Source organism: Zingiber officinale, chromosome 1B (genome assembly GCF_018446385.1).
Source record: "Zingiber officinale cultivar Zhangliang chromosome 1B, Zo_v1.1, whole genome shotgun sequence".
NCBI classification, from domain to species: Eukaryota; Viridiplantae; Streptophyta; class Magnoliopsida; order Zingiberales; family Zingiberaceae; genus Zingiber; species Zingiber officinale.
In genome coordinates, this window is record NC_055986.1 from 18605166 (window position 1) to 18666887 (window position 61722).

General features: G+C 42.2%; 3 protein-coding genes and 1 non-coding gene across 6 annotated transcripts; 1 reads left to right on the top strand and 3 right to left on the bottom strand.

Annotated features, from left to right (window-relative positions):
• Positions 1-15997: 15997 nt before the first annotated feature.
• On the top strand, positions 15998-16103 carry LOC121994797. The gene has a single exon (XR_006115803.1). It is a non-coding gene; the product is annotated as a small nucleolar RNA R71 (small nucleolar RNA).
• A 15856-nt stretch (positions 16104-31959) lies between these two features.
• Positions 31960-33247, bottom strand: LOC122043932 (gibberellin 2-beta-dioxygenase 1-like). The gene is made up of 3 exons (XM_042604521.1): positions 32813-33247; positions 32392-32737; positions 31960-32297 (listed from the first exon to the last, which is right to left on the bottom strand). Exons 1-3 carry the CDS (start codon positions 33178-33180, stop codon positions 32058-32060), a joined length of 954 nt encoding a protein of 317 aa, XP_042460455.1. The 5' UTR covers positions 33181-33247; the 3' UTR covers positions 31960-32057.
• Positions 33248-35123: 1876 nt separating this feature from the next.
• Positions 35124-42396, bottom strand: LOC122051995 (E3 ubiquitin-protein ligase GW2-like). Of its 2 annotated transcripts, XM_042613367.1 has the most exons (10): positions 42080-42396; positions 41765-41893; positions 41410-41670; positions 41233-41284; positions 41084-41129; positions 40882-40963; positions 40628-40787; positions 40438-40546; positions 35963-36029; positions 35124-35686 (listed from the first exon to the last, which is right to left on the bottom strand). In XM_042613367.1, exons 3-10 carry the CDS (start codon positions 41599-41601, stop codon positions 35216-35218), a joined length of 1179 nt encoding a protein of 392 aa, XP_042469301.1. In that variant the 5' UTR covers positions 41602-41670; positions 41765-41893; positions 42080-42396; the 3' UTR covers positions 35124-35215. The 2 variants fall into 2 exon arrangements, with proteins under 2 accessions (XP_042469301.1, XP_042469309.1); XM_042613375.1 differs by having other exon boundaries at positions 40447-40546; positions 41410-41893; positions 42080-42394.
• Positions 42397-45550: 3154 nt separating this feature from the next.
• LOC122052008 (putative pentatricopeptide repeat-containing protein At1g53330) lies at positions 45551-48507 on the bottom strand. Of its 2 annotated transcripts, XM_042613384.1 has the most exons (3): positions 46723-48507; positions 46014-46243; positions 45551-45897 (listed from the first exon to the last, which is right to left on the bottom strand). In XM_042613384.1, the coding sequence occupies exon 1, from the start codon at positions 48394-48396 to the stop codon at positions 47008-47010; it is 1389 nt and encodes a 462-aa protein (XP_042469318.1). In that variant the 5' UTR covers positions 48397-48507; the 3' UTR covers positions 45551-45897; positions 46014-46243; positions 46723-47007. The 2 variants fall into 2 exon arrangements, with proteins under 2 accessions (XP_042469318.1, XP_042469327.1); XM_042613393.1 differs by lacking the exon at positions 46014-46243 and having other exon boundaries at positions 45552-45897.
• Positions 48508-61722: the final 13215 nt, after the last annotated feature.

The following is a 61722-nucleotide window of genomic DNA, read 5'->3' on the forward strand; positions in this document are numbered from 1 at the left end:
CGTCTTTTCGACAGAATTTAATTTCAATTTCTTATTTGGACAAATCAGGTTATTCCTGTTCATTTAGAAATAGAATTTTTAGTATTTTCTTTAATTCAGTGTTGGTTGGCAATGGTTCCTTGGTTGATAAACTTTATAAATTGAACACTTTTACTCCTACAGTTGACAGCGTGATAATGCATAGCATAGGTATGAAACATAAATTGACTAACGAGAATTCTTTCATGTTGTGGCATAGGCATTTAAGACATATATCCAAACAACACATATAAAGGTTAATGTCATATGAAATTCTCGATTCCCTTGACATGTCATATTTTGATGTCTGCATAGAGTGTACCAAGGGGAAGACCACTAACAAAAGGAATAAGGGGGCTAGCCGTTGTAGTGATGTTTTGGAGCTAATACATAGGGATATTTGTGGATCATTCCCTAAGGCATCTTGGAATGAACACACATATTTTATTAGCTTCATAGACGACTGATCCGGCGGTAAGAATGGGGGACCCACAGATGGGGTCCCGTCCGAGCGGAACCAGAGATTACCCAGCTAAAGGGTTGGGTCTCCGACGCCAAAGCAGGAGAACTAGAGCCGAGTGGCCAAGCGGAGGTGTCCGCTCGGCCGAGGACATAATGGCCGAGCGGAGGTGTCTGCTCGGCCGGAATCGTGGCGAGGGAACAGTGGTTAGCCGAGCGGCCTATTCGCTCGGCTCAGGATATGGTTTGTCAGCAGAGGCATGATGATTAGACCTGACGCAAGATGGCACTATTAAAGGCCCCACCATCACATCATGGAAAGGTTGATACAGTAGCAGTATGGTCTTATGGATGCCCTTCTGATAGGCCCACACCTAGGCATGGCCGAAGCAGGTGATCGCTTCGATTGGTGTGCCCAGGCTCCTTCGAGAGGTCTATATAAGGCCTCCACTTCTTCAACCGGAAGTACACAAGTCTACATCTTCTAAGCCACTTTCTTATTCCTCCGCCTAACTTGAGCGTCGGAGGGTCGTCGCCGGGACACCACCCCCCGGCTCGGTTTTGTTGCAGGTTCGCCGGAGCATTCGAGGATCCAGCAGGGAGCGCCACATCCTCAGCGTCCGTTGACTCTTGGTTCGGACAGGATCAATTTGGCGCCGTCTGTGGGAACGCACCTGCATCCGAGCAGAGGCAATGGACGAGGCTGGAAGACTACGTACCGTGGCACTCTCACAAGAAGAGTTTGACGCTATAGTTGAGGCGAGGGCGGCCCAGATAGTGGCGCAGCAAAAGGAGAAAGCACAGGCTGAGCGAGCGCAACAGCAAACAACCTCGACTTCAGCAGGCCGGGCGGCGCAAGCAGACCGCCCGGAATATGTTTCAACAGGAGGGTTCCCTCAGGCACTCTTCCGCACTCCCCCAGAAATCGCGCCCGCTCACGGGGAGCAAGGATCTTCATCCGATGAGCCTCCCGTTCGGGACCATAGGAAGGGCAAAGCTCCCCGAGCGAATGCACCACCCGAGCAGGTTCACAGACAGTTCTCTGAAGCCATACATCGGGATCCGTTACCAAAATACTATACACCACCGCCGATCGGAGCTTACAATGGGACGACCGACGATCATTTGGGGAAGTTCGACAGCATCGCCACCTTGCATCAGTACTCCGATGGCATAAAGTGCCGAGTATTTCTCACCACTCTATCGGAATCTGCACATAGGTGGTTTCGGAGGTTGCCGGACGGCTCTATCACTAGTTTCCAGGAGTTCCGAACGGCGTTTCTTCATCACTTTGCGAGCAGCCGACGTTATCAAAGGACAAGCGTCAGCCTGTTCACCATCAAACAGGAACCAAGAGAATCTCTCGGGGCATATATACAGCGATTTAATCAGGTAGCGATGGACATCCCCACAGCCACCTCGGAGACAATGGTGAACGCATTCACGCAAGGCCTCGTGGAAGGGGACTTCTTCCGCGCGCTCATTCGCAAACCGCCCAGAGACTACGACCACATGCTACACCGGGCGAATGAGTATATAAATGTGGAAGAGGCGGAGGCTGCCCGACGGAAGGGAACTCAGGCCGAACGTCCGGCCCAAGCCGAACGGAAGCAGCCCGCTGCCCATCAGCCACCAAGAGGACCAAGAGTTGAGGCATCCCGGGCACATCATGCGAAGTCCCCGGTGGTCCAAGAGGTAGCGGCCGAGCGGCCAAAGATGAAGAAAAAGAGGGTATGGACCCCAATGTTTTGCTCTTTCCATAATACTGACTCCCACAACACCCGCAACTGTCGGGGCCTGCCTTCAATCACCCATCCCGTAAGACGGGGCGGCCCTCGTCGATCGCCTTCACCCGATCACCGGCAGCGGCATCAAGATTCCGGTCGGCGAGCATATAGACGATCTCCCGAACAGCATTTCCCTCCAAGGCATGAAAATCGCTCTCGAAGGTCCAATGAGCAACCTAGGCAGTCCTCTCGGGAAGAGGAGAACAGAAACAACACCTCCCGGGGAGAAATCCATATTATTGCGGGTGGGCCGACCGGAGGAGATTCACACAGGTGTTCGCTCTCCGCAAGTGTACGGAAATGTCGCAAGTAATATAAAAGATTATCGTATCCACAGGGACTGGAATAAGCACTAGAAATGTCTCAATGCGAATTAGCCAAACAACTATCCAATCGTTTCAAAAGCAAAGTAAGGTAAACAAATCTAATTTTAAAGATCAACAAACAAGAGTTTAGTGTTTTGGGTTATGATAAAGGGAGATTCTAGGAGTTTCGGTTTCTTTGTAGGATTTCTCGAATGTAAATGGTTCACCAATTCTTATCCCTCAATTTCCAAACATGTAGAAAGTTGTCGGTTCTCTCTTGCAATAGACAACCGGCTAAGGACTGAGAAATGTATCTAAATAGGATTAATTAGACATGAACCTATGTTGTCCTTACACAGAAGTGCACCTATTACTATGCCTTCCTCGGATATCAACGTAGAAGCCCACGACTTATCAATCTATCAAGATACAAGAAACTAATCACAAAATCCATCCTACTCTCTTGAATATTCCTATTTCCTCTTCAAGATTGTCTCTCAAACGTCCTTACACGGGCTTGCACCTGTCACATGGATCCCTCGGATGATCGAGTGAGAGTTTATCTTTACCAAGTCCATAAGAAATTCAAACAATTAATCAAGAATGAGAATTAAGCACGAATCATCTTTAATCATTCAAGATCTAATTGATACAAGCAAGATAATGTCATTGAAACAAGAGAATGGCAAATCCATAAGAGATTACATCAATCCATCATACAAATACTCCCTTCATCCTAGAATACAAGATCTACTCCATGAATCGAGGAAGAAAAGAAATAGAGAATACAAGCATTCCTTAAATCCCCAATCCAAGAAACCAAGAAAAGGGGGAAAGAGAAAACTTATCTACGAAGAAACTTCGTCTTCGGATCCAATCCTCGCTCCGGAGCCGGAATCGCCAAGAACTCCCCTTGAATCGCCCAGAAATCCTCCCAAGAATGGGAGGAAACCACCAAATCTTGCCTTCTCCCAAAGGGGGAGAGATCCCCTTTCAATTCATGAAGGAGGATTTAAATAGAGGAGGGAATCGGGCGCCACACGACCCCGTGACACGGCCGTGTGAGATTCAAACGGCCATGTCCAATTCCTTCTCTGCCAAAACTGCACGGCCGTGTGGTTCACACGGCCACAGCCTGCTTAGTCTCTGGAAATACTACACGGCCTTGTGGTGCGCACGGCCACAGCCTGCTTAGTCTCTGGAAACCTCACACGGCCGTGTAGATCCACACGGACATGTAAGGATTCTGCTCTGGTTGGCTTCAAATCTTGACACGGCCGTGTGAAGTTCACACGGCCATGTCATTCTCCACTTCTGTTGGTGCCAAACTCCACACGGCCCGAGCTCCATACCAGTGCAAGGCCGTGTGAGGTACACGGCCCGGTGCTTTCTCCCTTTGTTTCCTCCAATGCTTGCCCAAGGATGTAGATTCTTCACCAAATCGACTCCTGTGTACAGAAAATGCACAAAAAGCATATCTCCGAACCAAAAGAGTAAATATGCTAAAAGGAAAGCTGGAAGTATAAAAATGCATAGATCAAGCATGCTCAAAGTATGTAAATGTGCGTAAAAACATGCATAAAAGAGTATATAATCTATGCACATCACACCCCCAGACTTAAACCTTTGCTTGTCCTCAAGCAAAATGCCGCAGTCTAAATTCATATGTTCTACAACACATTCATAAAACCTAGTGCACTTTCCTAACTCTATCAAAAAGTTTCATTAGAAAGCATGATCATAGAAACAAGTAAAGTATGGTTCAAGCATAAGAATCTTGTGCACAGTGTAAAAGTAACTCAACACTCTTCAAGTTTCAATCCATGTCCTAGTCAAGTCGTCATCAAATTTGAATTCCTAGTGTTTCCAGTGAAAGACAAGTAACCAGTGATAGGCACTTACTCACCATTCACTTGGTTCATATTTCTCAACTAACCCAAGGTCTCAAAGGTGTGCTCAATCTCAAGAGAAGCTAAACAGTCATTTCCCCAGTAACCTAACTCGGTCTCAAAGGGGTGACTTGCTAGATTCCACTCATGACAACTGTTTTTTATATCCCTTATTTCCTTTTTTTTTTTTATAAGTGTTTGCATTGTGCAAAACTTATTCACAAATGTAATTTTTAGCACACATGTTGGGATATTTTGATTTTTCCAAATGAGCTTTAATGATTTGAGCCTCATCCAGTAACCAAAATGAAAGTTGAGAAATCACCATGGAAACCAAGTACTAAGCAAACAAGATGAATCATGACTATTTCAATGACATCAACTATTCAAGCATCAAGCACAAGTGTAGTGAAGATAAAATTCTTAAGGTTGAACCAAAACTAAAACTCATCACCATAAGATTCTTAGCTTGTTTCATGCTACCCAAGATAGAGAAAAGAAGTACATAAAGTTTACTACTAGCATCATTCGAACATCATGAATCAAGACAATAATCGTGCTAACATTTCACTTGAATCCAAGAAAGCATATAAGTGAAGATTTGATGTTCTCAAAAAATTTTTTTGCCATGATTATTTCAAAAACAAGCAAAATAAAGCAACAAGCAATGAAAATAAGAACCAACATGAAAAACTAACAAAAACAAAAAGAACCTGAAAACCAAACTAAACAGTACATAACACCCCCCCAGACTTAAACTTTTCATCGTCCCGATGAAATCAATATGGTGGAGGAGGTGGAAAATCAGGAAAGTCAGGGAAGAGAAATGCAAAATCTTCAACAAACCATCTAACTTCATTTCTGAAAAAATTATGATACTCAAGCAATTTATCAATATCATCCTGCACAAATCTCATAAAACCTCTAAGATCTTCATGAAATTCCATTTTAGCCTTATAAGCATTCATCATTTTAGAAATCTTATCACACAATTCCCTCTCACTCTTAAAACAATCTTGTAACTTTTTAAATAGTTCCTCCTCCATCAACTTCTTATTCTCAAGAAATTCATAAGTTGAATCTAAATCACTATGAATATTCTTTAAAGCAGAATTAAGTTATTGAAACATAAAACTATGAATCTCTTGGTTACCCCTAGGAACATTTCTTCGAGTAAAAGATGACAAAGCTCTAGATTGTTGCCTAGCCAACTTCAAACACCAATTCTCTTTATTATGAATTGTAGTAAAATCATGATTTGGCAATTTTAAAGGGAAACCATTTGTAATGACTAAACTAAATCCATGCTCTTCATGCTTAATCATTTTCATTGCTAAACATGAATTCAAATCCAATGTACAAGAACTCTCCACCACCTCTAATTCACTCAAATCACATCCTAATACTAAGGCCAATTGAGTAAGTAATCCCCCTAAAATAATAGGTGTGGTAGAATTCGATTTCCCTAATTTTGCCAAATGTTTAAGAAAGAAATAACCAGAATTAATTTGAATATTTTCGACCATTGCCCACAAACAATACAAATCTACAAGTCTTACTGATCCCTCTTTGTCCTCCCTTCCAAATATAGTGTTTTTCATGAATAAGTAAGCATATTTAAAAATAGGATTGATAATTTGGGAAACTCTAGAATTATGAGGATCAAATAGCGGTTGTTCAGAAATTTGTTGCCAAAAATGTGAATTCTCAAATTGGGGCAAAATCACACACAACTCATTCTTTGGCAATTCATAACAAGTATTAAAATCTTCCAACGTCCATTCATAACTTTCATTAAACAAACGAAATTTACACTTCCCCCCACCTTGAACATTATCAACCTCTATTGAGCTTAAAAATTCAAAAACAATTCTAGGATAAGTAGGATATTTCATATTCACTAAACCACTCCATCCTATCCTTTCAAATAACCAAACTAAATCATCCTTAAACCCCAAAGTTTCTAAAGTTTCAACATCAAGAAACCTAGTGCCTAAAAGAGGTCGTTTACATAAAGAGGAATATCTATACCGTTGCTCATCACTAGAGAAAACAATACCAAAGTCATTAGAAATACCTTTAAAACAAATATTCCTCTCCTTTCTTGCAACCACCTTCTCCTTCCCTTTTCTTTTGGCCGAAGTCTCCTCAATCACGTTTTCCATGGAAGAAAATCAAATCTCCTAAAGAAGAATGAGAAGGAAAAATTGGAAGAAGTAATTCAATCCTTTAGAAATGGGGAGATAGGGAAAAGGAGCAAGCGGCGGTACACGGCCGTGTGCCGCCCCCCACCCCGTGCCCTAATTCCTTAAGAAGATGTGGATCAGGCCGTGTGATATCACACAGCCATGGTCATTTCTCATCGCACGGCCGTGTCTGTGACACGGCCCCCTTCCCTTTCTTCTCTGGATTTCAGACACGGGCCGTGTCTGAGACACGGCCTAAACCTCTTCTTTCACGGGTTTCTTCGCACGGCCGTGTCTGGGACACGGCCTATACCTTTTTCTCCTCGGGAGATCCCACACGGCCGTGTCTGGATGACACGGCCCAAGCACTTCCCTTCTCTGCAACCTTTGCCTGGCCGTGTATAGCACACGGCCTGACTCTGTTTTGCACCCAACCTGAAAACAAAATCAAAAGAATGCATCAAACTAAAAGAAATTACAATACAAATCAAAACTAACTAAAAGAACCCTTGGGTTGCCTCCCAAGAAGCGCTTGTTTAAGGTCTTTAGCTCGACCAAACTTTATCATTCGCTTCTTTTCCTCGCCCTTGGAGGACAGATATACTTTTCATTTTTGTTGGGAGATCTTCTCCCAACATCTTCCACCACATTGTCTCCTTCATTTGTTGGCCTTCCATAAGGATGGAAATTCCATTCCTCAAGTTTATAAATGCTTGTCCTGCTACAAGCATTTAAAAGAGACGAGACATGGTTAGAGATATTAGATAAATCATATTCCAACTTTTCCTTACCAATTACCAAAAAAAGCTTATGATTTTTGACATCAATTATAGCTCCAGCCGTAGCAAGGAAAGGTCTTCCTAATATGATAGGAATCCTAGGGTCCTCTTCCATGTCTAACACGACAAAGTCTGTGGGAATAACATTCCCATCCACCTCTACTGGCACATCTTCTATAATACCCAAAGGGTACCTGCAGGAATGATCGGCAAGTTGAAGTGACATAGTAGTAAGTTTAATGTTTTTGAGACCTAATTTATTACAAATTGAATAGGGAATGAGGCTAACACTCGCCCCCAAATCACAAAAAGCTTTTTCAAAAAATTCTTTTCCTATGTTGCAAGGAATATAAAAGCTCCCTGGGTCCTTCAGTTTTGGAAAAGTGTTCTTCTCAAAAATAGCACTACATTCCTCACTAAGCGCAATGGTCTCGACCTCTCCTCTTCTTCTCTTATTTGACATGAGATCCTTCAGGAATTTGGCAAATCTAGGCATTTGTAGAATAGCATCAATAAGAGGTGTTGGTGCAACATCCCTCAGGTCAAGGTTGACCTGGTTGACCAAGCTGAGTCTTGGTTTGAGTTTAGATGTTTGACAATAAGAATTTGATTGAAGAAGAGTCAAGTAGGTCAAGGTTGACCGGATACTTGACTGGGAAGTCCTAACTGGGATGTTAGGTAGAAAGGAAAGTCCTAGTGAGTGAAGCTAGGCAGATTGAAAACCCTAGTGAGTGAAGCTAGGTGAAAGTCCTGGTGAGTGAAGCCAGGTGAAAGCCCTAGTGAGTGAAGCTAGGCAGATGGAAAACCCTAGTGAGTGAAGCTAGGTGAAAGTCCTGGTGAGTGAAGCCAGGCAAGGGAAAATCCAAATGGATCAAGGATGATCGGACATCTGGTGTTGGGAAGTCCAAGTAGGTCAAAGGAGTGACCAGACACTTGGCATGAATAGAAAAGTCCAAGTAGGTCAAAGGGATTGACCAGACACTTGGTGGGAAGTCCTAGCAGGTCAAAGGAGTGACCAGATGCTAGGCATGATGTACCAACAGGTCAAGGTTGACCGGATGTTGGTTTAGTAGGCTTGGAACTTGGTTTTGGGCAAAAACCGAGTGTTGGATCGATCAGTGGATCGATCCAGGAGCTGGATCGATCAGTGGATCGATCCAGGCCTTTCCCAGTGAACAGAAAGCCTCTGGATCGATCAGTGGATCGATCCAGATGTCCCAATCGATCAGTGAATTGATTGGGACGCGGCTGCTTCGCGCGATAAGCACTGGATCGATCCAGACATTTTTCCCAGAGCACAGAGGCGCTCTGGATCGATCCGTGGATCGATCCAAAGTCTCCCCGATCGATTGGGAACATTCGAATCGATCGAGATCCGACCGTTGGCATCGATAAAGGTCGCAGGCGCACGATTCCTTCGGTATCTCTTCGTAGATTCACTCCAGATCTCTCGCCAGCTCCTCCACAGCACTCACAAAGTTCAGATCGCCAGTTCTTGAAGGATCTTGGAAGTTCTCCAAGTCAAGAGGCGGATCAAAGCCAAGAAGAGAAGCTAGGGTTAGGGTTTAAACTCATTGTAAGCTTGTAAGCTTGTATTTCTTGTATCCTTTCCCTCTCTTCTTGTATTGAGTCTTGTAGGGCTTCTCCGCCCTTGGTAGTTACCATAAAGGAGAGTTTTATTAGTGGAGGGTGTGTGTGTTGGTGTGGATCCTTGGATTAGTCACCTCTTGTGAGGTGGATACCAAGTAAACCAACCGTGTTAGCGTTGTGTGATTGTTTCTTTGTATTTCCGCTGCACATCTTTGAAGAAACAAGCAACGCCAAGCAACACCGAGCACCGAGCAAACGCGACGAGCTATTCACCCCCCTCTAGCTACTTTTCGGTCCCAACAAGTGGTATCAGAGCGAGGCCGCTCTTCACCGGAATCATCGCCGGAAGGGTCAAGCATAACAAGAAAAGCTAGAGGGTGAAGAAGTTGGAGCAAATTCTTCAAGTTCAAGACTTTATCAAGCTCAACTTCAAGATGCAATTCCAAGATGGACTTGGATTTGACACAAGGGTGGCTCCACTGTACACATCCAGAAGCTTCGATTCTTGGAAATCAAGAATCGAAAATTTTCTTATGATGGAGATAGAGCAATGGTTTGCTCTAATGGAAGGCTTCAAGGCTCCAAGAAATTCAAAGGGCAAAGTTCTCAAGAGGAGCAAGTGGAGCCAAGAGCAAGTCCAAAGGTGCGAGGCCAATGACAAAGTGACCAAGCTTTTGGTCAATTTATTGTCAAGCACCATCCTTTGCAAAATTGGAGAATTTGAAGATGCAAAGGAATTATGGAGCAAATTGGCCAAGCTTCATGAAGAGATCCCCTCCACTGTACAAGATCATGAAGAATCCAGAGAGGGTGACTCTTTGGAGCAAGACCAAGAGGAGGACTCCGAGGTTGAGAGATGCTCAACCTTCGAAGAAGAGGAAATCCTAGAAGCTTCATCCTCAAGGAAATGCAACGAAGGGAACAAGGAGGGAGCATACTCCTTGTTTCATACTCAAGATGATGAAGCCTCCACCTCTAGGATTGAGGGGGAGCAATCCTTGGTGATGCCAGATCAAGAAGAAGGAGAAGCTTCTACATCCGGGTCAAGAGACGAAGAGGAGGAAGAAGATTCTACCTCCACAAGTCAAGAAAAATCAAATGGAGGAGAATCAAGGTCCGATCAAGAGGAAGCTTCTACCTCCGGATCCAAAGGAAAAGATGTCACCCCTACAAGCAAAGGTATAAATATTTCAATTAATAATAAAAATCATATTATATGCTTTGAGTGTAGGGAACATGGGCACTACAAGAGCAAGTGCCCTAAATTGGCCAAGAAGAAGGGCCAAGTGGCACAAAAAGGCAAGGTGAAGCCCAAGGAGATCACCCCCAACACAAAGAAGAGCAAGGAGCATATTATATGCTTCTCTTGCAATCAAAAGGGGAATTACCGAAGTCAATGCCCCAAGGGGAAGAAGGTGGTCAAGGCTCAAGGAGGCACTAGTCAAGGGGGAGCCTCCAAGGTAAAGAAGAAGGTATCTTTTATTGAGTCTACCCCTTTACATTATGGTAAAAAGCATGATAGTTCTAAGTTTTATCATTTTAATGCAATTTACCATAAGAATAGGAAGCATGAGGGCTTTAAGGAAAAGCATGTGGCCCTACATGCCAAGACTACTACACCTAAGGTTAGGAATGTAGGTAAAAATCTAGGCAATAATTCTAAGGATTTTAGATACAAGCCTAGAAACAAAAATGCTCATGGATCAAGACCTAAGGACTTAATGATAGAAAATCAAGTCTTGAGGTCAAGACTTGATAAAATGGAAAAGACCCTAAAAAGGATGAAAAATATCCTATTAGGGCAAAATGAGCATAACTTAGGGTTAGGAAAATCAAAGCCATCCAATAGCAATAAAGGTTTGGGATACAAACCAAAGGCTAAGAAGGATGTGTCTAGTTATCATAGGGTTCCATATAGTTATGGAACAAACCCTAGGTCTAGTGGGCAAGTCAAAAATACTAAGGAGGTCATCCCTAAGAGTGTTTTTGCAATAAATGTGACTAAGGCTTCTAAGAAGTCTAAGAAAGTCACAAACAAGGTCACAAGGGAGGCTATCCCTAGAGTTGACCTAGAAAATGTGACCAAGGCTTCTAAGAAGCCCAACAAGGTCACTAGGAAGGTATCTAGGGAAGTTATCCCTAGTGAGTACCTAGAGCATCCAAGGAGCACCAATAGGTGTTGGGTTCCTAGGAGCATTTTCTCTACCCCATAAATGGGTTAGAGAGTGTCAACTCCGATTAGAAGGGTAGTTAACCCAACTTTGAGAAAATTGACACTCAAGGAGTATTTTCAAGGTTTTGTTAACCTTTGAAAATGAAATGGAATTATTATTTACTCCTTGAAACAGTAAAATGTGCCTAATGGTGGAAGAGTTGATTTTAATCTTAAATGGCACATATTAGGAAATTCATAAGAACTACCAAGTTGGGATTTTGGTATGTTCTTAGGAAATTTAAGGCAATCCGGGCCTTAATTTAAAAGTGTTACTCTTGTGGAAAAATAAAATATGCCAACATTTGAGGATATGCTTACTTTCAATTGGCATACATTAATCAAGGGAATTAGAAATGCCAATTTAGGCTTTGGCATTTTCTTGAAGCACTTTAGGGCAATCTAGGTTTAAGTTGTAAGTTTAGCTAAGATTTTAAGGATACTTAGATAGTTAATCTAGGTATACGTTATTTATGCTAAATCTTGCCATGATTGTTTGCCCATCATACGCCATGACATCATGTCTATTTTTGCATTCATGTTTTATTATGCAAAATCCAAAAATATCATGTCATGACAGTCATACATCATGTAGTTATAGGAATCTTTCTTTTGAAAGTTATTTTATTTTGATGTATGCCATAACATTATCATGCATTAGTTTAATTCCTTGTAATTAAGGACAAATGACATTTAACAACACTTATTAACAAGTGACATCCTAGGTGGATGTCTAATATCTTTAAAATGCCTAGATAGATATGCATGATCCCTAGATTAGGGCAAAAACCAAAATCTACATCTCACAAAGACTATAAGGTGACTTGTATGTGCTTTAGTGCACATTAGATACAAGTGAGATATTAGGAAGATGAACAAAACTCAAGATGTTGATTTAGTGCATTCTTTTGAGTTTTAGGTTCATCAAAACACATAGTTATGTGTTTTCCCATCATTGGGAAAGCTGATGTACAAGTCATGTGCATTATGCCCAAGGAACATGATGGGATATTGGTTTTGAAAATGTTTTTAAAATATTTTTGGAAAACCTTGGTGAAGGCTATCTTTTGATAGTAATCACCATTGAATAGTTAGACACAAACTTGAAGAAAACACTAAAGTTTTTGCAAGTTTTCAAGTTTGTGTCAATCTTTGAAAATATGATGTATTTTCATAGAAAGCTATTTTTCCATAATTAAGTATGCCCTAAATAATGTCTACACGAAATTTCATGATTTTTGGATTTTTGTAGAATTTTCTAGGGGTTTCTGAAGTTGACTGAAATGGAATTTCAGCAATTGGAGTTCCTGAATCGATCCGTGGATCGATTCAGAAGGCAATTCTCCCGTGAGCAGAAGCTCGCTGGATCGATCAGCCGATCGATCCAAGTAGCCTGAATCGATCAGTGGATCGATTCAGAAAGGTTCAATCGATTGGAACCCAACTCCAATCGATCCAAGGTGCTGATTTTAGCTAGAAAGGCCTGATTTCAGCATTTTGAACCTGTTTTAGTCTACGTAACCATTCCAAACCCCTCAATACACATTTGTGTACATAAAAAGGGTGTTTTCGTGTTGAAAACAAGGATGGATTGGTTAAGGAAGGCTAAGTTGAAGTTTAGGTTGAGGTTTGTTTCAAATTTTGAGTATTTGAACCTCAAAACTTCTAAATTTGGGTTCCCTAAAGGTTTAGGGATTCCAAGTCATTGTTGGTGCAATGACAGAAGTTATCACCATGTCTTTAGGGGGAGGGACTCTTTAAAGACATGAAAAATTATTTTTTATGAACCTTGGAAGGTGGTTAACCTTCTTTAAAGAAAATGCTCATGTATGAGCTTTTGAACCTGAAATGGGGAGTGGATATCCTCATTATTTCAAGTGGGAACTCAAGTGGTTAGAAAATGCTCAAGGTTGGGTATTTGTCTACATTGAGGGAGAAGTTAAGGATAAATGAAGGGTATGGGATCTTCATTATCGTGTTGATCACAACGAGTGATGTTGTGAACAACGATGAGCAACTCTTCAGGGGGAGAGTCATCAACAAATGGATTTGTTGATGTGTACCCAAAATTGGGGCATGGGTTGATGTGTGCCCAAAGATGGGTTGATGTGTGCCAATAGGGGGAGAATGAAAGGACCTGTGAAAGGGTGTAAGTTAGGCTTTCATCACCTAGAGGGAGTGTGCCCTCTTAGGGGGAGAATGAAGAGCTTAATTTATGTGTTCATTACCTAGTGGCATGAAGATTGAGGCTATAGGATTAGCCTAACTTACATGTGGTATTGTAAGTGTTATTGTGGTATTGTCAAACATCAAAAAGGGGGAGATTGTTGGTGCAACATCCCTCAGGTCAAGGTTGACCTGGTTGACCAAGCTGAGTCTTGGTTTGAGTTTAGATGTTTGACAATAAGAATTTGATTGAAGAAGAGTCAAGTAGGTCAAGGTTGACCGGATACTTGACTGGGAAGTCCTAACTGGGATGTTAGGTAGAAAGGAAAGTCCTAGTGAGTGAAGCTAGGCAGATTGAAAACCCTAGTGAGTGAAGCTAGGTGAAAGTCCTGGTGAGTGAAGCCAGGTGAAAGCCCTAGTGAGTGAAGCTAGGCAGATGGAAAACCCTAGTGAGTGAAGCTAGGTGAAAGTCCTAGTGAGTGAAGCCAGGCAAGGGAAAATCCAGATGGATCAAGAATGATCGGACATCTGGTGTTAGGAAGTCCAAGTAGGTCAAAGGAGTGACCAGACACTTGGCATGAATAGAAAAGTCCAAGTAGGTCAAAGGGATTGACCAAACACTTGGTGGGAAGTCCTAGCAAGTCAAAGGAGTGACCAGATGCTAGGCATGATGTACCAACAGGTCAAGGTTGGCCGGATGTTGGTTTGGTAGGCTTGGAACTTGGTTTTGGGCAAAATCCGAGTGTTGGATCGATCAGTGGATCGATCCAGGAGCTGGATCGATCAGTGGATCGATCCAGGCCTTTCCCAGTGAACAGAAAGCCTCTGGATCGATCAGTGGATCGATCCAGATGTCCCAATCGATCAGTGAATCGATTGGGACGCGGCTGCTTCGCGCGATAAGCGCTGGATCGATCCAGACGTTTTTCCTAGAGCACAGAGGCGCTCTGGATCGATCCGTGGATCGATCCAAAGTCTCCTCGATCAATTGGGAACATTCGAATCGATCGGGATCCGACCGTTGGCGTCGATAAAGGCCGCAGGCGCACGATTCCTTCGGTATCTCTTCGCAGATTCACTCCAGATCTCTCGCCAGCTCCTCCACAGTACTCACAAAGTTCAGATCACCAGTTCTTGAAGGATCTTGGAAGTTCTCCAAGTCAAGAGGCGGATCAAAGCCAAGAAGAGAAGCTAGGGTTAGGGTTTAAACTCATTGTAAGCTTGTAAGCTTGTATTTCTTGTATCCTTTCCCTCTCTTCTTGTATTGAGTCTTGTAGGGCTTCTCCGCCCTTGGTAGTTACCATAAAGGAGAGTTTTATTAGTGGAGGGTGTGTGTGTTGGTGTGGATCCTTGGATTAGTCACCTCTTGTGAGGTGGATACCAAGTAAACCAACCGTGTTAGCATTGTGTGATTGTTTCTTTGTATTTCCGCTGCACATCTTTGAAGAAACAAGCAACGCCAAGCAACGCCGAGCACCGAGCAAACGCGACGAGCTATTCACCCCCCCCCCTCTAGCTACTTTTCGGTCCCAACAAGAGGTACCTCTACACAAATTTCCTTAACCTTTTCTAGAAACTTGCCAAATTCTTCATCCTTCTTGAGCATTGTAAGTCTCTGAGGAAAAGGGACAGCTTTGCTCTGATGGTTCAGTGGAAGAGTCTCTTCAACCTCAATGGTACTCTCCTCATTAGCTTGAATCTGATTTGGTATAGGGGGAGAGAGCTCTTCTTCTTTTTGTATCCCTTTTGAAGCAGTCACTTGGGAGTCTCCCAAGGTCCGTCCGCTCCTAAGCTCAATCCTATTGCAATGCTCCATAGGATTCACATCAGGTTTTCTTGGAAGCTGTCCTGATGCTCTGGATGATGAGGAAGCTAGTTGGGCAATTTGACTATCTTGGATCCTTTGATGCTTATCAGAATTATCCATTCTTTGAATGAGCTTTGCTATATCTTGCTTCATTTCATTCTGACTTGAGACAATTTCTTCAAGCATCTTTTCAACATTTGACTTTGGTAAGCCTTGAGAAGATAGATGTTGAAAATTTTGTTGCCCAGCTTGAAAATTTGGTCTTGCCCCCATAGATGGTCCTTGATCTTGATTACTTCTGTAAGAAAAATTTGGATGACTCTTCCATCCAGGGTTATAAGTATTTGAGTATGGGTTGTTCTGCCTTTGATTGTAACTCATGATTGCATCACATTGTTCAAGTTGATTGATTTGTGCAGTGATAGCTCCCAATGGACATGAGTCATTTGAATGCTCTGAACTCCCACATACTTCACAAGATGTACTAATAGCATTGACCGTATTAGCACTAGTCCCCATATTTTCAAATTTCTTTGTAAGAGAGTCCAATTTTGCAGACAAAAGAGTGACTGCATCTACATCAAACTTCCCTGATGCTTTAATTGTTGGGTTTACAGAGGAATAGCCACCACTTCTTTCATTTGCCCATTGATGATGATTTTGTGCTACACTTTCAATGATTTCTTCGGTTTCATCTAAGCTTTTGTTCATAAGTGCCCCTCCAGCAGCTGAATCAAAGGACACTTTGGTATGATAATTGATACCATTGTAAAAAGTGTGCAACACTAACCATCTTTCCAACCCATGATGTGGGCATTGTCTGAGCATACTATTATATCTATCTCATGCTTCAAAAAGAGATTCTGAGTCAGTTTGCTTAAAGCTCGCAATTAAATTCCTCATATGAGCTGTTTTTCTTGGTGGATAGAACTTATCAAGAAATTGTTGCTCACACTGCTCCCAAGTGGTGATGCTATTAGGGGCTAAAGAATTCAGCCATTGCTTTGCCCTATCTCTTAGAGAAAACCCAAATAATAATAATCTAACTGCATATGAAGGAACGCCATTCATTTTCATGGTCCCACATATTTCATAAAAGACCTCTAAGTGTTGATTGGGGTCTTCATGAGGTCCTCCACCAAATTGGTTCTGCTGCACCATAGATATGATTGCGGGTTTGATCTCAAAGTTGTTAGCTTCCACTGAAGGTCTTGAAATACTAGATCGAAAACATCTTGCATAGGGTGCTGCATAATCCTTAAGTGGTCTATTTGCCATGTTCAAATGTTCCTGTTCTTCAATTTGCCTTTGCAGAATTCTTCTTTTATGGAAGGTTCTATCAATCTCAAGGTCAAAAGGAAAGAATTCCCCTGCAAAGTTAGATCTTCGCATACACAAGAACAAGATAGCAAATGACAATTCAACAAAAAAAAAGAAAAATAAAAGAATCAGAAATGCAGAATTGAATTTGTACAAAAAGAACTAACAAGAAGTGAAAGTTATACAAGAAGGTAAAAACAGAAATCTAATGATTAGTTACAACTATGCAATATGAAAGGAAAACAAATGTTATGTTTAGTCTAACTCAATTGATAATTCCTAATGTTATAGCGCAGTCCCCGGCAACGGCGTCAAAAACTTGTTCGTTCTCCGCAAGTGTACGGAAATGTCGCAAGTAATATAAAAGATTATCATATCCACAGGGACTGGAATAAGCACTAGAAATGTCTCAATGCGAATTAGCCAAACAACTATCCAATCGTTTCAAAAGCAAAGTAAGGTAAACAAATCTAATCTTAAAGATCAACAAACAAGAGTTTAGTGTTTTGGGTTATGATAAAGGGAGATTCTAGGAGTTTCGGTTTCTTTGTAGGATTTCTCGAATGTAAATGGTTCACCAATTCTTATCCCTCAATTTCCAAAACATGTAGAAAGTTGCCGGTTCTCTCTTGCAATAGACAACCGGCTAAGGACTGAGAAATGTATCTAAATAGGATTAATTAGACATGAACCTATGTTGTCCTTACACAGAAGTGCACCTATTACTATGCCTTCCTCGGATATCAACGTAGAAGCCCACGACTTATCAATCTATCAAGATACAAGAAACTAATCACAAAATCCATCCTACTCTCTTGAATATTCCTATTTCCTCTTCAAGATTGTCTCTCAAACGTCCTTACACGGGCTTGCACCTGTCACATGGATCCCTCGGATGATCGAGTGAGAGTTTATCTTTACCAAGTCCATAAGAAATTCAAACAATTAATCAAGAATGATAATTAAGCACGAATCATCTTTAATCATTCAAGATCTAATTGATACAAGCAAGATAATGTCATTGAAACAAGAGAATGGCAAATCCATAAGAGATTACATCAATCCATCATACAAATACTCCCTTCATCCTAGAATACAAGATCTACTCCATGAATCGAGGAAGAAAACCCGAAGAAATAGAGAATACAAGCATTCCTTAAATCCCCAATCCAAGAAACCAAGAAAAAGGGGAAAGAGAAAACTTATCTACGAAGAAACTTCGTCTTCGGATCCAATCCTCGCTCCGGAGCCGGAATCGCCAAGAACTCCCCTTGAATCGCCTAGAAATCCTCCCAAGAATGGGAGGAAACCACCAAATCTTGCCTTCTCCCAAAGGGAGAGATCCCCTTTCAATTCATGAAGGAGGGTTTAAATAGAGGAGGGAATCGGGCGCCACACGGCGGCCGTGTGAGATTCACACGCCATGTCCAGTCCTTCTCTCGCACGTGTGGTTCACACCACACCGCTTAGTCTCGAAATGCTACACGGTGGTGTGGTGCACACCACCGCTTAGTCTCTGGAAACCTCACAGTGTAGATCCACACCGCCATGTAAGGATTCTCTGGTTGGCTTCAAGACTGTGAAGTTCACACAGCCATGTCATTCTCCACTTCTGTTGGTGCCAAACTCCACACGGCCCGAGCTTACACGAGGTACACGGCCCGGTGCTTTCTCCCTTTGTTTCCTCCAATGCTTGCCCAAGGATGTAGATTCTTCACCAAATCGACTTCTGTGTATAGAAAATGCACAAAAAGCAGATCTCCGAACCAAAAGAGTAAATATGCTAAAAGGAAAGTTGGAAGTATAAAAATGCATAGATCAAGCATGCTCAAAGTATGTAAATGTGCGTAAAAACATGCATAAAAGAGTATATAATCTACGCACATCAACAGGGCAAGAAAGGCAAGCGCCCGGCAGCTCAGAATCCATGAGGTGGGTTGCAGCCAAGAAAAGGCGAGCGGACCCGAGATCAGATTCGGGCCCAAGGATCTTGAGGGAGTTGAAGTGCCGCATGATGATGCCCTTATCATCAAAGCGGTGATAGCCAACTACACCATCCACCGTATCTTCATTGACACCGGCAGCTCGGTCAACATCATCTTCAGAAAGGCCTTTGATCAACTACAAATCGATCAAGCCGAGCTACTGCCCATGACAACCCCCCCCTCTATGGGTTTACGGGCAATGAGGTTCTTCCGGTCGGACAGGTAAGACTGGCTATCTCCTTAGGGGAAGAACCGCTCCGAAGAACGAGGACAACAAACTTTGTGGTGGTCGACTCCCCTTCATCCTACAACGTGATACTGGGGCGACCGGCGTTAAGCGAATTCCGTGCTGCTGTGTCGACGTTCTATCAGAAGATCAAATTCCCGGTCGAGGACAAAATCGGTGAAGTACGAGGAGATCAGTTAGCCGCTCGGAAATGCTATGTGGAAATGGTCCGAGCCGAATCTAGCGCCACGCGAAAGGCTCCACGGATCGAGGTACACGCCATAATCGAAAAACCTCCTGCTTTAATTTATGATGAAAAGGAGGAGGTTCAGATCCATCCAAGCCGATCGGAGGCTACAACCTTTATTGCCGCCGACCTGGAGGACGAACAGAAAGAAGAAGTGGTCAAATGCCTCCAGATGAATCATGACGTCTTCGCCTGGTCGACGCATGAGCTGCCCAGTGTCTCCCCCAGCATAGCCCAACATAAGCTTCACGTCCGGCCGGACGCTCGGCCAGTAAAACAAAGGAGAAGAGATTTTAGCGCCGAGCAGAATATTATCATTCAAGCGGAGGTAGAAAGGCTTTTAGAGGCCGGCCACATACGGGAGGTTCAATTCCCAAGCTGGTTAGTAAATGTGGTGCTCGTCTCCAAGCCGGGCAACAAATGGAGGGTGTGCATCGACTTCAGAGATCTGAACAAAGCTTGCCCGAAGGATTTCTACCCTCTGCCCCGAATCGACCAGCTCGTAGATTCTACAGTCGGATGCGAGCTCATATGTATGCTAGACGCCTACCAAGGCTATCATCAAGTGCCGCTCGCCCCGGAGGATCAGGAAAAAGTTAGCTTCGTTAAACCGGACGGGACGTATTGCTATACGGTGATGCCGTTCGGATTGAAGAATGCCGGAGCAACATATCAAAGATTGATGAATAGGGTCTTCCGCGAGCAAATTGGACACAACCTGGAGGTCTATGTAGATGACATCCTCATCAAATCCTTCCGAGCGGCCACTTTATGCAAAGATATGGAAGAAACCTTCCGTACACTCAGAAAATATGGGGTCAAGCTAAATCCTCATAAGTGTTTGTTCGGCGCCAAAGCAGGACGTTTCTTGGGCTATATTGTGACCGAACGGGGTATTGAAGCTAATCCTAGCAAGGTGAAAGCTCTTCAGGACATGCCACCGCCCAGAAACATGAGGGAAGTACAGAGGCTGACCGGTCGGATCACGCTTCATCTCCAAGACTGCCGACCGGAGCCTTCCGTTCTTCAAAATCCTCCGCAAAGCTACAAAGTTCCAATGGAATGAAGACTGCGATCGGGCCTTTGAAGAACTGAAGACGTACTTAAATTCCTTACCTGTGCTGGCCAAGCCAGCTGTCGGCGAACCGTTGCACATTTATTTATCCTCAACCAAGCAGGCTGTGGGATCAGCGTTAGTCTGGTCGGGAGGTGAGGAGCAACCTGTATATTTCCTTAGTCATATATTGAAAGATGTTGAAACCCGCTACACCGGACTCGAAAAGTTGGCCTTTGCTCTGATCCTTGCCGCTCGAAGACTTCGTCCTTATTTCCTAGCGCACACGATTATCGTCAAGACCAATAGCCCGTTGGGACGAGTGCTTTTAAATCCAGAAGCTTTCGGACGGCTCATCAAATGGACAACCGAGCTAAGCGAATCTGATATCCAATATCAACCCCGCTCGCCTATCAAGGCACAAGCCTTAGCCGACTTTGTGACGGAGGTGCAGGACCCGGAACCCGAAGCTGTGTGGAAAGTGTTCGTGGATGGATCGTCCACTAGACACGGGAGCGGAGTTGGCATAGTTTTGCTGTCCCCACAAGGAGAGCGGATGCAACTCTCCGTCCGGCTAGATTACCGAGCGACCAACAACGAAGCAGAATATGAAGCCCTTATTGCGGGATTGCAAGCCGCTCGGCACGTTGGAGCCGTCCGGGTCATCCTCTATTCAGATTCTCAGTTGGCTGCTCAGCAAATTTCGGGGATTTTCGAGATAAATAGTACCAGGCTCAAGCTCTACGTGGAGGCTATTGAAAAACTTAAGCTCAACTTTAGGGAGGTGATTATTCAGAAGATCCCCCGGACGGAGAATCAAGTGGCGGATGAATTGGCCAAGCTGGCAAGCGCGTTATCCCCGGTCGGCTCTAAGAAGCCGATCGAGCAAGTATCTTTAGTAGCACATGTCGATCGGATGGAGGGCATCACATACCCGAGCGACTGGAGGACAACTATTGTGGAGTTTTTGCGCTCGGGAGCTACCCCATCCGACCGGGAAGAAGCTCATTTACTGAAGAGAAGGGCTAGTCGGTTCACCCTCGTAGGAGATCAACTCTACAAGAAGGCCTTCTCCCGTCCGCTCCTGAAATGCGTCAGCTGGGAAGATGTCGAGTACATCCTTCGAGAAGTGCACCAAGGTTCGTGCGGTGGACATCCGGGCGGACGATCACTAGCTAAGAAGATCCTGCTAGCTGGGTACTTTTGGCCGACCTTACAAATAGACGCCGCTCGGACAGTATCCGCATGCCTTTCGTGCCAGAAATATCACAACTTCTCCCACCGACCGGCAGAGGAGATGAACGCATCAACCGTTTCATGTCCGTTTGATCAATGGGGAATGGATATTGTGGGTCCATTTCCGATGGCGACCGGGCAGAGGAAATTTTTGCTGGTGGCGGTCGATTATTTTTCCAAGTGGGTGGAAGCCGAGCCGCTAGCTAGAATCACCAAACAGATGGTCAAGAAATTCATCTGGCAACACATCATCTGTAGGTTCGGTATCCCTCGCCGATTGGTTTCCGACAATGGGCGGCAATTCACAGGGAAGGTGCTAGAAGATTAGTGCAAAAGCTACGGCATCGAGCAACATTTCACGTCCGTGGCTTACCCCCAAAGCAACGGTCAAGCCGAAGTGACCAATCGGGAAATTCTCCGTATTCTGCGCGCTCGGCTTGACCACTTGGGAGGAAATTGGTCGGATGAAGTGCCGGGCGTTTTATGGGCCATCCGAACGACTCCTAAGGAAGGAACGGGCGTCACACCTTTTCATCTGGTGTACGGAGGCGAAGCGGTCATTCCGGTTGAAGTCGGCGTCGAGTCCGTCCGGGTCCTATGTTACGATGAAGGCAACGCCGAGCGAAGGAACATGGAGCTGGATTTGGTTGACGAGGAGCGAGCCAAGGCATCCGTTCGGCTAATGGCGTACCGACAACGGATGAAGCAAAACTACAACCGGCGAGTCATTCCCAGATCATTCCAGGTCGGCGATCTTGTCTGGAAGAAAGTCAAGCCGGTCGGCGACGTCGGCAAGCTTGAAGCTCCGTGGGCAGGTCCCTTCAAAATCATCGAAAAGCTCCGCTCGGGCGCGTATTATCTGGAGGATGAAGACGGTCGGCAACTAGATAGGCCGTGGAGCACGAACCACCTCTAGCCTTACCGGGCGGGGTGAAAGGTGTGCCAATGTAAATCATCCTGTGTACTTTTTTCGACTGAATACTTGAAATGCAGAAATGAAAAATCAAGAGAACAAATATAAGGCATCGTCGACGAGAAAACGAAGGCCCCGAGCCGTTCGGCCGGAGGTAAATTATTCATGCAAAATGCTCAAGTACGAAGACCCAGGTCGCTCGGCCTGGTAAGGAGTTAGCCCTGAAAGGCCGTCGAGCTCCGACGTTAAATATCGAGAGCCGCGCCGACCGGCTATAAATATCCGCGCCGTCGAGCTCCGACGTTAAATATCGAGAGCCGCGCCGACCGGCTATAAATATCCGCGCCGTCGAGCTCCGACGTTAAATATCGAGAGCCGCGCCGACCGGCTATAAATATCCGCGCCGTCGAGCTCCGACGTTAAATATCGAGAGCCGCGCCGACGAGCTCTGTCGTTAAAGATCGAGAGCCGCGCCGACCGGCTATAAATATCCGCGCCGTCGAGCTCCGACGTTAAATATCGAGAGCCGCGCCGACCGGCTATAAATATCCGTGCCGTCGAGCTCCGACGTTAAATATCGAGAGCCGCGCCGACCGGCTATAAATATCTGCGCCGTCGAGCTCCGACGTTAAATATCGAGAGCCGCGCCGACCGGCTATAAACCCTCTGAGCGGAAGACCGTCTAGCCCAGACGTTAAACCGTAGAGACGAGCCGGCGTCTATAAATCCCCGAGCAGAAGACCGACGAGCTCCGTCGTTAAAAATTGAGAGTCGGTCCGGCGACTATAAATACCCCGGGCGGACGAACGAATATCAGTGAATAAGAAACCGCGGAAACCACAAGTATTAAAACATTTAGGCCCGCTCGGGCGTTGGTCCTTCGATACTTGGCGTTTGTTGACTTCACACAGGCTAGATACGTGCAGAGCGAGTAGGCCCTCCCGCTCGGACTTCGTTTAATGGGCTAAGCTGATCGGCCGCATGACGGAGAACACTTAGAGCATGACTAACTCTAAGCATAAACGTTAAGCAAACAGAAGAATATTATGGATAATGATCAGGAAGACGCAAGCAAAGACATAATTGCATTAAATGGGAAAGCATGCCGAACGGCGAGTACAAAAAGTTGCGCTAGGCGTAAGAAATGCAAAAACAAGATAGAGACGAAGAACACTCTTCACTCGGGGTCTTCGAAGTTGAAGAAAGCGTCCGGGATATCGTCAATCATAGCCGCCAGGTCCGAAGAGGGAATGGTCAGGTCAGCAGGAAGGTGCCCCCCCTTCTTCAAGTACGCCATGGTGACCTTGACCGCCTCGGCGAAAGTTGAGGAAACGTTGCCACCGAATTTTGCACCGAACCACTCCGAGTGGAGGTATTCTTGGCGCGCTGCTGCTAGGCGACTCGGCTCTCCCTCCTTATATTTTCTGAACGCCGCCCGGGAGGCAATTAGCGAGTCTTGGAGAACTTTCTGGTCCACCTCCGCTTTAGTGCGTTCAGCTGAGCGCCCATCCCGTTTGGCAGTTAGTTGGGCTTCCAGCTCCTTAGATCGCTGCTCTAGGGCTCGGACTTCAACTTTCATCTTGTCCATATCAGCGATAGCCCGCTTCTTCCGGCTACTGGCGCGCTTCACGTCTTCGTCGCGCTTCTTCACCAAGCCTTCAAGTCGAGCCACCTCTGTAGCCTTCTTCTGTTCGGCCTCGCGGGCTTGTTTCTCCCGCTCGGCCGATGGACCCCCCGAGACTTGGAGTTTTTCCATAAGATCCTCCAGCTCGACCAGCCGATGACTAGTGGCGATTTGCTCAGCCCAATGCTGTAAGGGAAATAATAAAATCAGGAACCGAACAGTAGCATGGCACAGGAAGAAAAATGAACCTACCTGAGTGGCCTGCTGCATGTGATTATCGCCGAGCTGCTTGGGCGTCATGAGGGCCACCCGAATCTGGGCGTCCTCGAAGAGTTTGGCAAGTGGACCCGTCAAGGTTATTTCATGAACGGGGCTTGATGGCCGATCGGCAGACAGTAAATATTCCTCCGATGGGAATCGAAGGGTAGTCTTGATGGTCGGGTGGCCGGCCGGCACTTCTTCAGCCGCAGTCGCCTGGCCCGAGGACTCCCGCGGAGGAGAGCCAGAGGGCTGTGCGGTGGGCGAGGCCACGGGGGTCCTAATCTGCGACGGCGTGCGATCTGGAGAAGCAATCTCGATCGACGCCTGTGGTTCGCCCTCTCGGGTCGGCGGAAGGCTAGAGTCTCTTCGACGTTTCCGCCGAACTTCCAGTGGTGAATCCCCGGCCTGGGGGACTCCCAGCTCGGCTGGGGCAGAGGAAACAGGATCCGCCTCAACCTCCGTTGAAGCGGATGGGGCAACTTCTGTTTCAGGGGCGGACTGCGCCCCCCCCCCCTCTCCTGCATCTGCCGGGCGGCTGGGGATGAGACCCCGCTCGGCGAGTTCTTTTTTGGTAGCCGCCTCAATTTCCACGGCCTTCAATTTCAGATGATCGGTAGCCTTGGAGCGCCACATGACTTCAGCTGCAGTGGAAGAAATTAAAATCAGTTAGACAAAAAAGGCGAAGGGAGTAAAGAGTCCTTACCCATACGGTAGGGGAGATTGGCCCGAACGGGAGATAATCCAAAAATGTACAACACCCCCTTGAGAAGCAACTGGTCGATCTTGTACCGCTGACCGGACAAGCAATTTGCCGCATGAAGGTAAGCCGGATTGCTTCTGAATTTGCCGAGCTCCGGCTGGGTCGGCACAGCGGTCTGCCGAAGTCGTATATAGAAGAAAAATTCCTTCCAGTGCTTGTTGGAGGTCGGCATGTTCTCAAAAAATTTGAAGCCTATTCTACTTTGGAAAATAAAAGTACCCAACTCGGATTGTTTGGGGTAGAAGAAGTAGTGGAATATTTTGGGGTCAAGTGGGATACTGTGCAGCCTAAAGAGGACGACCACCCCGCTCAGTAGCCTAAAGGAATTCGGCACGAGTTGGCCGAGCGGGACGCGGAAATAATTACAAACTTCCAAAATAAATGGATGGGTAGGAAAACTAAGGCCGCCCTGGAATTGGTCCATAAAAAAACAAATGGTACCGATCGGCGGGTTATGGGGCCGATCGGTCGGGTCGGCTATAACTGTTTCATGGTCGTTCGGGATCCCGTAGGTCCTAACAACGCGTCGGGCGCGCTCCTCATCGAACCTACTCTCCATACTCATATATCACGGACTGTGAACCTGGGCAGCGAGTTCGGAAGAGCTCGCCATCTCGAAGAGACAAAAGGACAGCAAGAAATCGAAGGAATGGGAACGAAAGAGAGGCAAAATGAGTAGGGAAGACCTAGTAAGCGAAGAAAGAAGGCTCACTGAGAAGGAGACGGGCGGGAGAGATCACCGGTGAGATGGTAGCCACCGAGAAACAGGAACTGGATCGCCGGAGGCCATAGCAGTAGAAGAGGCAGAAGGACAAAGCACGAGCAAAGGTGCGGCAGAGGAGGAGGACTAAGGCTTTATATGGCCGAAGTCGATTGGCCTCCACCGTCCAATCCAGGTCACGAGAAACAAGGACGCCATCGGGCCGTCCATTTCAAACGGTGACGTCCCATCATAAGTAACGCTGCTGCCACGCGATGGTCGACGCGTGGCACTGAGCGATCTGGCGCATATAATGTGCACCATACCACGCATGCGCAACCTTAATGGAATGGATTGCCGCCGTTCCCGAGGGGATTCGGACAGGCGGCAACGACGGCAGGCCGCATGAGTCACATCTGAGCGAGCGCCGAACGGCTGAATTTGGCGCACACGCCGAGAGACCTGTGGAATACTTTTAAAACAAAAGGCGACGAGCACCCGCTCGGACATATAGTCCAGTCAGTCGGACTCACTGCCTCCTTCGACTAGACTTGAAGGGGAGGCAAGTGATCCGGCGGTAAGAATGGGGGACCCACAGATGGGGTCCCGTCCGAGCGGAACCAGAGATTACCCAGCTAAAGGGTTGGGTCTCCGACGCCAAAGCAGGAGAACCAGAGCCGAGTGGCCGAGCGGAGGTGTCCGCTCGGCCGAGGACATAATGGCCGAGCGGAGGTGTCTGCTCGGCCGAAATCGTGGCGAGGGAACAGTGGTTAGCCGAGCGGCCTATTCGCTCGGCTCAGGATATGGTATGTCAGCAGAGGCATGATGATTAGACCTGACGCAAGATGGCACTATTAAAGGCCCCACCATCACATCATGGAAAGGTTGATACAGTAGCAGTATGGTTTTATGGATGCCCTTCTGACAGGCCCACACCTAGGCATGGCCGAAGCAGGTGATCGCTTCGATTGGTGTGCCCAGGCTCCTTCGAGAGGTCTATATAAGGCCTCCACTTCTTCAACCGGAGGTACACAAGTCTACATCTTCTAAGCCACTTTCTTATTCCTTCGCCTAACTTGAGCGTCGGAGGGCCGTCGCCGGGACACCACCCCCCGGCTCGGTTTTGTTGCAGGTTCGCCGGAGCATTCGAGGATCCAGCAGGGAGCGCCACATCCCCAGCGTCCGTTGACTCTTGGTTCGGACAGGATCAACGACTATTCCAAATTTGGCTATCTATACCTTATTCATGAGAAATCACAATCTTTGCACACGTTCAAAATTTTCAAAGCCGAAGTTGAACTTCAACTAGGTAAGAAAATTAAAGCTGTCTGATCCGACCATGGAGGTGAATATTACGTTTGATATGATGGATCAGGTGAACAACGTCCAGAACCTTTTGCAAACTAGCTTGCTGAGTGTGGGATTGTACCTCAATATACCATGCTTGGTACACTCAGTCAGAATGGTATAGCTGAGCATCGCAATCGAATCCTAAAAGATATGGTAAGTATGATGGCTTTCACTTCTCTACCATAGTCCTTGTGGGGTGAAGCACTCAAGAATGCAGTTTACCTACTCAATAGAGTACCTAGTAAGGTAGTAACTAAAACCTCATTCGAGATGTGGACTAGTAAGAAGTCTAGCATTAGGCACTTATACGTCTGGGGTTGTCCAGCTGAAGCTAGGCCTTACAAGCCTAATGAAAGAAAATTGAACTTAAGAACGGTTAGCTATAATTTTATTGGATACTTTGAGAAGTCAAGAGGGTATAAATTTTATAATCCCTCTAATAGATTCTTCTTCGAAATGGAAAATGCCAAGTTCATTGAGGACAGTGGGAGTAATAAAATCAGGGAAGTATCTTTTGAGGAAACCATTGGTGATCCTCCTGTGGTTACTACTAGTGAGATCTATAGCGGTATGGTTACCATACCGCACATTATAGGTATCACACATCCAGTGAGCGTAGTGAACCAAGATATTCCCATGACATCTCCAATGCAATTGGAGGAACCTGCCACTAAAATTGAAGTATTACCTCGTATTGATGAGTAAGTACCTTAACTACCTCAAACACAAGTGCCTTTAAGGCGATCCACAAGGGAACAGAGAACCACGAATTCTCGTGATTATGTTTATCTCTAAGAGCATGATTTTAACATAGAGCTGGAAAGTGATCCTACATCTTTCCAAGAGTCAAACAATGCTCTAGACATGAACTGTGGATTAACGCCATGCAAGAAGAGTTGAAGTCTATGGCGGATAATGGCATTTGGGAACTTGTCGAATTGCTTGAAGGAAAGAAGCCTGTTGGTTGTAAATGGATATTTAAAACCAAGTGAGATTTAAGGGGCAATGTCGAAAAGTATAAGGCTCGTCTTGTTGTCAAGGGATTCACTCAGAAAGAAGACATTGATTATAAGGAGACTTTCTCACCTGTGTCGACGAAAGACTCCCTTAGGGTAATCATGGCACTTGTAGCACATTATGATTTGGAGCTACATCAAATGGACGTAAAGACTGCATTTCTTAATGGAAACATAGAGGAGTCTATATATATGGTACAACTAGAAAACTTTGAGTCTAAAGACTCAAAACACCTAGTATATAGATTAAAGAAGCACATTTATGGTTTAAAACAGGCATCCCGTCAATGGTACCAGAAATTTAATCAAGTGGTTACCTTATTTGGATTTAAAGAGAACCCCGTTAATCAGTGCATATATGTCAAGTTCAGTGGGAGCAAATTTATTATACTTATTTTGTATATGGATGATATATTGCTTGCAAGCAATAATAAGGATCTGCTACTTTAAACTAAGTCATTTCTATATGGTAATTTTGAAATGAAAGATCTTAGTGAAGCATCCTTTGTTTTAGGCATACAGATCTATCGTGATTGTTTAAGAGGCATTCTTGGACTTTCACAATAGGCATATATTGAAAAGGTGCTTATAAGGTATGGTATGCAGAACTGTACACCTAGTGGCACTCCTGTGTCAAGAGGTGACAAGTTCAGCTTCCAGTAGTGTCCACGGCTTGAACTTGAAATAAAAGAGATGGAGCAATTCTCATATGTGTCAGCAGTGGGAAGTCTCATGTATGTACAAGTTTGTACTTGACCAAATATAGCATTTATAGTGGGGATGTTAGGCAGATGTGTTAGTAACCCTGGATCGTCACACTGGAAAGCGATAAAGAGAGTGATGCAGTATTTGCAAAGAACTAAAGAACATATGCTCACGTATCGGAGATCAGATTATCTAGAGGTGATTAGATATTCAGACTCTAATTTTTCTGGATGCTTGGATAGCAGAAGATCTACTTCAAGCTATATTTTCATGCTTGCTAAAGGGGTTATATCTTGGAAGAGCGTCAAGCAGACGCTAGTAGCCACTTCTACTATGAATGCAGAGTTGGAAGCATGCTATGAAGCATCCAATCACGGGATTTGGCTGTGGAACTTTATCACAGCGTTACAGATCATTGATGGTATTGACAGGCCACTGAGGATCTATTATGATAATAAAGTTACATAACTTTATGCCAAGAACAACCGCAGTTCATCGAAGTCCAAGCACATCGACATCAAGTTTCTAGCGGTTAAAGAAAGAGTTTAGAGTGGTTATATTATAGTAGATCACATCAGCACAGATTCCATGTTGACCGATCCACTCACCAAAGGCTTGGTGCCTATGGTGTTTCATGCTCATGTTGTAGATATGAGAGTCATTCTTATGGGAAAAGAACTCATCTAGTGGGAGTCTGTATTTATCTTATTGCTCTATATTTGATAATAAAGATAAACATTTTATTTTGATTATTATACGTACTTAAAGTTCAAAATATTAATGAAAATGTATATGTTTGTTTGACACTCTAATTGTGATATCATCATTCACTACTGTTGTTTAGCATTTAGTGTTTGTAAATATGATACAGATTCCTTTTGGAATCATAAAGTGGATCATGATTTGCTAGTGTAGTTTAGTATAAAGTATTTTGCAAATATAATCTGACCTCTTTTGAGGTCATCTTAGGACCAATTGAAAATTGACATGTACTAATCACATTGCATGTAATTTTCACTCTACATATCTACGTCTTGATCTATGTCATTAATGACATTGATATTGTGATTACTGTTGGGGCTTGTTACGATCATATATAGTAGTTATGACATCTTTAGTCCTATACTAATAAAGTTAATGGACCAGATTATTTGCAGGGGTATCTTGTACCCATAAAATTTAATATCAACTAAAGTTTTACTTGTATTCCACATATAACTCACATATAGCCCAAGTGGGAGATTGTTGGATATAATTATCCCTATTAGGTGGGCTTATTTATAAGTTACATATGTGAATACGATCTGAACCCTTTAAAGTGATCTAACTTATGCTTATTGGGTTCGGTTATTAGATGTAAATCATGTATGTGTAGAACCTTTAGTCCCACATCTATTATCATCTATATGATGATAATAGATGTTCAGTATATATATTGACTTATAGTCCCACATCTATGATTATCTATGGACTGATAATAGATGTACACTATATATTGGGTTGGTCCCCAGAGGATTAAGGTATCTTTGAGAACTTTCTTCATTCCCCATTGAAGAAGAGGATTCGGCGTCATCAACCCTAACACCTCCAGAAGGCCAACCTTCTTCTTCTTCTCGACAAGCTCTACAAGAAGAACAATGATAATTTCGCTATATTCAAGTTCTTTGTAATTACAGTATTTACTTTCTTATATCATGTTTTCAATGAAACGAGGATCCATACTCATATCTTCTTAATTTTCTTATTCGAATTTTTATTTTAATTGTCTACGTAGGTTTTTGCCAGAACTATCAGAGATCTACACTGTAAGAATACTGAGATAATATTTAAATAAATAAATATAATTTTATAATTTCAAAATTATTACTTGCTCATTTTGTTTCGTGTATTTTTTTATTTGAAACGTGAAACGTGAAACAAGAAGAAGCTTCCATTTTGATCAATTCTAGTATGATCAATTTACAATTCGCCATTGGACAACCTTTATTTCTAATTTCTTGCCATAATATTTTTCGAGCTCAAGTGATTATAAAAAATATTTTTTAAATCTTTCTCTTATTTTTTTCAGAGAAACATCAAAATATATTTCTGATTTAGCATAAAGTTATATATGGATCCGGACGTCTTACACGATAGACCATATAACCATTTATAAAGAGGAGGTAAAGAAAAAAAGCAAAAAACTTACTCAAACCCAGGACGTCTTTTTTTATTTATAAAGAGGAGGAAAATTAGAAAATTATATTAAAAAGTATTTCTCTTATCTTCATAAAAATTAATCCTTATTTAATTTGACAATTTTATTATAGGATGACTAACTTACTCAAACCCGGGATATAAATCTTTCTGCCTGCACATTCAAGTTGTTATAGACTACATTCCATCTATTTTTCACAACATAATTATATTTTGAGCAATGATATGTAAAAAAAGAAAATTTTAATAAAAAATTTAGAAATCAAATATATAAATTCATGATCTATCATTCTATTTTCATGAGTTCCATCATTTTATATATTTATCTTTGAATTTTTTTAAAAAATCTTTTCTCTTTACTTTACGTATCATTTTTCTTATATTTTTGCCGAAGAAGGCCGACGCTTCTCAGAAAACCAAAGCCTTTCAACGAGTCCTTGGGTTCCCCGCCTCAACGGCTGCATCCACATTCGGGACGCATCGCTGTGGACCCCACGCGCTGACAATTAAACGTGCTCCGCTCGAAGCCGCAACGGCTATGTCTCTCCCCGCCTTCCTATAAATCACGCTCACCGCTCGCTTCTCCTTTTGTCGCAGACTCATTAAAAGCATCGTGCTCCACCTAACGCTCGAGCAAAATCTCTCGTCGAATTCGCAGATGTCTCGGTCCGGATTTGCGCCCCTGCGTTTGCTGCCTTCTCTGTTCCTTCTTGCAACTGTAGTCGTCGTGGCGAGCGCGCAGGAGCTCATCACGACGCATAGCCCAGCTCCGGCCCCGGCTCCTGCCAGCGGAGCACTGGAAGGGGCTTCCACGGGCTCCGCCTATGCCGTGGCCTTGGCGTTCATAGTTTACTACCTTACCCTGCTCCAGCGTTGAGTTGCTTCATTGTTGGATTTTGAGAGAGTTCCATTCTTTGAGAAATATATGGATTATTTACTAGCATCTTCGTGATTTATTGACAATGTGATATTTACTCGGTGGACTATAAAATTGAAAGATTGCTGCTTGATCTTTGCATTAAACCATTTGGATTTTTTTCCACTTGTGAAATACTAGGACTAGACAATTCACTGTTGTTAACGTATCTGCAGCGAGTTATTTGAGTGTGAAGAAAGAAGGTGTTCATTCACCTACGCACATATCGTATGCTATAAGGCTATAAGCCTATAACTTTGAACAAACCCTCTAGCCATAAACGTTTCACAAAGTATTCCGAAGCATCATCGGATTTCGGCACGACCTCTGCTCTGCTCTGCTCTGCAATCTCACTTGTGGAAGCGGTCGAGCCTGTTATCCGCAAGCAGAGTCTTGTAGGCGCAGCACTTGTACTCGCACCACGTGAACTCCCTGTACTGGCTCTGTTCTCCCTCCGCCATGAGCAACGGCAGCGGAGCTAACCTCTCCCCCGGAGGAGGACCTCCAAAGTAGATCATCGACAACCTCGACTTCAATGCGTTGGCCAGCACCCTGTGTTTCACGCTCCTGAACCTCCCATTTGTCAACACCTGAAACACACCACTCTCCAGTCCATAATCACATTGGGCGAGGAGAAAGAAAGAAAAAGATCATTCTGACACGAATTATGTGAACCAAAAATACCTGTAAGGAATCTCCGACATTGATGAAGAAGGATTCTTGATCAGGGAGGACAGGGACCCAGCTGTCATCTCTCAAGGAGATTTCCAACCCCGCAGTGTTGTTTGATCTCAACACGGAGATGATCTGTGGATCGGTGTGCTCTCCGAACCCGGTCATGAATCCATTGAGCTCTTGAAGCATTGGGCAGGGAGGGTAATGGTTTAGCCTCAGCATCGAATCACTCTCCCCGTCCATCACCAACTTACTGAACACATCGCTTGGCTCGATGCCGAGCCCCTGCGCCATCAACTCTAGAATCCGACATGCTAGATTTCTCACTTCCAATATATACTCGTTCAAAACAGAGCTATAATACCATGAAGTATCAGTAATTGAGCTCAACAGAATAGATGATGGATTAATGTCGAGACTGCATGCCTACCGGAAAGAGCTCGCGGAGGGCTTCTGGAGGAAGTCCATGGAGAGGGGCTTGGAGGTGATCTCCATGAGGAGGTACTCCACCCAGCCTAAATCTCCATTGCTCCCGATACTCTTGCTGCCGTAACTGAAGGGGTTTGCTTTTCCGGCGAGCTCCTTATCCGCCGCAGGCAGAGCAAAGAACTGCAAGGCTTCCTCCTCCAGCCTCGCAATGAGCTCCATGGGGATTCCATGGTCGGTGACCTTGAAGAGCCCAAGATCTTCGCAGGCTCTGACGAGGAGAGTCCCGGAGTCCGGCTCCGAGAGGCTGATCACAGGAACACCGCAGCAGAAGCTGCTCTGCTTTAGAACTGGCATGGTCAACATCACCATGGCGGCAAAAGCTGGGGAAGAAAACACAGAAAACACGCGTTGGTGGAGGAGAATAACAATGCAAGCGGTTGTTGGATTTATCAGGGAAGAAAAGAACGAGGTGGAATCCAACGGCGGTGGCTCTGTTGGTTTCTTTATCCTACGAAAGAAATGATAAGGATGGAATGCCTTTTATGGCATCACCGTCCCACCAAGTTAATATCTTGTTTTGTTTATTTGAGCCCTTTTTTTTTTTTTTTTTTTTTTTTTTTTTTGTATCTTCTCGCTAATTAATTTACATGTCAAATTAGGTGATGTTACTGTGAAAGTTTCATAGGTGGCAAAAGCAAGTCCGGATAAATTATTCAGTCTTAATCAACCATATTTTAATTTTATTGTAGCATTTATAACTCGTCCCTATAGAAAGGGAGGTAAATTATGATGTTAATTTATAATCTATCGTTAAATGACTAGGTGAAGCAGCACAGATTATTTATTTAGCATATTAGGCGCATTAATTATAGCAACTTTTAATTTATTTGTGGCGACCCATTTCTTACTGGTGGGATAAATCTCACTTTTTTCTTATACTCAATCTGAAGAAAAAACATGGAAAATTATTGAAAATAATGGGTTAGCGTATGTTATTCTACAAAGAAAAAGGCAATTTCACTCCTTTTTTTCATTATTTAACACCTCTTAGATGGGAGCACATTTAATTTTAAGAAGAATGTACCTTAATGGACCTTACAAATGACTCTATCACTCGAATATCAACTTGACTACACCATGAATCTTATTTAAGACTCACTATCGACTAGTTAGCCTGCCACTATTCACAGTGTAATTTAATTGTACAACTTGTTTGCCTTTTTCAATAAGTATGAAATTTGAAAGTTCTTGATAAATCTTGTTTTGTAAATGAAGGATAATGACACAATGCCTTCAAATTTACAAGATGGATAAATATGGAACGAAGATGACAACCAAGGCAGCTTTCAGTTTAGTGTTGAGACCTCGACACCTTGTCATCATTTTAATCTTATTGATGATTAATTTCTACGTGGAGGTTTGCCTTTGCACCTAGTTCCTCCTTTGATAGTTTAATTTCCAGATGGATCAATAATTGCTCTACTATTCAGGATATGTATTGAAGTTGATTGGACAGATCAATTAGTCATAATTTCCAGGGTCTGTTGATCTAACTAGGAATAAAAACATGATAAAATTTTAGAAATGGGTAAACATAATTGGTGTTGGTTTATGTTGGTTTGAAGACTACTAGATCATAGAGCAACAGAGCATGCTCAAGGAGCTGCTTTCCTAGATTCATTTCACAATTTTTTTTTAAAAAAAAAATATTCTTCAGAGAAACACAACGAATAATATTAACAGTCATTAAATATATTAGCGACTGGAACAAGAATTTCTAGCTAGAGAACAGAGGTCAAGGATTATCAACGGCTGTTTAATCTAATAGTAAATAAAATAGATTAAAAAAATTTTAATTAGAGATTAGGGATTTTTGAATCCAGGTGAAATTGCTAGAAGCGGCCCTTTGATCTTAAAAATGGATCAATGTAATGTGTTTGTATTCTTAATAGTACCCTTGGTTCTGTAATTATGTGCTCTCAAGTTCAAGGTCATTGTTTTTGTTATTTATGAAAGCTTTCTGCCTTAATCTATTCATTACTTATATTGTTTGATATACCATGTGTGGAATCAGCCACTTCTCTTGGAAATGGTGACAAAACACATACATAAGCACCAAAAGTTTCCTGCATGTCAAACCATTTAACTGTTGGTGCTAAACCTTGCTCCATTCTACACGGGAACAATGCGCTTTAATTTGAAGAAAGAGCAGCTTTCACATCGCTTTACCACTTCCAATTATATTTGAACAAATTATACCCCTGTTTTTTTTCCTTTTATGTTTCTACAAAAAAAAAAATCAAGAAAGAACATAACCAACTGACGAAGGAAAACTAAAAGGGGGCCTAAAATACAAATGTGGCAGGATACAATTTGTTAGATGTACAATGAAATCACCAAACAATTATAGCAAGCCCAGTCCATGATTACTCCTCGCTTGAGCCTCAGCTAGTGAAATAGCCATGGCCATCATCATTTGCTCCTCGAAGCTTTCTGGGATAATATGTCCTGGAGCAATAGTCAAACTTTCTGCTGTAGTCCCAGCTTCAACCGTGCCATCAGAGCCAGCATAGCTGGTTCCTTCTTCCGCCACCAGTGACCAATGCTCAGTCGAACTCTCTCCAAATTCCTCAATTGCCTCTTCCCTCTTCTCTAGAGAAACTGCAGCAGCATCTTTAACATCCATATTCAAATAGGGAGATGAACCTTCATTCATATGTTGATGCTCAGCTAAGGCTGCAGCTGCACAAGCCAGCCCACCCGATGGAGATGGTTTCACAATATTTGCTCCATGGGCATTGCATGGCCCAACTGACATTGATGGTCCAGGCAAGAAGCTGTCTGTAGTACCTGAATTACCTTTAGATGATTGCTCCTGCTCAAAATATACAACCAATAAGTTCGATACCAAGAGGTTTTTTTTCTTTCCTTTTTTTTTGTGGTATGGCTGTATCAAAACAAGAGACTTATACAAATGACGCATGTATTGTAGAAGCTAATGTAAGCAAGAAGCCCTAAGTAAAACAGGAGATACATTTCACAAGCTCGGGAAAGAATATAAAATAGAATAGTTATTCAAATATGCATCTGCATAAAGTTGGTCCCCTGTATACCTAAATATTTCCTGAATTCCATGTGCGGATAATATTACCTGAACGGAAAGCCAGATTGCTTCCATGATCATTATGTCCTCAAGATCCAGGTCAAAGTTGTCATCCCTGCATTTCAGAGTAATGAAATGAGAGATGAACAAATAGGCTTCATATGACTTGATTACCAACGTGGATGAAGATAAAAATAAATTGTCAGACATGTCATACACACTATGGAATTGCATATTTCAGTTAACCATAAGAATCCAACAACTTAGCTGATGGAAAAATAAAAGTGTAATCAACTTTCTCCAAGAGATAACCAACAAAGGAGAGAAAATATGATCTAGTAAATTATTTAATGTCATTCAGGGACATGACTTCAATGACTTACAGCAGAAGTCTAGTTTCTCTATAATTTCACTTATATCGGTGCCTTGGTTTCAGCAAATCTTGATGGCAATAATAAAATCTGAACAAAATATTACATTGACAATGGAAAGAAGGGAAAAGAATTGATGTTAACATTACCAGGAGAGCAAACACTCACATTGTTACAAACTGTAATCTGAACTAGCTGGACTGGGTACACAAATACTACACCAGCAAGATTATCTGAGAATTATATCGAGAACCAAATTGATGAATTTTTCAAATTACTAATTCTATCTATTCCTGAATTGTAGGTTCAGTTAAAACTGTAAGACCTAACTTAATAATTTTATATTCTAAGATGCAAAATAATACAATATGGTTGGATCGTGCTGATAGTGAGGTGAAAATGAACACGAGAGTGAATAACATGTCAAAAAACACAATTAGTAGTGGAAAACAATAATAATACAAAAAAAAAAAAAACAATCACAAACCACACACAGATAGAAGCGACGTAATGTGATTTGGCTACCCCCAAACTCTTAGTCCACAACCTATGATTCTTTAAGTGGACCGCTCTAGGAATCATCTATGTTTCCTCCTCTTTGGTAAAATGTGGAAGGTAGAGAAATCTCTTACAAGATTGTCAAGGATGATAGCTTTGGAGACTTATGACAGAATTCTACAGTTTTACAATAAAGCTCAACAATAGCAATGAAAATAATGAATTAATATCTATTCTTCATGGCCTCTGAATCTTCTTTTCAAGCCTCCTCCACGTAGTGAAATCTTGACCCGATCTTCCCATCTGATCTTTCACTATCAATCGACTGATCCAACTGATTCCAGTGGCTTGTGATTGATTCCTATGATGATTGCTTCATTCAAGGTGCATTAGCCGACTGCCTTGATCAAATCTTGCAGCTCGCGACCAATTCTTTCAATTTCTCAAACAATAAATACTCAGTAGATTGGTCCAAACAGAAACATCGAATATAGAAGGTTTTTTAACCAACTGCATCAATCGACTATTTATATATTTTAGTCGCCTAGTAAGTTCACTTCAACCCATCTAATGTCTGAGTTCACCTAATTTGAGATCTACCTACACCCCAGTACATTACCACTCAACTCTCAACTCACCTGCCTTCCGCCATGAGACCTTCTACTGTCAATTTCCTGTTAAGTTTCTCGTCCATCAGATGCACCTAGCCCTCGATTCCTTTCTTGTATCATCCTTCTCGCTTAGCTTATAAAGTGCATCTCCAAAAATCTGCCATCAAACTTTTCATTCCTCAAATGCACCAAGCCTTTTGGCTCACTTTCTTGCTATCCTTTTTGCACCACTTGCATACTTTCCAACACAACTACTTTGATGCTCAAGTGTCCTATACCACCCTTCTCCAATCTTCCACGAAATTTGAGCCATCAAGTACTCAATATCTAAGTCCACAATCTCTCGAGTGTCCCATACCACCCTTTCTCCAATCTTTAACAAAATTTGAACCATCAGATACTCAATGTATGTATATCTAAATCCTTGCACACTTAGATACACAAATCAAATACAAAAGCAAGGTATATGTTAAACCCTTTACCCAAATATCATAAAACTCATAGTCGCACCAGGCCACTCAAGGACTGAAAGTTCCAATAAATATTCTATTTTATGTATAATATAATTAAAAGAATATGGACATTATCACAACAAAGCAATTAAATTCATATCTAGAACATCTTGAAAGAATATCTACTATTATTTTTCAATATTGAAAAGAAATGACAGAACAAAACATTTCATTCTAGATTCCTCCTTTATAATATGATAATAATTGTTGATTTCTCCCTCACTGTATACTCTTGAATCTTGGTGGCATCAATGCTACTAAAGAGAGGGAAACAACAATCACGGTAAATGAAAAGATGAAGAAGATGACATTGGTGTATCAAGACTTCTTAGTCACTGCTGAATGCTGATTCCACCCTCATTGTCAAGGATGAGGTACAATGAGACACGATTTATTCTTCATTTATTTCAACATCAAGTAGGAAGTTCACTGTCAAATCCTGAATTTCTGAACAAGATTTATTCTTCCACATCATAATCAACTTCAAGTCTCTTCACGCTAATCTGCCTACTTCTATTAGGTAACAGAATATTCATCTTTTTCTTTCTATATTGAGTTGCTTGATTTACAATGAATCATATGTTATTTCCTCATTTATTTCACAGTCAAGTAGAAAGTTCAATGTCGATACCTGAATTTCCAAACAAGATTTATTCTTCTACATCATAGTCAACTTCAAGACTCTTCACCCTGATCTACCTACTTCCATTGTGTACAGAATATTCATTATTTTCTTTATATATGGAGTTGTTTAGTTTACAAAGTATTAAGTTTAATGGTACAGGCTTCATTGCTAATGGACAACAGTTTTTTTTTTCTACATGGAATGTATTAGATTGTATTGAATCAAACAAAATTTCTCTTGGTCCTTTAGGATTTCAATTGTTCTATGATCATATCAGTACTTACAATATATTTTGCTACTATGAGCTCTATATAGGACAGTATAAAAAAAAACTAAAAACTAAAAACATCAAAATATCTTTTGTTTTTATGTGACTATTTTCTTTAACGAAACCTTATACCCCTACCTAAGCCGGTAAACATCCTAGTCAATTAGAGATTGCATATGTTTCATTGTTTACTGCTTCTATCATCTTACACCTTGAAGGGGAGCTTTCGTACAATGGTAAAGTTGTTGCCGTGTGATCTAGAAGTCACGGGTTCGAGTCTCGGAAATAGCCTCTTGCAAAGCAAGATAAGGTTGCGTACAATAGACCCTTTCCCGATGGCACGAGCTTTGTGTAGCGAGCTGCCATTATTTTTATCATCTTACATCTTGTCCTTCAAACATTTGTTATTTGTATAATTAGTTGTTTATCACTATATATTTCTTATGCAATTTTTTCTTAGAATGTGATAATATCAGTGCTTTAAATGGCGGTTGAGGTGGCCGCCTAGGCAGGAGGCGGACCTCAACCACATCACCTTGGGAAAGGCGGTGGTTTAGGCAGTGGTTCAGTGTTTCCGCTTCAGACTCGACGCATGTTGCTGGCGATGCGTCCGCACGCATCGCCAGACCCACACGAATCATCTGAGCCCGTTGCTAAGCTTGGGCGATGTGTTCGGGCATGTGCAACGCTCCGGACTCATCGCCTAGGCCCGACAATTGGTCTGGACGCGACGCGTTCGACAACATGTTCGAAGGTGAAACGCCGAGGTTAATCGCCGAATAGAATAGGTTTTTTTTAACTTAGGATTTAATCGAAACTTTAGATTAATAATTTTAACCATGATTGGGATAATTTAAATAGACTTAATTAAAATTATTTTATCAATGTAATAGATATTTAAAAAATTATTATTATTTATTTTTTAAAAAAAAAATATTTAGATTAACTTTTTTTATTTTTAGTCAATATATTTTATAGTATTTTTAAAAAATAAATTGATGCTTTATTTAATTTTTTATCCTTTAGTTAATATATTATTTAATTATGTATAAAAATAGTTAAAAAAACAATATTCAACCGCCTAGGCGGCCGAGGGGGTAGGCGGTCACTGACAACACCGCCACCGCCTACTGCCATTTACAACACTAGTTAATATGCACATCCATCATGTCATTTCCTAATAACCCAAATGTACTTTTATTTAAGGACCTTCATCATGCATCTAGGATATGTTCATACTCATACAAGTGATCCAGATTACAAAATGCAGTGGGTGAAGCAATGGAAAGCAAGAAAACAAATAAAAAAAAAAACCTACTGTAATATAATAGAAAATTTGATAAATATTAAAAACAAATTAATATTTCTAAGAGTCAAACTCTACCACAATATAATTTCCATTTCATATCCTATCATTTGTAATATCATACCAAATCATTTACAAACTAGATAAAAAATCAATCATCTTAAAGAACAAACATAGAAATGCAAAAATGTATTGTAAGAAGTAAATTTTCAACCACAATAACCAACATGATTGCAACATGCATTCTAAAGTAGTATTACTCATCTATATGGCTCACTCTCTAGATTTGTATGATGATATCAACCAATTACTTATTGGCTCAAATTGCATACCAGGCATACCTATTCTGCCTTGCGTGTGGAAACTGCATGCTTGCAAGTGCAGAGCACGAGGCTTGAGATGAACCAAAATTACTTTGCCTTGTGATATTTGAATGGTGAACTGTTTAATGAACAATAAAGATAAATGAAGCAGTTTAATTTTTTTTTTTAATAAAATTAGAATCACAAGTCTAAAGCAGACCAGAAGCAGAGGTATTATTTATATCATGGTATCCAGCATCTGTTGGAGTCATTATCCTTTTAGATGAATTAATATCTGGTCTCTTATTTATCTTTTCAGCTTCATCTTGCAACTCTTGCTGCCGAATCCTTATTTGGGCTTCTATTACCTTCTGTTCTTCCTGCATTTAGGGAGCAATCTTGGTAAATAAGACCCATCAAAAGGCAGAATAGAACACTGAAATTCCACAGCAGGAGGGAAACTGAGAAACTTACAACTTGTTCTACGCCCTTCTCCTCTTTTGTCTTCGCCCCACGATATTCCACAGCATAGTTGGAAGTTTTACAAAAGGGGCATCTTCAAAGTCAAGTGGACATTATTTATCCAATACTCGATTATCTCCATTAAAATATAATCGCATAAGTAACTAAATGCAAGTTAGAACCAGACAAAATTTAGCATAAAGGCAAAGGATACTGTGTTGGGCGAGCAGAATGTGATGGTTTCATCTGAAGGAAACACTCTGCAGAAGAAACCAACTTGAGAAGAGCAACTAAACAAAATACAAGAAAATAAAAACTTAATAATTAATTACATTGTACAATGAACATAAATTTGCATAGTACCTGTGCATATGCCTTTCATGCAACATCTGGATCGGTTAAGGCTTGGATAATACTGAACACAAAATGTACATTTAACAGTCATCCAAGATTCAGGAAGAAAAAATACAAGGCCTTCAAGACTAAATTTCTTAAATAGATCACAACAACAATAAAATTAAAATTGAATAGAGAAGATACCAGAAAGCAAATGGGGCACTCTTCCAGATTGAAAGAGTGGTCATCGAGACCTGGGTAGCAAGGTGCCAATTTGGACTCAAGAATGAGCTTCCTCAGCTTCTTATGATCGATATCTTTGTGCTGATACAGTCCCTGTGGCCTTGTATACTTCTCATCCACCACTTGCCTCCTTTTCCCAATCTTATTCCCCATCAATCCCGCCACCAAAGGAAGAGATGCTCCCAAACGAATTGAAGCAAACTCCAAAAAATCTCTTTTCTCCTATTATTTCACAAATTCCTCATCCCATACAAAAATGAAAAGTCAACGAGAAAAAAATAGAAACCAATCGGTTGAATTCCCTCGCAGAATCCACCTTTCCACTTCCTGTGCCAAATCACGATACTCGAACCCCCCAAATCCTCACTCCGGAACAGTGAAAGAAACCCTTCCGAGACTTGTTCTTATTTCCAAGATCCGTATCTCCATCACAAATCACTAATTCCTGCATGCCAAATAACAACTTTTCTATTTATTACAGACATAAATCATTCTTGAAGCCCTCGAAAAGAAACAAAACCTAATCCCCCAAACAAAAAACAGCTTATCTACTCCGGCTCATCTCAATTCCCTGATCTATATTACCGATATGGCAACCGAATTAAAATAAAAACAAAAGAATAAGGCATACCTTCGGGGTCGGGCAGCGACGGATATACGGGGAGAGAGAAAGAGAGAGAGAAACAAAGAAAACCTCACACCACGGAGAACAAGAGAGGAAACGAAGGAAGCCGAGACGAGGAGGAAGCGGAAGGATCGGTTCAACACTCTGGGGCCGTACGAAGCGAAGAAGTTTTAGAGAATGATTCGATATTTTGGCTATCTAATTCAGGAAGCAAATCAGCTAATAACAACAATCACAGCAGCCAGCGAAGAGAGGAGAGGCTCTCGCGATGCGAGGGCACCCATAGGCCATCATAGCCCGGGAGAGAAGTGAAAACAAGTCTTCCAAGTTTGTGACGCCATCGAGCTTATCGCTCCTTTCACCGGCTCCCCTGTCTTGCCACACACTCCACTCAGGGAAGTTATCCAATGACGAAACCTGGACATGACGTCAAAGTGGGACATGGCGACGGAACCTCTGAAAGGAGAAGAGGGAAGCGTATCTTACGCAAGACAAGCGATCGGTGTTTGATCTTTCTCTATCGTCTCTCTCTTCCTTTTCCAACATACTGTCGCGATTAACGCATTAAGTTGGCTATCAATATATTATATATCTTGTACATTGACGATATTTTTTTTTCCTAAAAATAAACAAATCAAATTATAAAATATATAATGCGAGTAAATTAGCATAGATAATACTATCAAATAAAATAAATAAATAAATACATACATACAAAAAAAATTCACTTTTCTTTAATTTGAATCTAAAATATACTAAAAAGAGTATATTCTTTAATTATTCAGCAAATGGCAGCATCACGGACGGATGACATTTTGAAATATCTAAATCATGTAAGTTTTAAAATTATTAAATCAAGTACCCATCATCTTATACCGATTTTGCCGGCTTATTATTCCTAATTAATTCTTACATTATATAAATTGATTGACTGATAAATCTGTCAATGGATTGAAAATGATTCTATAACCCTAAATTTAAATCATAAAATATAATTAATATTTAATTAATATTTAAGAGCATGAATATAATCAGGATAACTAGACGAACAATACGATCTTATTCCATATCATATCGAGATCTCTAGATCCATTAGTATATTTCGATCAAAATCAGTTGATAAATCTAGATAACTCGAAATAACATAGAACCAGGTCTTATATGTTCGTCTGATTCTCTTGATTATATTCATACCTTCAAACATCAATTTGATATACTACTGAGAGTAGTGATTTTTTGAATACAAATATGTATGAAAAATCTCATTAGTGTTTAAAAATAACTTCTCTAGATATAATATATTAATATATAGTTGAGAGTATAGATATAAACAAAAGGACAATACGAATACATAGAATACAATTTCATATCATTCCAAGCTCTTTAGTTCTATATCATATTGAGATCAACAAATTTTTTTAATATAAATGTGTTCAAAAATTTTAATTTTTAATAAAAAAAATCATCGCTCTCAATATAGTATGTCAAATTGATATTTGAGGACATGAATATAATTAGGAGAACTAGACAAATACATACGACTTAATTTGATGGCATTACGACCTCTCTAGGTTTGTCAGATGATTTTGGTCGAAATTGGTCAAAACTAGCTTATGGACTTAAAGATCTCGGAATGACATAAAATCAGATCCTATGTGTTCGTCTAGCTTTCTTGATTATATCCATGCTCCTCGAATGTTATTTTCATACGTCTGAGAGGGATAATTTTTTTAACGCATACGTGTTCAAAAAAATCTGATTTTTGTTCAAAAAATCACTGCTCTCAATATAATTTGTGAAATTGATGTTTAAGAACATAGATGTAATCAGGAGAAATAGACGAATATATAGGACCTAGTTCTAGTCATTCTGAGCTCTTTAGGTCTATTAGCTAATTTTAATCGAAACTGATCAAAATCAATTGATGAACTTAAAGAACTTGGAATGACATGCAACAAAATTTTATGTATTCGTCTAATTCTCTTGATTATATCCATACTCTTAAACATTATTTCCATACTCCATATTTGTTAGGAATACAATAAAAGCCCCATATTGAAAATACATAGAAAAAATCATGGATTTAAAAGATGAAAGATATTTTCATTGGTATGAAACATTTTGGATAGAGCTCAAAAACAAATTCATAAGAGCATAGAGTAGCCTTGAACAAAGTTGAGAAGAAGACTCAAGCAAATCAAAAGTGACCGAATATTTAAGAGGAAGTCGGGAGCAGGTCAAGAGTGACTGGATACTTACAGTTTAAAAGATGGAAAAGATCATGGATTTAAAATAGAACAATATTTCCATTAGTATTAAATATTTTAGGTATAGCCCAAAAATAAATTTATGAGGCTTAGACCTAAATAAATAATATTATATCATTGTAAAGATATGTAATTTTTTTTTATCCTAACAATATTGAGGGCGACACTTTTTTATGTCTTCAAAAAAAAATTGATTCATGTTAAAAAAATCACTACTACACTCAATACAATATGTCAATTTGATATTTGAAGGTATTGATATAATCAGGAGAACTAGACCAACATATATAACTTGATTTCATGTCATTCCGAACTATCTAAGTCTATAAGTCGATTTTGATTAAAACTAACTAATAAACCTAGAAAGCTTGAAATAATACTAAACTAAATCCTATGTGTTCGTCTAATTCTCTTAATTATATCCATATATTTAAATATTAATTTAAATAATAATTTTTAAATATAAATTAAAATTTTTTAATTAATTATTATACTGTATCAATCAATTAAGACTTTAGGGCTACTAATAATATCCTGAATCAATTGAGGTAAATATGAAGAGGTAAAATGGATATAGATATAAAATACATAATTTGATAATTGTAAGAGGCATGATTTGAATACTCAAAAATTTCATCTACGTGATTCCGTTAAAGTAGTGCTTCTTTTTAATTAAAAATATAGTTTTCCAATTTTAAAAATTTACAAACTATCGTTGACTATGTGCTCTATTTGATTTTCGTCATTGTTTTTCACGGAAGCATAGGTATTGACAGAATTAGATTGTTAGATCTATTTTAAAAAGTAATATATCATCCTAGTAACAGAAAAAACTGCCACAAGAGTTCGATAAGAAGATTTATTCTATCAATTAATTCTTCCAATTCTAATTCAAGCAACAAGAAATTCATTCATCATTTGAAGCTCAAGATTGTCGTTTATAGCAATAAAAAAGAAGTGTGCCCAATCATGTTTAAAAAGATATTGTGCATAATAATAGGGTAAGTTTTCACTCGACAAAGAATTGTTCCTAAAACTCTCGTCTCACGTGCCTTTTTCTGTAATCCAATACAGCACCAAAACTATGTAGAATAAACAGCAGAACACCTATGGTAGATCCAAGAGAATGCTCCATGACCAAGAGAATACCCAACCAAAAGATGTGAGCATAAAGATTATTCTTGGAAGGTCAACAGATTTTATTTCAAATTTGAGTAGGCATATATCATTAGTCCATACATGTGGTTGCAGTACCACTTGCATGCATAGTTTAACAAGGATTTATAACTTCCATGAATTTCTGAATCTTAGGTTCTAAATATTTAAAAAGACACTTTTGAAATCCCTCATAACCATATCCTCAATTGTTCAAACAATATATCAATTGTTCATGGAATACCCACTAGTGCAATTCCAAAAGCGCAATCTAAAGGAAGAAAGCTAAGGTAGCATCTAAAGAATAATAGAGCCTTGGAAGGATATCCTGTAGCATATCCATAAATTATCTTCACTTCCAGGTGCAATAAATGTGTCGTTGATCATCGCCTATACTCAAGCCTGGTCAGACAAACACGAGGAGGATAAATGTGGAGTGATAGAATCACAGTGCAGTTCTCCTCTGGCAGAGAAATTGAGTAACACAAATTTGGTGTATGCTATAATGCAATGCTTACCAAAGGAGAATTGCCCTGCGATTCCTTCCCCAATGATAATTGCTTCTCAATAACTTAAAATGTCAAACTATGAAGAGGTATATTTGTTAGAAAACCAGTAAGTATTGTAGTGCAACTTTTTATTATTCTGAGATGGAAGAATACAAGAATCGTTCTATGTTTCTGCATTGCTCTCAAGCATGGTTGAGTAGTTGTTTCTTATGTCTGACTACTTCACCTATGATAATTCTCTGTAGTAAAATAAAGTCCACATTAGTGCATCAATCAAATTACAACTAGTTTTAACATGGAATTTGTTCGCATATATAATTTCATAATGAAAGAAACAAGATATGTGCATACAAAGACATTCATACTTCGAAGATAGTTAATATGTTTTGGCCATAGATGAGAAAAAAGCTAATAAGTAGGATTTCTAAATGTTGATTTCCTAATTTCTCCCGTCGTCTAACTAATTAATCAGATAGTTAATCTTCTGTTGACTACATGATGTAATATTTATATCTGATTTCAGTTGCCTACTCAAGGTCAGTCTACTGTACGTTTAAAAAGAATCACCATTCATTCTTCCTTATAAATGAACAAAGAGCTATTTACACGGATATTTAGCATGGACACTTTATGCAACATTGGTGAAAATTTCAAGTTAAACATATAATGGACAAGGGGAAATTTGCACTTATTGTACGATGAGAAGGTTTCTGCTCACCTTGTGTACAGCTTACAAGAGAACTCTGGTTGAGAGTGCTCGAACTGTACAAAGAGATATGTTAGCACTATTATAGAGACTCTTGAATGCTGACAGTCATGCCTTCGTGGTCGAGATCCTAAATTTCTTACATGCTGACAAAATTTTACTAGACTCTAATTTTCTCTGGTCCATGCAAAGCTTCAAACCTGGGTAAGAGTATACAAAATTTTCCAACATTCATCTTCTATGATGGCCTGATCCAGCACCCACTTTGGTCACAGTTGCCAGGATATATGAGGCCATTCAATTTACTGCCAAACTATGCAAAAGCTCCTTAACTATCAAATTCTCTGACTCGACCAATGTAGTAGTAATTATCTTCTGCCACTCATCAGAGCCCATAGCATTTGCCTTCACCAAATTAGTCAAAGTTGACCCAACCAAACTCCAATTCTCCTCTCCATCCAGCAATTTCTCCAAAAATTTCCACAAACTCACTGGAAAAGGTTTATACCCTTTGAACAACATCTCATCCATAACCATCCTTGCCCTTCGGATTTGTCCAGCATCACATAGACCCTTGAATAAAGTCCGGTAAGATACAACATCAGCAGGGCATCCCCTTCTTGGCATATCATCAAAAAGCTCACTTGCATCCATCCACTTACCCGCCTCACAAAGTCCGGAAATGATTATGTTGTAACTCACGACATCTGGCTTGCATCCTTGTTTCGCCATCTCATTCAGAGTCTCATAGGCGGCGTCAAAGTCCTTCTCATCTTTGCAGAACCCACTGAGAATTGCATTGTAAGTCACAACATCCGGCTTTAACCCAAGTCGCTTCATTTCCTCCAGAATATCAACCACCTCTCCTTTCCTGCTCGCTTCAAAGAGAAAACGAATCAGGGTAGAATAGGCAGTGGAGTCCAACTTCAAATTTGTGTCTAAAAGCATCTCTTCTTTTAGCTGAAGTGCGAGGTCCAAGTTGCCATCTTTACAGAGACCTTTGAGCAGAGACTTGTATACACAAACATTGGGCTTCACATTGTATTGCTTCACCATCGTCTCTTTTAGCCTAAAAGCGTCATCCAGCATTGAATTGGCACAAAAACCGGATACCAGAGTGGCAAATGTGAAATCAGTTGGATCGATCCCTCTCGTCCGCATATCGTCAAACAACTCCCATGCTCCTGGAAGAGAGCCTGAAGCTATACGGGCGCGGATCAGTACGTTGTATGTGCACGCGTCGGGGGTCAGACAGTAGTCATCGAGGCCACGGAGCAAAGAATTGGCACCCTCTAGGTCGCCGCAAGAGATGGTGGCGTGGAGGAGGGTGTTGAAGGACCGGATGGTCCGGAGGCAGCGGAAGGAAGGGATGCGCTCGAAGGTGCGGCGTGCTTCGGCCGGCATGCGGGCTCGGCCGTAGAAGGAGATGATACGGCAGAAGAGGGCTTCCTTGGCGACAAAGCGGGTCTCTAAACTCATCTGGCTGAGGACTTCCTCCATCTCCATGAACATGCGGCCCTTGCCAAGCTTGCAGATGACAAGGTCGTAAGATCGCGCGCTGCGGCGGAAGGTCTTGGAGTGAGATGGGACAGGGTTGCGGAAGAGCTGGAGGGCGAGATGAGGATTCGCCTCGAGGCGAATAAGGGAGGTGAGGCGGAAAGGCGTCACCTTGGAGGCCTTCTCCATCGAATGGGGCTGCTGACAGGGGAGGGTACCCGAACCGAACCAAAGCAGCAGCAGCAGCAGCAGCAGCAGCAGAAAGGATCAACCCACAACTTTAGGTTTTGATTTAATATTATGCCTTAATAATATTCGAGGGTTTCAATTATATACATGAGGAGTTTCCTCGAATATTCTCGCCCATGCATTAACATTGCTTATGCATTGATTCACCACACCAACATTTGCATATCTACATCATTGATTGATTCACCACACCAATTTCCAAGCTGTGTTAGAAATTATAGAGAGACCTTTGAGCAGAGGATGGGTGTTCAAGTGGCCCTTGAGAGCTTCGAGACCTACCAGATTAAGAATGGGCCGTTAAAAGGCTTTAACTTTGAGGATAGATCGGACTAGCCAGACTCGTGTGATGTGATCTCCAATTGCCGCGAAAGGATGGTGGGTCCATGGGGAATGGTGGGGGATGCTTCGTGGGTCCCGAGGCACATGCCACTATGCCACGGAAACAGCAGCCGTAATGGGAGCATTGGATTCTGGACGTGTTTCCATTGGACAGCCAACGTGGGAGGGAGAGAAAAATAAAAGAGCCAGACGGGAAAGGAAACGTCCTACTCGAATTAAATACGTTGCCGTAGTAGATTGGATGGACAAGATAATGAATTTTAATTAAAATTATTATATAATTTTGATATTTTTGGAATAATATTTTTTTAATCAAAATTATTATGATATATGGATTTTTTTTGGAAGAAAAATAACATATTCGATAAATTACTTAATCACGTAGCTAAAGTGAATATCTAAATCATGTACATAAATTATAAAATTATAAAATTACATATATAATTTCATTTTTACCCCTCTTATTCTTCCTAATCTATTGGTAGATTGTAACAATTAATTATAAATGATTACGTTGTAATATTTTATCAATATAGTAATCAATTGGTAAAATTTAACTCGATCATAAATAAATTTAAAAAATCATTACTCTTAATATAATATGTCAAATTAATATTTGAATATATAGATATAATCAAATAAATCAGACAAACATATATAATATGTCAAATTAATATTTGAATATATAGATATAATCAAATAAATCAGACAAACACATAAGACTTTAGTTCTCTAAGACCATCAATCAATTTCGACTAAAATCAATATATGGACGTAGAGAGTTCAAAATGGCATAGAACCAAGTCCTATGTGTTAATTTAGTTCTCGTAATTATATCTATGTCATTAAATATTAATTTTACACACTATATTGAGAGTACTTTTTAACACGAATCGATTCGATCGTATTCAAAAAATTATTTATCTCAATATGATGTATCTCAATGATATTTTAGAACATGAATATAATCAGGAGAACTGGACAAACATATAACATCTGGTTTTATGTCATTTCGAACTTTCTAAAATTAGTTGATAAACTTAGAGAGTTAGGAATGATGTGAAATCATGTCTCTTGTGCTTATCTAATTCTTCTGATTATATTTATACAGTCAAATATAAAATTTGGTATATTGAGCACAGTGATTTTTTTCAACTCGTTTTCAATCGAGTTAAATTTTATCAATTGATTGTTACACTATAATAATCAATTGACAAAATATTACATGACCACGTAATTATTCTCAATCGATAAATAAATTTATCAATCGATTGAGAATAGTGAGAGAAAGGCAAAATTAAAATTGGACATGTGACTTGTTAATTTTAAATTTTGAGTACGTGATTTGATTTGAGTATTCCAGAATTTCAGTAATTTGTTGAATGTTTGATTTTTTTTTCCTAAAAATATCCATATATCATATTAATTTTAATAAAAAATATTATTCTAAAAACATTAATTATATAACATCCAATAATTTTAACTAAAATTATTTTATATTATAATAATTTTAATCAAAATTAATCTAACTAAAATATTTTTGGGATGTTCTTATTTAAAAGGGTTAGAATATAGCATATTTCATAGTGCTGTTGAATATTGTATCCATTTTCACAAATTATTATAAATGTAACAGTGTTTTATTAATACTGTTGTAATTGATCAGGACCTATTGAAGGTCATGGAATTCTCATAAGGCAGATCTAATTTTTAGATTTTTTAAAAGTATATTTATTTTTCATTTTATCCCTCCTACTAATTATTATGATGGTGCTCATTCAACAAACAATATATATTATAAGGAACAATGATGTTAGTTTTTAAAATGCAATACTACAATGATGTTATTCTTTAAAATGTAATATAATAATGTTACTGATTTTTAAAATATAACATTGATCATGTCTGAAAGTTGGAGATGGTGCACTGGGTAATTAGCTATGACATTAACTGGTCGAAGACCTCTAGATTGAATCGAAGACTCTTGGTTGGTACGCTAAGCTCCCTCCATACACTCAAATGAGTCAATAGAATGTCAACACTAAAAATCGGGAAAGGGGTCCCTATCGAAGGTCCTCCGATACTCAAGTTAGTGAATCGGCTGGGTGGAAAGTAGAACAGTAGGAATGAATAATAGGATGCACGGAGTACAATGTATTAAATGTGCATACCTCGCCATCAGAGAAGACCCCTTGTTTATATATCATCTCTATAACCTCCGTAATCATGAGATGATAGAGAATGTCCGATGTCAAAAGTTGTCGAGTAACAGAGTATATGTTCCCTGGAAGGAGTGTAACCCCAGTCTGAGGAATCTTTCATTACACGTGTGCATCCTTTTTGTTATTAACGTTATTAATGAAACGATTAAAAGAATATGTTGTCATAATATATCGACTGAGGGAAGCACAAAGAAATATTCTTTAACAGACTGCTAGGATTCTCTGACATATTGTTAGGATTCTCTGATCAATTTGCTCCCTAGATATATCTCGGGCAGGGGTTGCCTTGACTGGGTACCCATTGTGGTGAAGGATGAATGGAACCTTAATTCTGGTGCTTTGAGTGAAATTCTGCCGTCTTTAAGACTGCTCGAATATATGTTGTAACTCTGGAGATTTGAGTGAAATCATGCCTTGTCTTTAGAGCTGCTCAAATATATGTTGTGACTCTGGAGATCTAAATGAAATCCCACCCCTGTCTTTAGAACTGCTTGAATATATGTTGTGACTCTGGAGATCTGAGTGAACTTATAGAGACGAGTCGCTTAGGTCAGGACGGTTCTATGACCATCCAGTCATGTACTTGGGTTGCGTGCTTCTGGAGTCCCTACAACCGTCTAACAGAGAATGAGGAATTGAACTCTAAGAGGCCTGATCGACTTCTTGGTCGGGTGCCCCTATGATTAGAGGTTTGTTCCTAATTACTGAGATAATATCTCAACCTATTTAAATTCAGTCTAGTTTTTGAAAGTTATCCAGCCTGGTTTGAGGGGCTAAGGGTACTAAGGCTTGTAATTGATCATCCCTTTAACCCGACCAACCATACATAGGAGGGCAGGAAAATGAACAAGAAGGCACGCATATTTGCATAATCGTATATGCGGTCGTACTCCAAATGAAAGGTTGGATGGCTAAGTCTCGATTAAGTATTCTCTCGGTCGTCCTTTAGGGCGGCATGACATGAATAATTAGCGGTCAGATACACGAAGTGTTATAATGCCTCTGTCCTTTACGCACGACCAACCTTTAGATTGACTGCCCCTGAATTAAGGTACCTAAGTATTAGGCTAGAGGATAGACCCTGATCCTGTCCGAGAGTTGAGTCGACGGACGCTGGGGACGTAGCGCTCTCTGCTGACTCCGCGCAGACTCTGAGCTGATGTGGACTTCAGTGAACCTGCAGCAAAATCGAGCCGGGAGGGGGATCCCGGCGACGACCCTCCGACGCTCAAGTCAGGTGAGAAGAAATCGAAGCAGAGTAACGAGGCCAAGAGCTACAGTAGATGAGAATGCATACCTCCGTCGAAGTCTTGAGGTCCTATATAGGATCCCTAGGAGCGCGTGCACGCTTCTCGAGGTATGCACACTTCCCAAGACATATCTCAAAATGGATGTGTCAAAAAAGTACGTCTGGCGTCCTATCGTAACCGTCCGATTATATCTCTGACATGACAGTGGAAACTTCCACCGTAGGATTCTCTGTCTGGTCCGACCACCGACCATGCTGTTCGTCGGCGACACATGTCTCGAGAAGGATATCACCAGCTGTCCCCTTCGTCCTCTTCTGCTCCTTTTGTCTGTTACTAGCCTGACCGGGAGAGATGCATGGACGCACTCCCGTCCGGGAGGGGACATGTATTGGTCCGAGCGGGAAGGCCGCTTGGCCACATACTCGGACGGGAATGTCTTCGTTGATTCGCAACTCATCCGAGCGTACAGGTTGCCCCCCGCCTCAACTTTCCTAGGCGGACTTGTGAGCGTCGGAAACCCGGCCTGCGGCCGAGCTGTTTCTGCGCCGCACCGGGCGCGGTCGTCGCCAATCAGCCAGGTGGCCTTCCGATCGGCCACACCTTTAGGTTGACTTGGCTTTGCCCTCCATGCCATTCGCCTCTATCCCGTACGGGACTCAACTCTTACTACCGGATCACGTGCCTTCCCCTCAAGTCTAGTCGAAGGAGGCTGAAAGTCTGATTGACTGGACTGCTAGTTTGGTGGTGTACCGGCCGCTCGGCCACTGAAGTGAGTGCTTCTCCGTTCGGGCACTGTGAGGGCGCCAGGCAGCCGCCCGGCGGCCTACCTGCTAGGCCTTCGAAAGTTTTGCTTGCCACTGATTGCCTTGCCGATTCGAGGGCAATTAATGCTGACGTCTTCCTGATCTCCTTGGAATTTGTGCAAATCCTTGCCATTAAGGTCGAGCACGCTCCCACGCCCACGTAATGGCGTTCATTAAATGTTGCCCCCTAACTTGTCACCACGTGGCGCCACCGCCATCATCGTACGGTGAGGGCGTCAGCTCCGATGGGACAGGCGGCGGTTTGAATTCAACGGTCAGATGCCAACTTCGATCCCGATGACCTGGATCGGACGGCTAAGGCTGACCGAGCCCATGTTTATAAAGCACCGGCGTCGACTCCTATTCCATCGTCACTGCCTTCGCGTGCTTCTTCGACTTCCTTGGCCTCAGCGCTCCGGTGATTTTCTACCTCCCTCTAGATCCTTTCGTAAGCCCTCTAATCCTCTCTTGTTTTCGCGTTTGCTTCCCTTTGCTTTCCTCGGCGTCGCCTCCATCGTTGTTCTTTCTGTCTTTCCGTGAATCTTTTCCACGAACCTTTTGTGCTTTCATTCTCCGATTATGGCCAGTTCGTCTGCCCCCCACTCCCGGCCTGTGGTATCAAGTCATGGAGAGTCGATTTGACTCGGGAGATGCCTTTAAACTGATCAATGCATATGACATCCCTTTTGACCACAAACTCACCCTGGCCGAGTCGTCCGACCGACCTCATGACCCGCCGACCGGCACTGTTACCTTCTTTCGTGACCAATTTGTAGGTGGCCTTAGGTTTCCAATCCACCCATTCATCATAGAAGTGTGCAACTACTTTCGCATTCCGCTCGGCCAGCTCGTGCCCAACTCCTTTAGGCTGCTGTGCAGCGTAGTTGTGCTCTTCCGAGTGCACAACATCCCCCTTAAGCCTCAGATTTTTCATTATTTTTACTATCCCAAACAGTTCGAGCTGGGTACCTTCTTGTTTCAAGCTCAGATCGACTTAGTTTTCTTTGATAAAATGCCTACCTCCAACAAGCATTGGAAGGATCATTTCTTTTTTTTTTTGAGTTTTCCCGAGCCGCCACCCTTCCGAACCCAATGGCAAACTTCGCTGCCGACTCCCCCCGACCTGAAAAGGTATAGGACCGAGCCCGCTTTTCTACATGCGGTCAACTTGCTGGCTGGGCTAAAACTGGACATCCATAAGCTGCTGCCTGAAGGGATGTTGTATCTATTTGACTTAAGCCCGATCCGAAGGCGGCTTCCGAACGACCCTGGTAAGAAATAACTTTTTCTCCTTTTCTTTGAGTCTAACTGATTTCTTTTCTCTTTCGTACAGCTGAGACCATGATGAAATCGGTGGTGTTCGACATGCTGAAACGCAAGGCCACCGAGATAGAGGCGGCTGCAGCGCAAGAGGCGGAGAGACTTGGCATAACCCCAATCGGCTCTCATGAAGACGAGAGCGAAGAGGTGTAGATGGCGGGCGATGCGTCTGTCGCTCGGACGGTCACTACTGATGCGGCAGGAGAGACAGGTTCATCGACTACACAACCGGCCACTCAGCTTGAGGGAGCCGAGTCCTCTGATGACGAACTCCCTTTGGTTGGATGTCAACGCCGCCGAACGGGCACACCAACCCGCTCGGCCACCTCAGCTGTCCATGTGTACGAGCAGATGGATGATCCTCCTCCACTGGCTCCAATGACTGTGGAAGCGTTGTCTTCTGACCGGACCCTATCTCAAGGATATTAGCCTTCTGACCCCGTCGTTGCTCAACTTCTCAGCTCGCTCCTTCCGGCTTGGCAGGTAATCAAGCGATCTCTCATTTGCTCTGAGCCGGTCGGACAATCTTCTGCCCCTTCCGTGTCCGCTCAGTCTACTCCGGGCCAGCGCTGGACTATCAAGGCCTTACTCCATCTACCGACAGAGGAATACATGCAAGCGACCGAACAGCCGACGAGCCCCGAACACTTAATAACCGTCCGGGGACCCCTCGCGAAAGTCTGGGAGGACGCCCGAGCGTGCGTGGGTGTGATGCCCCCTGGGCTGCTCGGCAACAACTATCTGCAACAAACCATCGGGGTAACTTTTATCACAAGACTTCATTTCTTCTCCTCCGTTCGGTATTGACTATTTTTCTTTTAACCGGGTTGTAGCATTGGATGGAAAGTATAGCGGTATGTCACCGCTTAGCTTTCCTTGAAGAGGAGTTCAAAAAGCTCAAGGTCTCTGGTGGGACTCCCCTTCAAGGCCCTTCTTATGCCGAGCTAAAGGTTGATCTAGAAAAGACCAACAAACTGCTAGAGGCCGAGCGGCACACATCTTCAGACTTGCAAACTATGGTCGACCGACTCGAGAACTAGGTCAAAACATACGACAAGAAGATCACTTTAGCCACCAACAGGAAGAATCAGGCCATCACCGACCTGGAGACGAAGAATGCCGAGGCCCAGGCGCTTGAGCTGAAAGTCAACGAGTTGACCGACCTACTCACTGTCGAGAAGAATGGTCGTTCGGCAGAGGTGGCCGCTCTTCAGAGTGATCTGAAGACCTTTCAAGACGCACTGGAGGCCTCCCGAGTCGCCTTCAAAGAATATCAGGAGGTCGAACCTGGCCGAGTCATTGTCATGTAGCAAAACTACATCCGCTCAGAGAAATTCATAGAGAAAACCTGCGCTCGGCTCGTCCAGGCGTTCGAGTTGGCCGTCACTGCCACGACTGACTATCTGAAGACCAAGGGTCGGCTTCCTGAGGATTTCACTATTCCTGTCCGTGATCATGCTGATCTTCTCACCACGATTCCGGATGAGATTTTTAATTATCTAGAGTGAAGTTGTGGATGTGTACTAGCCGTTCAGTCTATTTTATTTTGTGTACTCGCCGTTCGGCTTACTTTGCTTAGTGAACCTTTTTTGGCCTTTCCTTGTCTGCTTGTCCAATTGCCGTGTGTATTCGAGCGAGCTGTCTGATTCGTGCGAGTCTTCGCCTCTTGATCTTCGAGCTATCACTCGACAGTCGAGTTCAAGACCATCACTCTTCCGTAAGTCCCATTAGGTCTAAGCGGTGCCAAGGCTAAACCTTATGGTTGCCGCTCGGTGGTCTACGAGTCGGGGGGTTTACAGTCGCCGGTTCGACTCTAGTGTTTAACGTCGCCGCTCGACAGTCTTCGGGCCGAGGGGTTTATAGTCGCCGATTCGACTCTAGCGTTTAACGTCGCCGCTCGACGGTGTTCAGGCCGGGGGGTTTTTAGTCACCGATCCGACTCTAGAGTTTAATGTCGTCGCTCGATGATTTTCAAGCCGGGGGATTTATAGTCGCCGATCCGACTCTAGAGTTTAACGTCGCCGCTCGACGGTCTTCGGGCCGGGGGGTTTATAGTCGCCGGTTCGACTATAGCGTTTAACGTCGCCGCTCGACGGTTTGATGATGCGTAGCCGTTCGGCGCAAATTTGGTTCACCCTTGAGTTTAATGATTTCATTCCTGCAGTCACAGATGTTAGGATCCTTCGTACTCGGCTAGAGAGGGGGGTGTGAATAGCCGCCCCAAATCGATCGCGTTTCTTCCTACAATTCGTTAGCGCAGCGGAAAAATAAACAAGGAAACGAAAATAAGAAGATCAAACCTCAACGCGTCGATGTAACGAGGTTCGGAGATGATACTCCTACTCCTCGGCGTGTCCGTAAGGTGGACGAAGCCTCTCAATCCGTCGGTGGATGAGTCCCCGGAGAACCGGCTAATACAAACTCCTTATGGGTGGAGAAACCTCGCCACAACACACTCTTGCAACAGCAAGTAAGGAGAGTACAGAAATACAAAGAAAGACAGCAAGAAATACAACAGTAAGAAAACTCTTGCTTGCCTTCTCTTCGATGGAAGCAGCGGCTTCAAGCTACTACAGGTGACCCATCGTGGAATGAAGCTCACGCGAAGCTTGAGGAGCTCAACAAAGCTCAAGCACGACAGCACACCGGAGGAAGAAGAAGAAGAAGGAGTAGGCTCGCGGCGACCTCCTTTATAACCCTGCGAAAGCGAAGAAAACACGGAAGAAATCTGGCGTTGTGTGCGGCTGGTACTGAATCGATGCGTGGACCGATCGGGCTCCATGGATCGGTCCACGACCGATCCATTCCTAACCGCTTACATTGGTCACGATCGGTCCATGGACCGATCAGAAGCTCCGCACCTTCGCCGATCCCAGCGTCCCTGATCGGTCCGTGGGACCGATCAGGCTCCATTCTGATCGCTCCCCTGTCCGATCGGTCTGCGGATCGATCAGGAACTAATCTGATCGGTCACCGGACCGATCAGACAAAATTTAGCACGCCCGATCGGTCACCGGACCGATCGAGGAAAGTATCTGATCGGTCTGGTCGGGACCGATCCGAGCTTGGTTTGGCCCAAACCAAGTCCCAAGACTTCCAAACCAATATCCGGTCAACCTTGACCTATTGGTACTTCATCCCTAACATCTGGTCACTCCCTTGACCTGCTAGAACTCCCTGCCAAGTGTCCGGTCAATCCCTTTGACCTACTTGGACTTTCCAACACCAGAAGTCCGATCATCCCTGATCCATCTGGATTTTCCCTTGCCTGGCTTCACTCACCAGGACTTTCACAACTGCCTAACATCCCAGTTAGGACTTTCCACTGCCTGGCTTCACTCACCAGGACTTTCCACACTGCCTAACATCCCAGTTAGGACTTTCCACTGCCTGGCTTCACTCACCAGGACTTTTCCGTGCCAAGTCTCCATACTTGGACTTTTCCAGTGCCAAGTCTCCATACTTGGACTTTTCCCGTGCCAAGTCTCCATACTTGGACTTTTCGCGTGCCAAGCTCCCTGCTTGGACTTTTCCAGTGCCAAGTCTCCATACTTGGACTCTTCCAGTGCCAAGCTCCCTGCTTGGACTTTTTCAGTGCCAAGTCTCCATACTTGGACTTTTCCAGTGCCAAGCTCCCTGCTTGGACTTTTTCAGTGCCAAGTCTCCATACTTGGACTTTTCCCGAATCAGGTCAATCAGGTCAACCTTGACCTACGGTTGCACCTACAATCCCCCAAACATCTATTCTTGTCTCACATCAAGAATAGAACTCTCTCACGAGTGTCAAACATCAACATGCAACTCAACTAGGTCAACCTTGACCTAAAGTTGCATCAACAATCTTCCCAAGTCAAACATCAAAATACAACTCGAGTCAAGTCAACTCGAGTTGGGTCAACCAGGTCAACCTTGACCTAAGGTTGCACCAACAATCTCCCCCTTTTTGATGTTTGACAAAACCATAATCAAGTTAGGTTAAACCGATAACCTTAACTCAGGTTTTCCAATGTTCTTCCTTGAACATTCTTTCCAAACTCCAATATTCTCCCTTGAACGTTTCTCCCCCAAACTTAGGTTAACCCGATAACCTAACTTGGGTTCCCCAATAATTCTCCCCCTTTTTGACACACATCAAAAAGAATTCCAATGTTCTTTCTTGAACATTCCTTGACATTCTTCCCCTAGCTTAGGTTAACCCGATAACCTAACCTGGGTTCTCCAATAATTCTCCAATGACTACTCTCCCCTTTTTGACACACATCAAAAAGAAAAAGTCAACAATCAACTTAGTGATAATCCCATATCACTAATCCTTAAAAAGTCTTTTGGAGTAAAAACTCCCCCTAAAAGTCAACTCCCCCTTGACAATTAGGTAAAACTTCCCCTAGAGGTCAACTCCCCTTTGACCATTGCACCAACAATGTCTTTGTGAGTTCCAAACCTTTAGAAATCCACAAAACCCAACTTCTAGCTGAAATTTCAGACCAACAGCTGAAAATCAGAAACTGGCACGCTCTGATCGGTCCCCAGACCGATCAGAAACCCCATGGATCGGTCCCCAGACCGATCAGGCCTTCACCAGATCGCACCAAGCTCTCTGGTTCTTACTGGATCGGTCTGCAGACCGATCCATGCTTCACTGGATCGGTCCACAGACCGATCAGGACTTACCTGGATCGGTCCCCAGACCGATCCAGACTCTGATAGGCAGATTTCTGAAATTTCCTTCCCGAAATTCAGAAACTCCTAGAAAATTCCAGAAAATTCGAAAAATTATGAAATTTTGAGGATACATTCCTCATAACATACACTATCATGGAAAAATCGTTTTATATGAAAATAGTTTCCATTTTCAAATCTTGATACAAAATTCGAAAACTTTGAAATAGTTCAAAGTTAAGTCAATTTTGTATCACAATGTTCAATGATGAATGCTATCACTAGGAAAGCTTCATCAAGGTTTTTCAAATCAATTTTAAAATGCTTTTAAAACCATTTGAATTTAGGACCATAATCTTAGGGCTAGATGTACATGACTTGTACACAAGCTTTCCCTATGATCCCCATTTCTTGAATTAGGCTCATCTAGGTACAAGGACTATGCACCTTGATCCTAACTCATGATCCTAATATCCCACACACATCTAAGGTGTATCAAACCACATTCAAGTCAATTTGATGTGAGATATGGGTTAAGGTCAACTTAGGCTAAGTTCTCATGCATTTTCTAAACACCAGTTTGATCTCAATATCAAATCATATGTTTGTCCTTAAATCAATTTCATTGATCATAATGCAAGAGATGATGACATGGCATAAATGATATCGTAAGTAAAAACATGTGCCAATGTCATGATGTCATGGCATAAAGTTTGAAACTTAAATAAACATGACATAAAAACTAGCCTAAGCATTATCATGACATTTCAAATGATAATAAAACTAAATATGATGTCATGACATGTGAGGGCAAACAATCATGGCAAGATTTAGCATAAATAAATATACCTAAATTCCCTATCTAAGTATCCTTAGCCTTAGCTAACTTAAAATCTAACCCTAGATTGCCCATATGTCCCTAAGAGAAAACCAAAATCCCAATTATGGTATTTCTCTAGGTTTTCTAAGATTGTGCCAAATAAGATTAAAATCGATATTTTTCAAATATGGCACAATTTACTCTTCAAGGAGTAAATAATAATTCTATTTCATTTTCAAAGGTTATCAAAACCTTGAAAATGCTCCTTGAGTGTCAATTTCCTCAAAGTTGGGTTAACTACCCTTCTTATTGGAGTTGACACTCTCTAACCCATCTATGGGGTAGAGAAAATGCTCCTAGGAACCCAATACCTATTAGAGCTCATTGGGTTCACTAAATATTCACTAGGGATGACTTCCCTAGCAACCCTCCTAATGACCCTCTTAGGCTTTGAAGCCTTGGTCATTTGGGTCTCATCAAGGTCAACTATAGGGGTGACTCCCCTTGTAACCTTGGTAATGGTCTTCCTAGCCCTAGGTTTTGTTCCATAATCGAATGGAACATTGTGATAAGTGGGCTTGACCATTTGGGACTTAGGTTTGTGACCCAAACCCTTTTTGTCCTTGGACATTGGTTTTTGACCCTTAAACCCTAGAGATGACTTCTCCATGTTTTTAAGAGCCTTTTCTAAATTATCAAGTCTTGACCTCAAGACTTGATTTTCCCTCTCTAATACCTCAAGTTTTAATTTATCATTTTCTCTTGAGATATTCCTAGGCATGTGTCTAGTCTTCTTGGGATTTCTACCTAGGTTTTCCTTAATTTTAGAAGCGTTAAACCTAGGGTTGGTATTTCTAGTGTTATCCTTACCTAGGCTAACATGTTTAGCACCTAAGCACATGTGTTGATTTCTAGTGTTAACATGCTCATCATTATTTGCAATAGCAATAAAACTACTAGCATGTTTCTTATTTGAATTGCAATAGTGTGCCTTAAAAGGTACCTTAGGGTTTGCCTTAGCTCCCCCTATCGATGTGCATCCCTTGTCCTTGTGAGGTTGCCTCCCCCTTGGACATTGACTCCGATAATGTCCCCTTCGCTTGCATTGGAAGCATACCACGTGCTCCTTGCCTTTGCGTGTCGGGACTCCGGCTCCCTTGACTTTTGGTGCCGGTGGAGTCTTCCTAACCCTCCTTGGACACTTACTCTTGTAGTGCCCATGTTTCCTACACTCAAAACACATTATGTGTAATTTGCTTGAAATCACAGTGTTTGAGTTACCTAGGGTTGTGGATGGAGATGAGCTTTCTTCTTCAACCCTTCCGGAGGTGGAAACTTCCTCTTCTTGCTTCGAACTTGAGCAAGAGGAACTCTCCTCCTCTTCTTCCTTGGATGTTGAGTAGCCCTCAACTCCCAATTCGCTCCCTCCATGATGTGAGTTACTTGGCTCACTAGGCTCCTCTTCATGGCTTGAAGTGGAGCTCTCCTCATGGTACTTGGCCAAGTTATCCCACAATTCCTTGGCATTGTTGTATTTACCTATCTTACACAAAATATTAGTAGGTAATGAAAATTCAATTGTTTTAGTTACCTCATTGTTGATCGTGGATTGGTGGACTTGTTCCTTCGTCCACTTGTTCTTCTCTAGAGGCTCTCCTTCTTTATCCATTGGAGGAGAAAAACCTTCTTGTACACAAAACCAGTTCAACATATTAGTCCTAAGAAAATACATCATCCTTACCTTCCAATATGTGAAGTTGTCGTTGTAGAAGGGTGGAATCGTGATGTCTTCTCCGAATTGATCCATCTCTAGCTTTGCTCCCACGGGTGTTGATCCGACGAAGAGCAACCTG

Bases quoted from the DNA above. Each gene is read 5' to 3' on its own strand.
- LOC122043932 (XM_042604521.1), bottom strand. From the start codon at position 33,180: ATGGTGATGTTGACCATGCCAGTTCTAAAGCAGAGCAGCTTCTGCTGC. The intron at 32,738-32,812 runs GTAGGCATGCAG...ATGGTATTATAG, and splicing joins CCCTCCGCGAGCTCTTTCCG to CTCTGTTTTGAACGAGTATA. The intron at 32,298-32,391 runs GTATTTTTGGTT...GGTGTGTTTCAG, and splicing joins ATGTCGGAGATTCCTTACAG to GTGTTGACAAATGGGAGGTT.
- LOC122051995 (XM_042613367.1), bottom strand. From the start codon at position 41,601: ATGGGGAATAAGATTGGGAAAAGGAGGCAAGTGGTGGATGAGAAGTAT. The intron at 36,030-40,437 runs GTATGCAATTTG...TCTGAAATGCAG, and splicing joins AGGCAGAATAGGTATGCCTG to GGATGACAACTTTGACCTGG. The intron at 35,687-35,962 runs GTAATATTATCC...TATTTTGAGCAG, and splicing joins CAATCTGGCTTTCCGTTCAG to GAGCAATCATCTAAAGGTAA.
- LOC122052008 (XM_042613384.1), bottom strand. From the start codon at position 48,396: ATGGAGAAGGCCTCCAAGGTGACGCCTTTCCGCCTCACCTCCCTTATT.